General features: G+C 44.4%; 1 protein-coding gene across 1 annotated transcript; it reads left to right on the top strand.

The window, feature by feature from the left end:
- The first annotated feature begins 36637 nt into the window (after positions 1-36637).
- On the top strand, positions 36638-67457 carry ABHD11 (abhydrolase domain containing 11). Its single transcript, XM_073667585.1, has 6 exons — positions 36638-36905; positions 49443-49578; positions 52901-53074; positions 54349-54519; positions 62546-62727; positions 65291-67457. The coding sequence occupies exons 1-6, from the start codon at positions 36787-36789 to the stop codon at positions 65427-65429; spliced, it is 921 nt and encodes a 306-aa protein (XP_073523686.1). The 5' UTR covers positions 36638-36786; the 3' UTR covers positions 65430-67457.
- Positions 67458-72089: the final 4632 nt, after the last annotated feature.

Raw genomic sequence — 72089 nt, 5'->3', positions numbered from 1 at the left:
CAGGAAGAACAAGCAAATCAATTTTGGAGCAAATAAAGCCAGACATGTCACTCGAATCAAGGATCAAAAAGCAACGACTTGCCTACAATGGAAACCTCATGACAAGAGAGCAATCACTAGAGAAGGACATCATGGTCGGAAGAATAGAAGGAACAAGGCGAGGAGGAAGACCAGAAACTGATGGCTGATACTATCAAGATAACGGCTGAGAAGACCCTGGTGGAGCTATCTAGGCTTGCACAAGACCGATCTTTTTACAGAGCATTCATCCATTAAGTCGCCATGGCTTGAGATCAAACCGAAAGCCGTTAAATAATAATAAAATAATTATATGCATGTAAACCCTCTTCACATGTACAGCAATATGGAAATAATGGTGATTGGAAAATAAATAATAATACATTTATTAATAGACATTCACCTAATGCCACAAAGTCAGGAAATGTAAACCCACCTTAACGTGGCATGAAAAAAAGCCTGACACAACCTAATGTTACTCACAAGCATCTACATATTGCCCAATAAGCACACACCTTGTATTGGAATATAATGTACATAATACCGGAAATATCTATGTATAAGTAGCTCTTGCCTCACGTCCTACGCGCCAATGAATGAATCAACAACATGGCCATGCAATTTTCATTAACACAATGCACGTCTGATACATTTTAGTCATTTTTACCAATGCAAATCTGGCAACAAGTCTACACCTTAAAATAAATAAATAACCCCCTTTATTTGCTACAAAAGGGATTGACCGGGATCGTAAGAAACATTGCTGGAAGTGGGAAATAATGTACAATAAAAGAAAAAACCTTCCTTCTTAAACCCGCTGCCATTCCAGCGTCACCACTGCTTCACCACCCCGGGGTCCAGCAGCGATGACCTCACAGAACAGAGGTGACCACTGCAGTAGTGGAGACTTAACATGTAATAGTTAATTTTTATTTTATACCATTTCCTGCTCTTACGTAATCTTTTTAAAATCACAAACAACCCCTCTAAGTTAGAGTTCATATAAAGTGCTTATACTTCGTTCATAAAGTGTGTTTGGTTGTGGTCAGGAGTCAGGACCATGAGTCACTCGAAAAGTCAGCAACTCTATTTTTATAGTTAAAGGACAAGGAAGAAAAAATTTCAGATGACACACTAAATGCCTCTATGATTGACCAGACCTTCATTTTATTGGAAATATATTGTGAGAGCTTTGTAAAGATGCCATTCCAGAGAGCGGAGTTTTGTTCCGGCCTACGCCAGTATGCCTATTAACTCTGCTCTACATAAATGGGCCATAAAGGGCTATAAAAAATTCATGGCTTTTGAATCTGCAGACTAGACTATATAGTTATATAAAAAGATTTATATTGGGTATTACATTGCTAACCCATCCTTAGAACAGGTTATCAATCGGGTATAACCCTTATAACACTCATCAATCATCTTTATTGCACTGCATACACAACCCGGCCCATTTTTGTGTGGTTAGGCTGCAGAACCAAGCAGTGCCATACATGTACCGATATCCATGTGCCAAGCCCTGCAGAAAACAGTCCATGGCACTTCAGCGTGTGTTGCTACCCCTATTTCTGCTGTGGGAAAGTCATGTGGGATCACCACAGTTCATGAATCTCACAGAACTGTGAGAGCTGCAGCCCATCAGGGACCACTGTTAGGCTGCAGCAGTCATGTGACAAACAGCAGTCTGATTGGAGGAGCTGCGCTGGTCCAAGAGGTAAATATATATATACTGTGTATATATATATATATATATATTTATATATATATATATATATATATATATATATTCTATTTTTTTTTATTTTAATTTAGTAAACTGGGGACATTGAAAAGGGCTTGACCAATAGTGGACAACTGCTATGATTTTTCAAGTTTTTCCTGATTATTATCTATTATTATAGCGCCATTCATTCCATGGCGCTTTAAATAATAAGGGGTATACATAGTAAAAACAAACAATTATCTTAAACGATTCAAGTCAGCGAATGGTACAGGATGAAAGGAGGACCCTGCCGGCGAGGGCTCACAGTCTGCGAGGGATGGGTGAGGACACAGTAGGTGAGGGTAGAGCTGGTCGTGCAGCGGTGTGGTGGAGCGAGGGTTACTGCAGGTTGTAGGCTTGTCAGAAGAGGTGGGTCTTCAGGTTGTGATCTATTTTTATCACCTAGACGTGCACCATTTTTGTCTTTATTCTTCTTCCAAAGAATAGGATTTTGTATGTAAGGAAAAAAATAGAAAAATATCAACAATTTTTAATTTGACTGAAGTAGAATGTCCTTATTATACCTGAGATGTCACTTGTGAAGCGCCCAGCGATGGGGTTGGAAAGAAAAGGATCTAGTCAAACTGAGGCATTTCTTTTATTATTATGAACCTTTTCTAATAATGTAGTCAGGGTCAGTTTAAGATAAAGTGGGGAGCTGAGCAAAATTAAGAGTGGAGCCCTATATACTGTAACACTGTTGTCTGTGCCCCTGCACAGGATCCCCTTCCCCCTCCATTCAGGGACGCCAGCATGCTCACCACCCCGGCCACACAGTGAGCTCCCCGTCTCCTGCTTCCTGCACATCTCACATGCTTCCCGGCGGCGTGCCCAGCGCGCGCGCTCCCCTGTTCTTAAAGGGGCAGTGTGCGCACTGTGAAAATGCTCCCAGCCAATAGCTGGAAGAAATTTAGTATAAAAAGCACCCTCTCTAGTAGGGAGGTGCCTGTGCAACCTCTAGTGAAGATAGTTTGTGAACTTGAACCCCTGGTCTTTGTGTGGCCAGGGCCTGAGCCTGAAACCACATCTGGCGGTCCCTGAATCCTAAAACGCACCTGACAGTTCCTTGAGTCTGATGCCGCACCTGGCAGTTCCTGTAGCCTGAAGCCACACTAGCAGTACCTGAACCCTGAAACCGCACCTGGCAGTCCATGAACCCTAAAGCCGCACTAGCGGTACTTGAACCCTGAAGCCACACCGGTGGTACCCAAACTTGTCACCTGTGTCAGTCCTGGTTAGTGTTCCAGAGCCAATACTGTAGGAGTCTATTCCAGTATTTAAATCCAGCTCTGTCTGTGACTCCTTGTCAGTATCCATTCTGCCTGAGGATCCAGAATCTGTAGTCTGAACAGAGTTTGAATCCTGTCCTGCCAGTCACTACGATTCCAGTCCGTTAGGCTCAAGCCTAACTCCAACATCAGGAGCTCCAGTGAACACCAGGTAGCCACTTAGCTATGCCACCTTCTAGGTAACCCTGGCCCCATGACACAGTGGGTCCATGAACCACCTGTGCCACCCATGGGCGTGACAAATACTAGCATAGTGCAACACACAGAAACATTTAGTGTTCATGTACACTAACTGAATTCAGACAGTTAAACGAGCAATGATTGACAATATTCAAGCCATTTGGTGCTTGTTTATTGGCCTTTTTACAGAGGCTGACTAAGAATGATGAGGACAAAACGGTCACTAATAAGATCACTTTGACCCAATGGGTGCCTGAACGCAATGTGAAAGCATCCTAACATACAAAAGTCTCACACTCCAATTAGGCTCTATATACCATTAATTTACAAATTCACCTAATGAATCATGTGTATAGCAATCACACCCGAGCAATCTTATGTTGGAAAATCTGGGAAAACCGAATACCCATAGTAGGAACCTTACTACAGATATCTTATAGCAGTGCAGCTACTTAGAAGTGAGATTTTTATTTAATTCACCCTCAAATTGTTACAGTCTCTATGCGAATTATATGGACATATTTTATTACATAGGAAAGAATTATGGCGAAAGTGTGCCCTGGAACATGTAGGCTTATGAAGGTTTCACATGTCCTCCTGTGTGTTACCTACTAACCATGTGAGGTTGAGTCATACAAGTTAAAGGTTTTTCTTTTCCAGGTTCACACATCCACCATCTAACCTATCACAGGATGCAAAAGAGCCTTGGACTTTATGGGGCTCTTTTCTGCTATTTATATTGACAATATGTGAGACTTGGTAGTTTTTTAATGTTGTTTGTCGAAACTGTTGGAAGTTTAAAGATGGAGGGAGTGGTCATTGAATACTGGAATGAACCTTTGTAGAGCAATGAGTGTTGTGAGTACTATTTATTGCAGAACAAAGGTGACATGTAGGAGGGGATTTGGCCCCTACCTTTAGTAAATCTGTAACTGAGTGACACAGTAGCACTTAACCTTTGGCTGCTGCTTGAACAACTAATGACTTGTTTGTGCATACAAATAAGCAAACTCCTATATCTTCAGTGACAATGTCTCACCTGAGATAATGATTATATGTCAGTCCCCACTTTTCCTGGGCGCCTCTCTTATTTCCTAGCTGCTTCCAGAATGTAGCTTAGCAGGGTGGTTTCGATTTGATTCTATGGTTTGGTTGCACCAAATTTTGTGCATTTTCATTTTATTGTTTTTAATTGTCCTGATTTGCTTTCTTGTAATAAAATATATCTTGGATTGGATTATAGTTTTTGGGTGAGGGATCTTTTTGCTTATACACACTGGGTGGAATTTATAATTCCTCTGCACCTGTTTTCTGGCATAAATAAGTCACAATTTATGACGAACACCATATTTGCACAATAATTTGTTGCTATTTGCCTTTTTTTTTCGGTCTCTCGCAGCAGTTGGGGAAAATGGGTCAAGCTTAGCTGAATAGAACATGATCTCCATCCAATATAATTGTCACCAGAACTTATGGTGCAAATCTACGCCAGCCGAGGACTTGCAGATACCAGCCTAACTTAGTAAGAGGCGCGTGTCTCTTAATAAATATCTAACTCCAGCAGAAATTTTATTAAGTCCAAGATATAAAGTCCTGTCTTAAAGGGTTTTTCCATTCTAAAAAAAGTAGTCCTCAAAGGACACTAGTTAGAGATGAGCGAATTGTGTTGTGCTACTCTGGTCCACAGTCTGGCCGTGGACAGGAGCAGCATGAATTTCCTTACCCTCCGGGATCCCAGGCTGGGCTTACGATTAGCTGGGGTGACGAGATGTCACCTTTGCGCTGCACAGATGACGTCACGCCAGTCTGGCGAATCAAATGCCACACCGGGGAACCCAGATGCTTAGGATATTCACGTAGCTCCTTGTCCATGGCCAGAACGCAACAAGACAGGAAGTAGCGGAGGAGAATCAGCGTTGGACCGGGGAGAGTGAGCACTATCTGATTTTGTTATTTTATATGACACTGTCCTTGGGGACTACATTTTTTTAAGTAAAAAACCCTTTTGATAATTTATACATATTCAATCTCAGTCTGTGTATTTGTAGTACGTTTTAGATATTTATCGGCACTTGCCCAAATACCAACTTTTGTTGACGACAGATCTTTTGCTCAATGAAAGATCTTTAGTTCATCTTTCAGATGGAAAAATCAAACATGGCCGACTTCATTTTGCACCATGATGGTCTGAGATTGACAGGATAAAATGATCATTTGTCCTTAATTTTAATAGACTGGGCTAATGTTTTTGGGAACCTTTTGTTACAGAAGAAATGTGGTAACACATAGTGACATAATCTTTCAGAGCAGCAGCCACAATTAACGCCAAACCAATGGTGACCAGGTGATCTGTTTTAAAATAAGGGATGGTCTTGAAGAGACCACTCATTTAAAGGGGTTGTCCACTTTCTTAATAACTGTTAATTATCATCAAGGGGGTATGAAGGAAGTCACTTAGGGAGTCAACAGGGGGAAGGTGGACACAATTGTTCACTAGGGAAATAAACATAAAAAAGGGATTTGATTTTGTAGGGATAAATTATGGAGGGTGAAGATAGGGTCAGGGTGAACAGGCATGTAAAGGAGAGAGGGGCATAAGCTTAAAGCGTAACTGTCATTTTATTTTATTTTTTATAAATGAATAGTGTACGTGAAAATAAGAAACGTAATAAAATGTATTAAAATAGCTAATAAAATATGCTTCTGACTCTTCTAGGATTGATGATTCACTCTCAAAATTCTTAATTCATGGGTAAAATCTGTGTTTAATGAAAACAGACTTTCCCATTTCTGAGATAGGAGATGAAAATTGGTGCTTATGAGGTTCTATGGAGAATTGTAACTGACATTTCAGGAGAACTAACAGCAGAATGTCTGTGTCTGCCTCAATCTTCTCCCTCCACCTCCTCCCTCCCCTCTCCATAGAATTTTAAAAGCACCAACTGCTATCTCATATCTCAGTTATGGGAAAAATCAGTTTTCACTGAAAACAGATTATACCCAAGAATTAAGAGTGAAAGATCAGTCCAGGAGGTGAAAGAAACAGATTTCTCTGATGTGATATATTGCAAAGTTGCTTATTTTTATGTGTGTTATTCATTTATGAAATAAAAATTAAATCGGTGGTTACTCTTTGATGGCAAATTCCCATGATATTTTGGGCCTGGGCAGTCACAACGGATGGACAACCATGGCAGGCAAGCCTTGCTGTAGGCGGGGAGTCACATATAAGCTCAAGAAGTGTCGCTATTCTGGTCAGGCTTTTTCTTTGCTGTAATTTTATGTGGTTATTTAAATAAAGGGTGGCACAAACCACAAAATTAATGCCAAGATTTTATAATATTGTGTTTATTTATTGATCTTTGAATTACTAGGGAAATAACATGTGCTACATGACAAGTGCAATACATACCCTGTATTATGGATGGAAATACCACGTGATCGCTGAGTGTATAAGTGCACCACTATTATATTCTCCTGCCCCACACTGTAGATAGATTGGGCCGGAGATGCGCTGTATCACAGAATAATGGCCACACATAGCCCTCCATACAAAATAATGGGCCCCATAGAGTCCTCCATACAGATTAATGGCCCCACATAGTCCTCCATACAGTATAATGGGCCCCACATAGTCCTCCATACAGAATAATGGGCCCCACATAGTCCTCCATACAGTATAATGGCCCCACATACTCCTCCATACAGAATAATGGTCCCACATAGTCCTCCATACAGAATAATGGTCCCACATAGTCCTCCATACAGAATAATGGGCCCCACATAGTCCTCCATACAGTATAATGGGCCCCACATAGTCCTCCATACAGTATAATGGCCCCACATACTCCTCCATACAGAATAATGGTCCCACATAGTCCTCCATACAGAATAATGGGCCCCACAAAGTACTCCATACAGAATAATGGGCCCCACATAGTCCTCCATACAGTATAATGGGTCCCACATAGTCCTCCATACAGAATAGAGGGCCCCACAAAGTCCTCCATACAGTATAATGGCTCCACATAGGGGTGGTGATTCTGGTGTCGCGGGCCAAATATAACCACCCTGCAGGCCAGATTTGGCCCACGGGTCAGAGTATGCTCTAAGGGAACTGAACATGGCATAGGTACAATGAAAGCTGCATGCTCAGGACCCTAGGGGAAGTAGCAGCCATGTCCTTGGTACCCACCCTGATATGTATGAGACATGTCTTAAAAATCCTATCACTATTAATAAATTACATATGATGCGGTTTTATAAGTTAAATTAGTGCTAAAAGTTCATTCCCATCCCATACTAGAAGGAGTGACAGTAATGGCGCATCTTATGGAGGACAGAGGAAATATTTCTGGAGATACCACCAATTCATTGTGACCTGGCCTAATCGAATATCTTGTCAAACCTCAGAAGAATTTCAATCTTATCTTATGTAAGTCATCATGTGGACTATATGACTACATGATGACCTACATGAGATCTAGGAGGCCACCATGTCATCCACCCTGATTTTATCCCTTTCTTACTCCTCTCTGTTTTTCTTTTTTTCCTCTTTCTTCTTTATTTTTCTATGTCGTTTGTTTGCTGTTGTTACAATATTATACTGGGAGTAGCAGCTTTCTTACTGGAAACGAAGAATGTGTGCATGATCACTGCTCCACTGACTTTGATAGAACTGATGGAGATAGCCAAGTTGTCAGTCCATAGAAGCAAATAAAATAATGCTCATACATAACCACAAATGGGACTCGGGCAGCCTCGTTCTTGGGATTAATGGGGCCCAGTAGTAGTAGGGTCCCAGTGATAAATTAAGTTTATAAGCAATCCCCCTTAATATAATGTGCCAGGAATAGAACAAGATCCATAGACAAACCAATGCAAGACCAGCTGGACATTTCTAGTGCTGCAAAAATCAAAAGAGCAATTTATATCAAAAGAAAACATGCCAAAAATTTCCAGAAAATGTCTAGGTGCCTTGATTACCTGGCATCCGAGATTCGTCCACACCTGCATACAATACACAGTCTGAGCCTAGGGAGAACGTGGACATTATATTTTCACTTTCATGTGGACAATATATAATAATTTCACTTACACGTGATATTGTTACATGTGATCTAGATCTAGATATGCCGAACTAAACAGTAATGTCATTCATAAGGGTAATTACAATAATTAAAGTGCTCGATAAACACACCTAGTGTAGTTTACTGTATATTATCACATCAGCCTTATAATTACTGACATGTGACTCACACAAGATAATCTTGTAAAATTTCCAATGTGAACTTGCATGGGAAAAAACAAACTGTACATATGCTGCATGCATGTGTTGTGGTTTAGCCTCACACGGTGCACAGTTTAAAGCTTGGCGTGCCATCAAAATGAATGTTATGATGGTGGAAATTCAGTAGAAAAAAACACAATTAAGCATTTGGATTTCCCCATTAAGAAGCATCCTAGTGGAAACTTTCTTCTACGCCTCCTTCACCAGTTTTGCTCTGAAAATGAGATATTAAGGGCTAAAGCTCTATGGCAGGGGTGGGACCTTATGGCTCTTGATGACCTTTTATCTGGCCCCCAGGAAGATTCCCGGGGACTGTAGTGCTTGGGCCAGCAGTTGTATTTTGCTGGCCGATTCATTTCTTCTTGCTGTGTCCTTCATTACTACTGAATGCTGAGGCGTGTGCAATGAAAGATTACGTCCTGACGCTGGCACTGGTGTACTTTGCGGGCAAAGTTAGCATGCAATTTGTTCAGCCCCTGAAGGATGGTATAAATATCCAAATGGCCCTTGGCAGAAGAAAAATTCCCCACCCCTGCTCTATGGCATCGCATGTACCGGTACAAACATGGACATCTATGAAGAGAGTCTATAGATATATAAAATGGAAACATCTGAAGAATCAGAGATTATTTTCAAAATGCAAGATGCCTACAGTGAAACATGGTGGAGGCAGTGTCCTCATGTGGGGCTGCATGAGTGCTGCTGGTGTCAAGAACTACATTTCATTGATAGTATCATGAATTCACAGCTGTACTACTCTATGTTGAAAGAGAAGATGTGATTCCCTTGGTAGACTTGCACTCATCCAACATGACAATGATACAAAACACTAATCTAAGGTCACTGTTGCATTTCTGAGGAAGAGCAGGGTGAAAGTGATTCAGTGGTCAAATAGCTCTCCTGATCTGAACCCAATCGAACACCTATGGGGGCTTCCAAAGAAACAAGCTTACTATCACAGCATCCAGGCTCTAAAAGAGGTCATTCTTGAAGAATTAAAAAAGATAGATGTTGCAATATTTTGCCAACTTGTTCACTCCATGCCTAGTAGACTTGGTGCTGTCCTTAAACATCATGGAGGTCATACAACATACTAGATGTAGTAGTTTTTGATGTTGATTGTAGTCAATTTTGCATCAAGATCAAGTAATAATTGAGTAAAACTGAAGATTGTGTAATGAAAGTTATATTATTAAACTTTGTCTCATGTTATTGGTTAAAAAATATTCTATGAAACCCAGTCTTTGTCAAAATTTTAGATATTGTTCTTGTGCTCCTTGAGATATTGTATTGATTACTTTTCAAAGGGGGTGTACTCATTTATGCTGAGCACTGTGTGTATATACACTGCTCAAAAAAATAAAGGGAACACTTACACAACACAATGTAACTCCAAGTCAATAACACTTCTGTGAAATCTACCTGTCCAGTTATGAAGCAACACTGATTGTGAATCAATTTCTCCTGCTGTTGTACAAATGGAACAGACAACTGGTAGAAATGATCGGCAATTAGCAAGATACCCCCTATAAAGGAGTGGTTCTGCAGGTGATGACCACAGACCATTTCTCTGTTCTCATCCTTTTTGGCTGTTGTTTTGGTCACTTTTTCATTTTGCCATTGCTCTCACCCCTAGAGGTACAGTAGCATGAGGCGATATCTACAGTACAACCCACAGAAGTTGCTCAGGTAGTGCAGTTCATCCAGGATGGCAAATCAGTACGAGCTGTGGCAAGAAGGGTAGCTGTGTCTGTCAGCACAGTGTCCAGAGCATGGAGCAGATACCAGGAGATGTGGAGGGAGCCATAGGAGGGCAACAACCCAGCAGCAGGACCGTTACCTCCTCCTTTGTGCAAGAAGGAACAGGAGGAGCACTGCCAGAGCCCTGCAAAATGACCTCCAGCAGGCCAGAAATGTGCATGAGTCTGCACAAACAGTTAGAAACCGACTCCATGAGGGTGGTATGAGGGCCCAACGTCCACAGATGGGGGTTGTGCTCACAGCTCAACACCGTGCAGGACGCTTGGCATTTGCCACAGAACACCAGGATTGGCAAAGTCACCACTGGCGCCCTGTGCTCTTCACAGATGAAAGCAGGTTCACACTGAGCACATGTGACAGACGTGACAGAGTCTGGAGACGCCGTGGAGAGCGATCTACTGCCTGCAACATCCTTCAACATGACCGGTTTGGCAGTGGGTCTGTAATGGTGTGGGGTGGCATTTCTTTGGAGGGCCGCACAGCCCTCCATGTGCTCGCCAAAGGTAGCCTGACTGCCATTAGGTACCGAGGTGAGATCCTCAGACCCGTTGTGAGACCATATGCTGGTGCGGTTGGCCCTGGGTTCCTCCTAATGCAGGACAATGCCAGACCTCATGTGGCTAGAGTGTGTCAGCAGTTCCTGCAAGATGAAGGCATTGAAGCTATGGACTGGCCCGCCCGTTCTCCAGACCTGAATCCGATTGACCACATCTGGGACATCATGTCTTGCTCCATCCACCGTCACGTTGCACCACAGACTGTCCAGGAGGTAGCAGATGCTTTAAGCCCCCGTCTCACATAGCGAGATCGCTAGCGAGATCGCTGCTGTGTCACGGCTGCAGAATGTCCTGGACCTTTTTTTGGTCGTTGCCCTCCCGCTGGTCAGCACACATCGCTGTGTGTGACCAGCGGGAGCAGCGATCAGGCTGGTAACCTTGATAAACATCGGGTTGCTAGAGGCACACGCGCACTTAGTAACCCGCTGTTTATCATGGTTACGAGCCTGCTAAAGTGAGCGGTAACCTCCTGCTCACCGTATCAGAGCGGTAACCATGATAAACAGCGGGTTACTAGGTGCGCGTGTGCCCCTAGTAACCCGATGTTTATCATGGTTACCAGCCTGCTCCTGCTTCAGCAGGCTGGTAACCAGGAGCAGGACATCGTGGAAAGATTCTTTCCACGATGTCGCTGCTCCCCTGATCGTTGGTGAGCCTGCCTGTTTGACAGCTCACCAGCGACCACATAGCGACGCAGCAACGATCCCTGACAGGTCGTATCGTTGTCAGGATCGTTGCAGCGTCGCTAAGTGTGACGGGGCCTTTAGTCCAGGTCTGGGAGGAGATCCCACAGGAGACCATCCGCAACCTCATCAGGAGCATGCCCAGGCGTTGCAGGGAGGTCATACAGGCACGTGGAGGCCACACACAATACTCAGCCTCATCAGGAGCATGCCCAGGCGTTGTAGGGAGGTCATACAGGCACGTGGAGGCCACACACAATACTGAGCCTCATTTTGACTTGTTTTAAGGGCATTACATCAAAGTTGGATCAGCCTGTAGTGTGTTTTTCCACTTTAATTTTGGGGATGACTCCAAATCCAGGTCTCCATTGGTTAATAAATTTGATTTCCATTGATGATTTTTGTGTGATTTTGTTGTCAGCACATTCAACTTTGTACAGAACAAAGTATTCAATGACAATATTTCATTCATTCAGATCTAGGATGTGTTATTTGAGTGTTCCCTTTATTTTTTTGAGCAGTGTATATATTTGCCACAATGCTTCAGAGAAAATAAAGATCCATCCAGGGACCATAGCAGGAGACCAGACTAGTCTCTCCAAGACCTTCCTAGCACTTCTGCAGGTGATTGAGGTGAGTGACAGGTCTCTCCCTCACAAGTACATAGGAAGAGACCTGTCAATCTCCTCTAGCAGCACTGGGAAGAGCAGGCCACGAGCTAGTCACATCTCCGACTATGGTCACCAGCCGGATCTATAAACTATATTTATATATATATATTTTTTACCTCAGAAACACTGGAGCATTTCAGAGAGTAAGGCAGATGGCTGCAATCATGCATCCAGGCTATGATTCATGCTGCCCGTGGTTTAGGCTATGTGCCCACGATGCAGAAATGAAGCAGAAAATTTCTGCAGCATTTCTGCATCTCCCTGGCAGAAAAAAATGCATGCAGATTGTACATGCGTTTTTCCTGCAGAATACATGCGGATCCACATGCAGATTGACAAGCGCTTTCCAGGCGATAGCATCACTTGGAAAGTGCTTGACAACTAGGTCACACTATATAAATCCATGCAAACAGCATGGATTTATACAGTGTGAACCGTAAAAATTAAAACAAATAAAGCTATACTCACCCCCGAGGCCCCGGTGTGTGCAGCAGCGCTCGTTCCTGTCTGGTTCCCGGCTGCCGGCATATCGCGAGACAGAGCGGTGAAGGGCCTGCGGTCACATGACTGTGACGTCACCGCAGGTCCTCAAGCGATGCCGGCATTCAGAGAAAAGCCTTCGGAAAGGTGAGTATAAACTTTATTTGTTATTTTATTCTTTTTTTACAGGTACAATGGTACCCAGGTCTGGATGAGAGTCTCCTCTCCTCCAGAACTGGGTACCATCCGCACATAGAGACGCATAGAAGCCGCTTGTACAAATGTACAGTCGCGGTTTCTATGCGTTTCAATGCAAGTCAATGGCGGGAGTTCCGCTGCGCTTCCGCAAAATTAAATGACATGCTGCGGATTTTTGTACGCAGCATAAACGCTGCGGAAAAATCCGCAGCATGTGCATAGAACATGCGGAATCCCCTTGGGGACCATGTGGTGCGGTTTACCTAGCGTTTCACAAGCGTTTCCGCTGCGGAAATTCCGCAGCATAAACGCTTGAAAAACGCTACGTGGGCACCCAGCCTTAGGCAGCATGGATCATCTGATGGGCTCCCTTTAAAGGGAATCAGACACTAGGTTTTTACCACCTAATCTGAGAGGAGCATAATGTAAAGAAAGAGACCCTGATTCAAGTGATGATTACTGAGCAGCTTGCTGTAGTTTTGATATCGCTGTTTTATCAGTAGGAGATTATCTCCAGAGGACTAGTAAACCTGCTGCCAGGTAGTCCTCCCATATTCATAAACTCTACATAATCCCACCCCAGCACTGATTGGCAGCTTTCTGCCTATGCACAGTGTACACAGAAAGCTGCCAATCAGTGATGTGGGCGGGGTTATACAGAGCTCAACATTCAGAGAACTGGTAGATTGGCAGCAGATAAAACAGGGATTTTATCAAAACTGCAGCAAGTAGTCCAGTAAGTGACATCACAGGAATCAGTGTCTCTTTCCCTACATCATGCTGCTGGGATAGCAAAATAGGATAGCAAAAACCTGGTGACAGACTCCCATGAACACATTTCTGACATAGAAATCTGTTGCACCTGCCTGAGATCAGCTGTGAATGTGTTTCAATATTACAGCAAAAAAATAAATAAATTCTGGAGTATTACTGCATTGCTTCTAACAGCAAATACCCAAGTGATATTGTGCGTATGCACCATATGGCTGAACACAGAATGCCTTTGCTCTCTGTCATCTTCATGAGCTCTTAGACCAGAATCTTATGATAACCTCAGACAGTGCTGATCAGGTAGCATATTGTCCTTGTGTGATGCAGCTCACGCATGTAGTATTTCCTATGCTGACTGCCAGGTGGCTTATGACAATGCTTCTCCATTTTCCAAGGCAGGTCAGGTATCAGCAACAGTTGAGAAAAGGACAATGGGGATCTCCAGAATGTTCTGGTTTACACTGAAAGATTATCATGAAAGAGAATTCTTAAGAGCGCTGGTGTCGCCATAATCTTTCAGTGTAAACAGGCTGACGATCAGGCGATAAGCGAGGAAAACCCTCATTGAATTGATCTTTTGTGCAGCGCAAAATATCATTGTTCTTGTTGGTGCATCGAGCTGCGCTGCCGAGAACGACGGCAGATTGTGTGCACTGAGCGATCTACTACAGATCATTCAGTGCGCTCCATTGACTGTGGTCTACCAGTGTAAACAGGCGATCAAACGTCTGCTGATCTGTAAATGTTTACTGATCGGTGGTTGCTTAGTGCCGCCGGTCGGTCCATATAAATGGACCCTTAGTGAAAGTTTGAGGGCAGGTAAATCTATGTAAGTCTGTCCAAAACTAAAATTTAGATTAGCCAGACGAGAGCTCCTATGTATGAGAGAAACGGCCAAGATGGCTTACGGCCAAACAATCAGCCATAGCATCGTACAGCAGATAGCCTGCTTTAAGGATGGAATATTACAACCTGGGGCTAGTACAGAATTCTGAGGCTACATTCACATGTTCAGTATTCCTTCAGTATTTTACATCAGTATTTGTAAGACAAAACCAGTAGTGGGTGATAAATACAGAAGTGGAGACGTCTTTCTATTATACTTTTGACACGCCCCCAGGGCCCTGGGGTACTCGGCAGCCGGGCCTATGGATGCCGGTATGGGGGATAACACGGTGGCTGGCCCGGTCCGTGACCCAGGGCGGTCAGTAAAAAGGGGGTTTATTTATAGGGGATTTGTGAAGTTCTCATGACGCCACCTGTGGAATGCGGACAAAGGGAGCCGCCGCTGCGGAGCAGTCCTCTGGAGCTGGTATTACGGCAGCAGGGATGGTGTGGCTCTCCACAGGTAGAGCTAGCTCCAGGGCAGTATAGGGGTAGATGGTGGATGCTGGTGAGAGACGGCAGGACGGTCCCGGAGGAAAGATGGACACTCACACAGGGGTAAGCTTCAGTACCTTTACTGGTGATGATGCAGGCACGGTCCAGGGTACTCTGGACGAAGGGGGTACTTTTGGACTCTCCCCAGTGAGCGGGTATAGGGCCTCCTGATCCGTGGCTTTACTCGCTAAGCTTCTGACCTGCCTGGAGCTAGGCCTAGCTTGGTTACTGTCTCTCTCTCCCTTGCACCTGCTGACCTGGTGGTAGGGCCTTCTCTTGGAGATCACTCTCCCTGGTTGCTGGGTCCTCCGTGACTCCTAGCCCTGGTATTGTAGTCAGCGTTTGGTAAACCTGAGACCTGTAGTCCTCCAGGGGTTCCGGTGGTCCCTACTGGGTGTAAAGGGACCCCGTAGGCACGGACCCGGTGTCCGGTATATATCTCGGGGTGAGCCTGGTATGCTCCTCTGCCACCTCGCTACTTCTTCCTTCTCCTCTCGCCTTCGGCCACACTCAGGGCCCTCACTAGGCCTTCACTCGTGCTGTAGGTCTTGGCTCGCCTAAGCACAGCAGCCAGCGTGCTGCCTCTTCGCTGCTCTCTGAGCGTCAGCACGCTCTCAGACTCTCTCTGTGTGACTGATCTGACTGCTCCTGACTCACTGAGCTGCCTGGCTCCACCCTCCATATATATATCCATAACGGGCTCCCTCTGCTGGTCTGAGGTGGAAGGGTGGAGGTGTTTGTATGTAGTGAGGGCCTCTTGTGGAGAAGTCCATCCATGCACCCCTCTGGGTTCTGTGGCACCAGTGCGGAGCAGGGCGCCACACTTTTCCTATGATTGTCCCACTCCTGGTTTTGGCTTACAAATACTGAACGTGTGAACGTGGCCTAATAGGACTGTGTGTGCAAATGGCCTAAGTGTTCTTTTACTCAACCATATAATCTATTCAAAACAAGCAGTGGTTGACTATCCTGCATATCAATCACCGCCCGTTACACATCTATTCACATAGACGAAGTAATGATTGAGAACAAACATCATGTGTGATAGAGATCTAAAGTATTCGCCTACATAGTGTTACAAATGATTTGATCAGTGGCGTAAATTACAGGGGTATTCCCATCTCCAAGATCCTATCCCAATATGTAGTAGGTGTAATAATAATAATATTAGCAAATACCTCCAATTAGAAATGTACTATAGTTTTTTTGATTTGCGATGTCTCTTTCCTCATGTGCAGGGCATTGAAGGAAGTTAGGTATCCATGGTTACGACCACTGATACAGTGACAGTTAGTTAGCTAGTGGTCGTTACCATGGATACCTAAAGTCCTGCAATGTTGGCACATGAGGAAACTGACACAGTGAATCAGAAAAACTATATTAAATTTCTAATTGAAGTTATTTGCTAATATTATTATTATTACACCTACTACATATTGGGATAGGATCTTTGAGATGGAAATAACCCTTTAAAGCTTGTGGGCCCCAATGCAAAAGCTCCAATGGGGCCCAAAATGATTGCAACTTTTTAATAGTAATGGTCTTTTTCACAAGAGCCAAAGAGACCTTGAGGGCCCCTCTAAGCTCCAGGGCCCGGGCATGATTGCAACCCCTGCATCTATTATATCTCATAAACGACCAAATAAAAGATTTTCCACTTATCTACAGTCAGATTAAACATCCAAAAAAAAGGATGTCGGGGTTTTTTTTATTTTAGATAAAACATTCCTTTGTCTTTATGTAGCACCATATCTAGCGTTGTGATCGGTTCCTGCACACGTAACACCACTTCATTCCAGAGATTCCACTTCACATTCCGTCCAGAAAGCTGACATTTTATAATGCCTAATGCAGAAGTATTCCGCTGAAGGCTCACAAGATGCCCTTCCCCTCCTGCCCCCTGGCATCTGGCACCCAAGGCCGTTTCCTGATTAGGGCTTCTGAACTCTTTTTCCTTTTTGTGCTGATCTCTGGGTTGTGCCTGTGTTTGTGTAATTGCAGAGTTCTGTTGCTGTGTGACCACCCCCCACCTCCTCCCATCACTCCAGCTAAGGTTCCCTCTGGATTACCTTCCGCTCTCAGCAGCCAGGTGAAACTTTTGTGTCACATGATCGATACTGCAACAGGTGCAGGAGGAGGGGTGGAGGGGAAGACGGTGGTTAACCTCTTCCTCATCCTGTGGGCAGCTCCACGTAATGCCTACAGCACCAAATTATGGATTTTTTTTTTATTCTAGTCTATTTCTTTATCTTTCAAGGTCACGATACAAGAATTACATATTAGCCACAAAAACACATCTTCCACCCCCGGAATTATTTCTACCTGCTTCGCATCATTTTCTAGGGCTACAATATCCGCAGCCATTTAATAATGTAAGGACTAATGTGCTAGTTATTGGAAGGAATACAGTCACCTGGGCGCTATGTGACATTTGCTATGCTACAGGTTTAGCCCAAGCTGCTGCTTTGTTTAAATAGAAAGTGGAAATTCCTGTTTAGATTGACGCTTTTGAACTCTATTCACAATGCACCAAAAGCCAAGTCCATCTCTGCAGGTTCCCATTGTGCCGGGCTCCGGTCCCCCGCTATGCAGAGGTTCCTGGACTTAGGACAATCAGTCAACAAGTTGTTTTTTTTTGTTCCAAGCTGGAAATCTCAAGACTTCTCAAGATGACCTTTAAGAAAAGGTTGTGTCATCCAAAAATACTTTTTCTGACAATTTAAATGGTGTAAGCTTGGTTAAAAAATGCTGGCAAAGATTAAATCTATTGCAAATCTATAAAAAAAAAAAAAAAAAAAAACAGAAAAACACATTTTAAAGTATATATTTCTCAGAAAAAAAAGGTTTACTTATTTATTTTCCTCCACTTATCAAAAGTTGGGATCAACAATCGTTTTAGGAGATGCAAAAACAGCGTATACACAGCCGCTGCATTTTTATTACGCCCCATGGGCCGTAATGGACTTATTATTGTTTCCATGCAGCAATTCGTATTGAAATGTGAGTCTTCACCTTTTTTTCTTCTGTTGAAGAAATAATAATTAAAATAATTAAAATAAAGGACATCAAGGCCACGTTCACACATTCAGTATTTTAGATCAGTATTTGTAAGCCAAAACCAGGAGAGGGACAATCATAGGAAAAGTATAATAGAAACTCGTCACCACTTCTGTATTTATCACCCACTACTGGTTTTGGCTGAGAAATACTGAGGTAAAAAACTGACCAAATACTGAACGTGTGAACGTGGTCTTGCAGTAGCTGGAGCATTAATTTTTTTTTCTTTGTTAATTTGTGATGCCTTTTTCTTTTTTTTTGCTTTCAGTGTAAAACAACACTAATCCCTACCAGCTAAAAATAACGTAATTACAGATAATGAATAGGTACAGGAGGTGGGATACACCCTGGAGATATGTCTCCTCTCATGGAGAATAAATAATAAACTATTGTGCCGGCTTCAATTATGTGTAATAATAAAAAAAGCCATCAGGCCTGATTTATTACTGCATTATTTTTTTATCAAATTTCCCGATTTGTAGGCTAGTTTTTGGTTTGTGCCATATTCTTCTTTTAAGTTGTCCCTATGAAGACTGTTTGCTACTTGTTCGCCTTTATTTATTTTTTTTTTATGGCCGATTCATCATTTGTATCTTTTTAAAAGGTCTCAAAATGTTTGAGCAAATGTTTCCCCCTGGAGTCATGTAGTAGGTGTAATAATAATAATATTAGCAAATACCTCCAATTGGAAATGTAGTGTAGTATTTCTCATTCGCTATGTCTCTTTCCTCATGTGCAGGCATCGCAGGACCTTAGGTATCCACGGTTACGACCACTAGCAACTAGCTAACTCACTATATCAGTACCTAAGGTCCTACAATGCCTGCACACGAGGAAAGAGACATAGTGAATCAAAATAACTATACTACATTTCTAATTGGAGGTATTTGCTAATATTTTGATTATTATTACACCTACTACATATTGAGATAGGATCTTGGAGATGGGAATACCCCTTTAACTTAAAAAAAATGAGGGCCATCCAAAACCAACTAATGATCAGAAAGGGTAGGGTAGGGTCACACGATTTTGATCAGAGTTTGATCAGAGTTGCATCAGTTTTTCTCAGATGTTGAGGGAAAATAAAAAGTTTCTCCAACTTCTCTTTTTTGTCAATCAATGAAAATCGGACTGCATTCAGATGTCATCCGAGTGCGGTCAATTTTTTTTTTTTTTTACAGACCCATAAACTTGCATGGCCGATTTTGATTCGACACTCGGATCAAAATTAGACATGTCTGCGATTTTTTCCGTGGACCACTCTGTCTAAGAAAAGATTGGACATGTGCACAGCCCCATACTCATAGGTACGAATGCTATTCATGAAAATTTTTACACCCATGGATCACCATTCTGCAACATTTGCATTTGGAGCCCCGCAGCAATGCATACCCGTTATCCGGAAGTAAATGGTGATCCATGGGTGTAAAAATGTCATTTCCACTACCACAAGGGAAACTTCTCCAATAAAGCAGTTTTTAAAATTGTAACTTATCCAATATACTTGCTCCAATGCAGCTGTAAAATACAATATATGGGACGCACTACCCAGCCCGTTCACATTAGAATGAACAAACACAGATTGGTTTATTAATAATATGCAAATTGCCTCTTCAGAGAAAAAGAGGACTTCAACTCTATAGCGCCACCTATTGGACGCAGCAATCCTATAAGTCACAATCAACCCTTTAACGAGTCGTGCAATATGACTTAGGATAAAAGCCAAATCAGAATCTCAATTTGCAGACACGGTGTTTAATAATGGGATTTTAAACCATAGTTTATCCAGACACTTTTTTCATACACACCAAAAAAATCCTGAGGGCTTACAATTAATTTTTCTAGAGCAGATCTCTGATAGATGTTTTAATAAGATCCAAAAACTAATAAACAATGAATTCTTTTGGATTTTTAAACTATCTGCATTATACCCAGAAGGACTGAACGAATGTATAGAGAACACGCATCGTTAGTAATTTTATGCTTGTTGAAATGAGGCTTAATAATCTATTTTTGGTGTAGAAACGAATATTTTTACAGCACTACTTTTTAATATATGATATATTTATTTATATATATTTTTATATGTGTGTATAATTTATGTTTTCCTTTGTCCCTCTTATCGTGAAAGGGTTAAGTGGTCAATTGAACCACGCCTATCATGTGAGGTTAAGGCAGGGGTCACATTAGCGTATAGCATCCGATGCGAAAGAATGTGCCCACACGGACATTTGGATTTTTCATCAAATATTAATTATACAACCTGGTATGATTTGAATAGGGGGCTACATCCTTTATCTAAATCTTTATGCAGTTTATTTGGCATTTTGGGGGTGACAGAATCCCATTAAATGGGTTGTCCGATCTTTTTCTACAAGTTTGCAGTCACTCTATGTAACTGCAGACTCTTGAATCCTCACAGTTCATGCACTGTGCGCTGTCAGAATTCTTCGGTGTCTGCAGCAACAGCTGGTGGTGATGTGACTGCAAGTAAGCCATATGCATATTTCCAGCCACATTCCAACTAGACGTGTGCGGCCTTACCCAGTACAAGTGAATTGAGTGAGGTCGCCCATGTCTAGATGGAATGTGGCCAGGAATATGCATATCGCATAATTACAGTCATGTGACTGCCCGCACTGAATGCAGTCATTGGAGAATCCCGACAGCGTGCAGATGTCATGGTAAAACAGTAGCAGGCATGTTATATTTCAACATGTTTGATCCTTTCTTCTCATTAGCAGCAGCCAGAGCTGTATATTAGCTGATTATTCCCTCTCCCTGTTTAGGACATATGCACGCTCAGCTGAGTGTGCATGAATATAGGGAGGCAGGAGGTATAGTTCCCTTGGCCAACAGCCATCTAAGTTGTATATTCATCTTTGAACAGTCCTAGTACAGTCCTAGTGCCACTTCATCATCTCCATAACATAACAAGTTATTGCCCCTAAAATGAAGCCAGGAAGAGGAGCTGGTTCTTTATTCTGGCAGATACTATTATGGAGATACTTTTTCGTTCTAACTTATTAATATGCTTACTGATATAGCACCATAATTTGCACAGCATTTTACCGACATCATCATCACTGTCCCCATTAGGGCTCACAATCTACATTCCCTATCATTACAGGTGCATCTCACTAAATTAGAATATCATCAAAAAGTAAATTTATTTCTGGACATCTGTCAAGTCAGCAGTCTTCCCCATGATTGTGGAGCCTACTGAAACAGACTAAAGGCCCCGTCACACATAACGAGATCACTAGCGAGATCGTTGATGCATCACGGTTTTCGTGACGCAATAGCGATCTCGCTAGTGATCTCGTTATGTCTGAAAGGTAGCAATGATCAGGCCCCTGCTGTGAGATCGCTGATCGTTACAAAGCTTCCTGGACCATTCCTGGGTCGTTGCGCTCCCGCTGGGCAGTGTGCATCGCTGTATTTGACACCTTATCAACGACCTCGTTAGCGATTCAGAACTGAGACACGTAGGCGTGCATAAATTGGACTTTTCCGCACCCCTCGTTCCCGATTGGTGGTCGCTACTGCGTCCTTGTTTTTCGGATCCCACCAGCATTCTCCGGCTGTGACTCCACTTTGAAGAAATCAGACATCTTTAGCGAGGTAGGTATTGTTTGGGGTCTCAAATGAGTTTCCATTTTTAATTCATTTATAGGACATCTACCAATTATCTGCTATCATTGCTCTTGACAGATGTCCAGAAATAAATTAACTTTTTGATGATATTCTAATTTAGTGAGATGCACCTGTAATGATAGGGAATGTAGATTGTGAGCCCCAATGGGGACAGTGATGATGTTGGTAAAATGCTGTAGAAATGATGAGATGCACCTGTATGTCTTTGGAGTGTGGGAGGAAACCCACACAAACACGGGGAGAACATATAAACTCCTTGCAGATGTTTTCTTCTAAGCCCAGGACCCCAGCGCTGCAAAGCAACAGTGCTAACCACTGAGCCACCGTGCTGCCCTAAAACTTATATAATAATCCCAACCGCTTATTGATAGAAACTCCCATTATTGTTCTCCCCCGGTGACCGGCATCTTTGCACTGTTTGCATTCCTTGTTGTTCGGTGGAAACTGGAAAGTGAAGGAAAAAGAGCCAAATATCACATCATGTACTCATTATACGGCGCGGAGTCCAGATACAGTGCTTTATCGTTTCATGATGTAGGAGAGGCCGCATTCTCTCTAAATGAAGGATTCCAGCTCCTGCGTTGTTTCTTCTATCAACAGAATGAAGAATAAAATATGGCTGATACTACATGTACCAATGTCAGAGTCTTATCTGACTCATATACCAGACAATCACATTTTATAGGGGTGCAATTAATACACTTATCTCATCCTGGTTGTTTTCTGAACATGTTTTAATATGATATTACCATCTGGTAGCTGCTTTATGACCGTCGGTTATGAGATCACATCACTACGCTGAGGTTTTGCCTTCTAGCTGATCCGTCTTTTAGCACAGATGATGTGATGTGGTATTACCAGGATGGGGCATCATACACGGTTATATAACAGGTCCTGCAGGAGGACACTCTCCATAGTGTATACTTAGCGATAGATTCCTTGCTGTAATTCTCTAAGTACACGTCAGATAAAAAATATCCTTTGGTCTATCACATTAATTAGTCACAAAAATCCCTTTGGCTGTCTTAGGCCGCGGCCCCACTATCAGTATTTGATCAGTATTCAGTCAGTATTTTTTCTCAGGAGTGGGAGCCAAAACCAGGAGTGGGTGATAAATGGAGAATTGGCTCCTACTCCTGAGAAAAAATACTGACCGGATACTGACCACTGATAGTGGGGCCGTGGCCTAAAACTCATACTTGTGGCCAACTTTGATAGGAGCCGCTACTTCAGAGATCCTAAGATACACCAGATACAGCTCCATTAGCGAAAAGTACCCAAGGATACAAGGCTGCATCTCCAGAGATCCAAAAGAAGAGTACTTTAGGCTACGTTCACATGGGTCATTGAACTTATCAAACCAGTCATGTCTGCAAGTTACAGATGTGAGTGGCCCGTACGCCGCGTTCATAAATCGGACTAAAGTTTGCAGCAATTTATTTTTCACACGGACCTGAAGTACATAAATAACCCAATCAATCATGTAAGTAGCTCGATCACATAGGCTAAAATTGGGCCTGTGTGCTCCTCATACTCCACACAGACCAAAATGACAAATCTGTCTGAGGCCGGTAGCACACGTCTATGAAACATGGATCGTGGTTGGATCAGAAGACTTGGCCCGACCACGAGGTCTCCGGACCTAAGCTAGCTGCTTCATATATGCCTATAAAGAGACATACACTGGGTAACATATGAGTGGAAACAAGCTCTTCTAGGGTAAGAAGTATTTTTGCACATATGCAGGACTTGGCTCTGGTATTTTTCTCTCTTCGATACTGCATTTTGTAAGGGCATTACTATCCAACACTGTTGGGACTACTGTGAGCTGATAGAATACTTTTGTTCCAGTAGTGTTTTGCCCTTTACCTGCTTATTACAGGCACCGCAGATCTGCTCTAACTCAAATGAATAGGAGCTGTTCTGTATTACTCATTAAGAGTCCGTGACACATTAACAGAGCTATGGTGTTCTGCTCCATTCAATGATTGCATCCACCTGCCGAACAGCTGATTAGTGGGGGAGTCAGGGGTCAAACTCGTACCAATCTGATAGAAGAGGGGATCATTTCCTGATAAATAATAAATGGAGTGAAGGTCGAGCATGTACAACTCTGCCTCAACCAAGATGTGGCTGCAGAGCATTGCTCACGTGTTTCAAAAGATCATCTCAGCGGTTAGACCCCCAGTGATCAGAAAGTAGTTCCCTATCCTATGAATAAGGGATAACATGTTATTTGGGAAATAACAAGTTTGGCTACGGTGCCTTTTGATTTCTGTGTACGCCCCGGCCCGTGGCTGGACATTGCTCTGTCTGATAAGAAGGTGATGCTGTGTGAGTGGCTCCTTGCCCAATTCCTCACATTCTTGGCAAAATAAAGTTCACAAATCTCATCTCTACATTGCTCAGTTGCTGAGAATAAAGACTCTCCTCCCTCACCAGTTATGGGAGTGGGTGGAAGCAAGATACACAGTGTATGTAATTTAGTGGGTGCATGTACCACCCTTTGTTTTAAAGAGGACCGTTCACCAGTTTGAGCATGTTAAACTGACTACATCATGGAATAGTGGTTGCTGAGCTGAATAAAACATCTTTTTATTTTCTCCTCTCCGTTGAAGATATTAGGTTGTAAAGTTTAGTCTATAATTCATGGTATAGTTCACATGGGCGTTACCAGAGATTTGTCTTTGGGGGCGTGTCATTCTTCCCATGCATGACGTTGACCAATCATAAGCAGGCAGCATCATGCAGGGGAGAAAACAACATGCCCTCCTCTTCTCATTGATCTCTGCAGCTACTGTGTATATCTCATCTCACAGCAGACAGTGTAGGGTGAAAGCACTGTGAGATGAGAAATGGGTTTGTAATGTAATTCAGCTCAGCTATATCTCTACACAGTAGCTGCACTGATCAGTGAGGAGAGAAGGGCGTGTTCTTTTCTCCCTTGCATGATGCTGTCTGCTTATGGATTGGTCAACCTCATGCAGGGGAAGAAGTACACACCCCCAAAAGTCAAACCTCTAATAATGCCCACTTGAACTATTAAATAAATTATAACCTAAACTTCACAAACTAATATATCCACAACATAGAAGACAATTTAAAAAATAAAAACTACATTTTACTCAACTCTGCAGCCACTATTCCATGATGTGGCCAATGTAACATACTTAAACTGATGAAAGGTCTCTGGCACTTGCCATAACTATGTATTTTTTACTTTGTGCAAATTATGCTGTTCTCCTGAATCTGTGTTTGTTTGTTTCTGCACCTCTCTGTACTTCAAAAATAGCCCCGTTTTCCCTGTAGGTGACTCCAGTATTTTTAGCCAAGTGGGCATAGTCCTCAAGATGCTCACAGAAAAGAGTTAATGGTCAAGCCTCCTTGGCTAAAAACAATGAAATTTACATGCAGGGTATAGAGGGTCATAACTTAGGAAAAGAGAGGTGCAGAAACCAAAGAGAAACTATGCCAGATTCAGGACAACAACAGCACTTAAACCAGTTAAAATTTTGAATATTTATAGCAAGTAACAGGTCTTCTTTAAAGGGATTTCCCATTGGACATAATGATGGTATATTGTAAGGATCAATTCCGGAAGTTGATGGTTTGACCTCGTAAAACAGAACTTGAATGAAGCTGTGCTGCAGTTCCCTGGACACTAGAGGGATGTGACACAAAGGATTCCCACCATTCATAAAATAAGCATCCCCTTAACACCCTAGTCACCTGAAACCACTGTTAGGCCACGGCCCCACTATCAGTATTTGGTCAGTATTTTTTCTCAGGAGTGGGAGCTAAAACCAGGAGTGGGTGATCACCTCTATATATGTGCATATATATACACATACATATTATATATATATATATATATATATATATACATACACACACACATATATACACACACACACTAAATTTAAAAATCTGCACACTGTAATCAAAGCAAGATTTTTTTCTGTAAACGTTCCCTAATGTTTATTATAAAGAAGAGCTCCCTGGTGGTGGAAACCTGAATGACAAGACAATTACAATTACATTTTCGTATGGATTATCAGAAGTACCAGTGACATCTAGTGGAAAGGCTTTAAACATGCACATAAGTACAGCTTTGGAGCACACTATGGACACTTGACAGCCTACATTTCTAAGCATCCTAAATGCAAGTCAATATCGCCATTACAACCTTTGTGCAACACAGGGGAGATTCGAGAAGGCTGCATCAGGGGGGAACGCATGTCAAATACTATACCAAAGAATTACAAAAATCAATATGGAAATACCAATATCTCCCTATGAACACTTTTCTTAATTCCACATCATAATCTAAAGGCTCTACTGTGTGACTTTAGGGAAAGGCACATTGTTATTTTTTAAAAGGGTTTGTTTGTCCACTACTCAGACAACCCCTTCTCAATCAGCATTTTTGCCCCCAGTAAAATAACAGCACTTATAGTGGGGAAAATAAGTATTTGATACACTGCTGATTTTGCACGTTATCCCACCTACTAAGAGTGAAGATATCTGTAATTTTTACCGTAGGTACACTTCACCTGTGAGAGACAGAATGTAAAAATAAAAAACAAAGTCACATTGTATGATTTTTACATTTTATTGCATGAAATAAGTATTTGATACAAAAGAAACACAGAACTTAATATTTGGTACAGAAACCTTTGTTTGCAATTACAGAGGTCAGACATTTCCTGTAGTTCTTCACCAAGTTTGCACACACTGCAGCTGGGATTTTGGCCCACTCCTCCATACAGATCTTCTCCAGATCTTTCAGGTTTCAGGGCAGTCACTTGGCAACATTGAGTTTCAGCTCCCTCCAAAGATTTTCTTATGGGTTCAGGTCTGGAGACTGGCTAGGCCACTCCAGGACCTTGAAGTGCCCACCTCTGATGGTGGCGACGTTCCAGCAGGGTCTGCACTGGCTCTCCCGGGGATCACGTGACATTGTAATGTTAAGCGGTCCCAGCGGCCCATCAGCGCTGGCTTCACTCTCCCCACCAATCAGACACCGAGAGGAAACCAGTACTACGGCGACTGGCTGCTTACTTCCTCTTGATGTCTGATATGTCTGAAAGCAAGGACATTAAAGCCAGCACTGATTGGATGTAGGGATTGCATGACATGTTACGCGATCCCTGGGAGAGACAGTGACGACACCGCTGAAACACACGGTGTTGTACCACAATATATTCTTATGGGAGTGAATTTGTCATCAGACTTTGCTGCCTCTTTAAGGTCAATAAATCCCTCAGGGCCCACGTGACATAACAATGCCAAGGGAGACACGAAACTGCAATAGCACCAGAGAGGAGTACAGACTGTTTATATTCTAGGTGGGGGAATATTGTAAGTGAGAAGAGGTTGTCCAAGTAGTTTTTTCTTCCATATAAATTAGAGATTAGCTACAGTACCAGACAGCCACCAACCATTCTCCAGTGTGGAGGACCTGTGGTGTTATGCACTATTTACATCCAAACTCCACCACAGCTGGTAAATGCTGATTGGTGTGCATGCCGGGTGTCAGACTCCACCTGTCTGATATTAATAACCTAATGATAGACCCTCAGCATCCTAGTAGTGGAAAACCCCTTTAAAGTCCTAGACGACCCATTAAATGGGCTTTTCCCATAAGTGGTAAGTAACTGATTGGTGGGTACCCAACTGTTAGAACCCCAACCACTCACTAAAATGGGAGTCCTGTGTGCTCATTTAAATGGAGCTGTGGCCAAGTAAGTGTACTGCCACTCTACAGGACTGCTTAAAATAACCATGCGCTATATTAATTAAATGAAGCGTCAGTGTGTCTGGACTCAGAGACTTATCACTGATAGTACTTGTAAAAACAAACATGTTTGCAATTTACTGTTTCCTAAAATTTGCATCAGTTCTTGAGATATTAACATCTTTCTTGTGTTTAAAGCTCGTATCCTATAAACCGACCACCGCTGCTTTATAGCTTGTAAGTACTGCACAAAGCTGTCCAGGATAAGAGTGCATTAAAGCAATCCTGGCCAGCTTCAAAACTGTGCTTACAAGCTCACTAAAAAATAGCTTGCAAGCACTGTGCATGTTCTGCTGTCTAGCAGTGGTGGTTGGTCTTCAAGGCAATACCCTGCCACAACGACTGCAAGGTCTTAGAAAAAAGCCAATTTCTAATTCCCTGTTTATTTGTTCTCTTAAAAAAAACGAAGTAAAAAGCAATTAAAAAATGATATGTAGCCACAAATAGCACCAATAAAAACTTTATATTTATTTGGCAAAAACAAGCCCCTACTGTCACGCAAGGTGAGGGAAGGAATAAGTGTACAACGAAGGGAAGAGGGGGAAGGAAGCCCAACAACTAGGGAAAGGGGGAGTAGAGACCCCTAGGCAGATCTAATATCACCCTGCCTACCCTATTGTCCCTATATACAGTTATATGAAAAAGTTTGGGCACCCCTATTAATCTTAATGTTTTATAAAAATTGTTTTTTTTTGCAACAGCTATTTCAGTTTGATATATGTAATAACTGTTGGACACAGTAATGTTTCTGCCTTGAAATGAGGTTTATTGTACTAACAGAAAATGTGCAATCTGCATTCAAACAAAATTTGACAGGTGCATAAGTATTGGCACCTCACCAGAAAAGTGACATTAATATTTAGCAGATCCTCCTTTTGCAAAAATAACAGCCTCTAGTCGCTTCCTGTAGCTTTTAATGATTTCCTGGATCCTGGATGAAGGTATTTTTGACCATTCCTCTTTATAAAGCAATTCCAGTTCAGTTAAGTTTGATGGTCGCCGAGCATGGACAGCCCTCTTCAAATGATCCCACAGATGTTCAATGATATTCAGGTCTGGGGACTGGGATGGCCATTCCAGAACATTGTAATTGTTCCTCTGCATGAATGCCTGAGTAGATTTGGAGCGGTGTTTTGGATCATTGTCTTGCTGAAAGATCCATCCCCTGCGTAACTTCAACTTTGTCACTGATTCTTGAACATTATTGTCAAGAATCTGCTGATACTGAGTGGAATCCATGCTTCCCTCAACTTTAACAAGATTCCCGGTGCCGGCATTGGCCACACAGCCCCAAAGCATGATGGAACCTCCACCAAATTTTACTGTGGGTAGCAAGTGTTTTTCTTGGAATGCTGTGTTTTTTTGCCGCCATGCATAACGCCTTTTTGTATGACCAAACAACTCAATCTTGGTTTCATCAGTCCACAGGACCTTCTTCCAAAAAGAAATTGAATTCTCCAAATGTGCTTTTGCATACCTCAGCCGACTCGGTTTGTGGCGTGCTTGCAGAAACGGTTTCTTTCGCATCACTCTCCCATACAGCTTCTCCTTGTGCAAAGTGCGTTGTATAGTTGACCGATGCACAGTGACACCATCTGTAGCAAGTTGATGCTGCAGCTCTCTGGAGGTGGTCTGAGGATTGTCCTTGACTGATCTCACCATTCTTCTTCTCTGCCTTTCTGAAGTTTTTCTTGGCCTGCCACTTCTGGCCTTAACAAGAACTGTCCCTGTGTTCTTCCATTTCCTTACTATGTTCCTCACAGTGGAAACTGACAGGTTAAATCTCTGAGACAGCTTTTTGTATCCTTCCCCTGAACAACTATGTTGAATAATCTTTGTTTTCAGATCATTTGACAGTTGTTTTGAGGAGCCCATGATGCCACTCTTCAGAGGAGATTCAAACAGGAGAACAACTTGCAAGTGGCCACTTTAAGTAGCTTTTCTCATGATTGCATACACCTGGCTATGAAGTTTAAAGCTCAATGAGGTTACAAAACCAAAAAAAGTGCTTTAGTAAGTCAGTAAAAAGTAGGTAGGAGTATTTAAAACAAGAAAATGATAAGGATGCCCATACTTATGCACCTGTCAAATTTTGTTTGAATGCAGATTGCACATTTTCTGTTAGTACAATAAACCTAATTTCAAGGCAGAAACATTACTGTGTCCAACAGTTATTACATATATCAAACTGAAATAGCTGTTGCAAAAAAAACAATTTTTATAAAACATTAAGCTTAAGATTAATAGGGGTGCCCAAACTTTTTCATATAACTGTAGGTTCTGCACCTTTCGCCGAGCAGGAACCTAAACCCTGAAAGTCCCTAAAGCTACGCCCTAGATAGGGAAAGGACGAGGTGAGCACCAGTCAGGCCCCACTACAAACTAAAGACAACAAGGTAAACAAACAAAGGGGATACACTTAGCTTGAGCAGACACCAGAGAGATAACACCAACTGTCCTCCAAAGGCACCAAAGACAAAACTAGCCGACTGCCAGTACTCCAAGTCTGCACAGAGGTACATAGAACAATCACCGGTGACTCTCTGGAGAAACTGAGAGTTTTTAACTACCAAGCAAGGGTGTGTCAATCAGCAGCAGAAGGTGGAGGTCGTTGCTGGGTTTTAAAGGAAGAAGGATATAGCTATACAGAGATGAGAGTATCAAGAAGGCATCTGCAATGCCAAACACAGTGACCGTCTACATCCGGATCCAGAGCGACTGTCACACTTGACACACCCGTGACACCTACACATATCTGTTGGCTGTTAACCGAATAATAGAGGTTTTCCATCTTACTAATAGTGCAAAGGCACTGGAAAAGCAACATGGCTGGCAAAAAGCAATCCAGTAAAATCCACATGCCCAAAGTCAACTCGCCCCTTCTGAGCGCCTCAGAGTGCCCAAACCACAGTTAATGTCAACATGTGTGGCACTGCTGCTGAGGGAAGAACCCACCTAAAGGGTCTCTGGGTCTAATCATTGATGACTTATCTGTTGGACTGGTCATCAATATGAGATCAACAGGGGTCCGGCACCCGCCACACCCCCAACGATCAGCTGAAAACTGCTCTTTATCTCCCATTGACATGAATGTACTGGAGCACTCGGCCTCTAAGCAATGCTCAGTGCTCATATTTAGGTCATCAATTGTTAAGTGCTGGATATCACCTTTAATAATTTACGGGACGTGCATTTCCAGAGGCACTAGCTGGACACAATGTATTAGGCACTACAATGGTATATTTTCAAATTTTCACTTTTCAATATCCACTGGTCAATCATTTATGGAAAACACCAGTGGGTCAAAATAGTCACAACACCTGTAGATGAATTCCCAGAGTGTAATTTGTAAAATGGGGTCACTTTTGGAGGATTTCTGCTGTTCTAGGATTTTAGGGGCTCTGCAAATGATGTCCACAAACTACTCCAATAAACGTTGTGCCCCAAAAGCTAAATGTAGCTCCATCTCTTCTTCACCCTGCCGTGTACTTGTACAGAAGCATATCCCTATATTTAGGGTATTGCCGTACTTGGGAGAAGTAGAGCAGTAAATTACAGGGTACTTTTTCTCTTACTAGCCCTGGTAAAGAGGAAACATTTTTAGCTAAATCTACTTATTATTGTAACAAATGTAATTATTAATTTTCGCACAGCCCAATGGTAAAGAAATCAGTGAAACACGTGTGGGGGAAAACTGATCATTACACCCTTAGATGAATTCCATAAGTGGTGGTTTCCAAAATGGGGTGACTTTGTTTTGTTTTTTTATTTGCTGTCCTGGCATAAGAGGGGCTCTGCAAGTGGCACCCACAAGCTATTACTGCCAAATTTGGTCTCCAAAAGCCAAATAGCAATTCTTCCCTTTCAATTCCTCCCCAGTGAGCAAACAGTAGTTAACAAACACATATTGGCTATTGCCACATTTGGATGAACTTGCTTTAGAAATTGTGGGGCCCATTTCCTCTTAAAACCTATTGTGAAAATGAAGAATTTGGGGTTAAACTGCAAGGAGTTTGTATGGGTTTCCTCCCACACTCCAAAGACATACTGATAGGGAATGTAGACTGTGAGCCCTAATGGGGACAGTGCCCATAATGTCTGTAAATTGTTTGAATTGTAAAGCGCTGCGGAACATGCGCTATATAAATAAAAAGATTTTATTAAAAAAACAACATTTTAGTGAAAAAAAATATTTTTATTTGGTCATGATGTGGTCATGATGCCCTGTTAAGGGGGAGGGGGTCTACTGCTGAAACTGTTATAGGGGTAATGTCCCCCAATTCGGTTAATATCCCCCATCCTGGTATATATGGCCCCCTCCTTCCTGTTATACGTGGCCCACATCCCCATCCTGATATGCACTGCACCACAATCCACCATCCTGGTATGCATGGCACCCCAATCCCCCATCCTGGTATGCATGGCCCCCCTCATCCCTCTTCCTGGTATGCATGGCCCCCCTCATCCCTCTTCCTGGTATGCATGGCACAATTCATCCTGGTATGTATGGCCCCCCTCACACCCATCCTAGTATCTATGGCACCTTCATCCCTCTTCCTGGTATGTATGGTACCTTCATTCCTCTTCCTAGTATGTATGACTCTCTTCATCCCTGTATGTATGGCCCCCTTCATCCCTTCATGTATGGCTCCCTTCATCCCTGCATGTATGGCCCCCTTCATCCCTGCATGCATGCCCCCCCTCATCCTTGTATGCTTGGCACCCCCTGATCCCTGTCACACTGCACAGAAAAAAATAAACAATTATACTCACCTCCTCTCTCCTCCAGCGCTGTGTCCCGCTCTTTTGCCAACAGGGTTCTCACTGTGTGAGCCGTGCATGGCGAAACTACCATGCGCCCTCACACAGTGAGATGCTCTACCAGAATAGTCACTGCTCCCCACGCGGGGACTGTGTGCGTGGGGAGCAGTGACCATTCATTCTCCCTAATAGCGCGCACACTGAAGCCGCAGTGTAGCTCCTGCTGCGCTCTGCTGTCAGTGTGCCCGCTATTAAAGTCCATGAATATTCACCACCCCCATGGGGGGGGGGGTGTTTATATGTAAAATCATCCTTAAAACCCATCTTGCGGGAGAATATATGTGAATCTAATGAAAATGTAGAGTCCCTATGGGTGGAGATAAGGGGAGGGGGAAAAAATAACTAATTACTGATGGGGGTTTGTTATAAGTCTCCAAAAATAATGTAAGCAGCGGAGAATATCCTCGTAAAGCAAATAGATGAAGCAGCGACTCAAGGAGAAGTCATTATTATGGGGGACTTCAACTACCCTGAAATACATTGGGGAACAGAAACCTGTAGTTCAAGCAAAGGTAATAGGTTTTTGACAACTATAAGAGACAATTACCTTTCACAACTGGTTCAGGACCCAACAAGAAGGGGGGCACTGCTAGACCTAATATTGATCACAAAATAATACGTTTTCATGTATCCTTTAATAAGATGTGTAGTTGAGGGGTTACAAGGACACTAAACTTCAGGAAGGCAAATTTCCAATGGTTGAGAGATGATCTTAGTGCAATAAACTGGGATGATATCCTGAGACATAAAACTACACAAAGCAAATGGGAGACATTTATTAGCATCCTGAATAGGACCTATGCACAATATATACCCTATGGGAATAAACATGCTAGAAATAGGAGGAAACCACTATTGCTAAATAGAGCTGTAAGGGGCGCAATAAGAGACAAAAAGAAAGCATTTAGAGAACTAAAGCAAGTAGGTAGTGATGAGGCATTAAATAAATACAGAAAATTAAATAAATTCTGTAAAAACCAAATCAAGGCAGCAAAGATTAAGACAGAGAGACTCATTGCCAGAGAAAGTAAAAATAATCCCAAAATATTCTTTAACTACATAAATAGTAAAAAACTAAAAAATGATAGTGTTGACCCCCTTAAAAATAGTCTGGGTGAAATGGTGGATGAGGAAAAAGCCAATATGCTGAATGATTTTTTTTCAACCGTATTTACACAAGAAAAATCGCATGACAGAAAACATGATTAGTGATAACAAAAATTTTCCATGAAATGTCAGTTGCTTAACCCAGCAGGAAGTACGGCGGCGTCTAAAAATCACTAAAGTTGACAAATCCCCGGATGGGATACACCCGCGAGTACTGCAGGAATTAAGTAACGTCATAGATGGACCATTATTTTTCATCTTTAAAGATTCCATAATAACAGGGTCTGTACCACAGGACTGGCGTATAGCAAATGTGGTGCCAATATTCAAAAAGGGGACAAAAACTGAACTTGGAAATTAGAGGCCAGTAAGCTTAACCTCTACTGTGGGTAAAATCCTGGAGGGTTTCCGAAGAGATGCTATAATAGAGTATCTGAAGAAGAATAACCTCATGACCCAATATCAACATGGGTTTACGAGGGACCGTTCCTGTCAGACTAATCTGATCAGTTTTTATGAGGAGGCAAGTTCTGGACTGGACCAATGAAATGCAGTGGATGTTGTGTATATGGACTTTTCAAAAGCTTTTGATACGGTTCCACACAAAAGGTTGATACATAAAATGAGAACAATGGGGATAGGGGAAAATATATGTATGTGGGTTAAGAACTGGCTCAATGATAGGAAACAAAGGGTGGTTATTAATGGAAAACACTCAGACTGGGTCTCAGTTAACAGTGGGGTACCACAGGGGTCAGACTTGGGCCCGCTGTTTAACATATTTATTAATGACCTTGTAGGGGGGCATACAGAGTAATATTTCAATATTTGCAGATGACACTAAACTCTGCAGGGTAATCAATACAGAGGAGGACAATTTTATATTACATGAGGATCTATGTAAACTATAAGCTTGGGCTGATAAATGGCAAATGAGCTTTAATGGGGATAAATGTAAGGTAATGCACTTGGGCAGAGGAAATAAAATGTATAATTATATGCTTAATTGTAAAACACTGGGCAAAACGGTCACTGAAAAAGACCTGGGTGTATTGGTGGACGACAAGCTCACGTTTAGGCTATGTGCCCACGTTGCAGAAATGAAGCAGAAAATTTCTGCTTCATTTCTGCAAGTCCTCTCCCGGAAAAACGCAGCATAAACGCTGCGGAAAAATCCGCAGCATGTGCATAGAACTTGCGGAATCCCCTTGGGGACCATGGGGAGCGGATTACCTAGCATTTCACAAGCGTTTATGCTGCGGAAATTCCGCAGCATATACGCTTGAAAAACGCTACGTGGGCACCCAGCCTTAGTGGCCAGTGTCAGGCAGCTGCTGCAAAGGCAAATAAAATAATGGGATGCATTAAAAGAGGCATAGATGCTCATGAGGAGAACATAATTTTACCTCTATACAAGTCACTAGTGCGACCACACTTAGAATACTGTGTACAGTTCTGGTCTCCGGTGTATAAGAAAGACATAGCTGAACTAGAGCGGGTGCGGAGAAGAGCGACCAAGGTTATTAGAGGACTGGGGGGTCTGCAATACCAAGACAGGTTATTACACTTGGGGTTATTTACTTTGGAAAAACGAAGGCTTAGGGGTGATCTTATTACTATGTACAAGTATATGAGGGGACAGTACAAAGACCTTTCTACTGATCTTTTTACTCTGAGGCCTGAGACGGGGACAAGGGGGCTTCTTCTACATCTGGAGGAAAGAATGTTTAATCATAATCACAGAAGGGGATTCTTTACTGTAAGAGCAGTGAGACTATGGAACTCTCTGCCGCAGGATGTTGTAATGAGTGATTCACTACTAAAATTTAAGAAGGGCATGGATGTCTTTCTTGAAAAGTATAATATTACAGGTTATATATACTAGATTCCTTGATAGGGCGTTGATCCAGGGAACTAGTCTGATTGTCGTATGGAGTCAGGAAGGAATTTTTTCCCCAATGTGGAGCTTAGTGTTTGCCACATGGGTTTTTTTTTGCCTTCCTCTGGATCAACATGTTAGGCTATGGGTTGAACTAGATGGACTTAGGCTGTGTGCCCACTATGCGTTTTTAATGCGTTTCTACAGCGTTTTTGCAGCTGCGGAAACGCATTAAAAACGCATGGTAAAAGGCCTGCCATGTCCCCCCAATGATAATCCGCATGTGCTGTTCACATGCTGCGGAAATTTCCGCTGCGGATTATCATTGCGGAAAAAAACGCAGCACTACCAATTATTTTGCGGAAATGCTGCGTTTTCGCCGCCATTGACTTGCATTAGAACGCGCCAATTCCGCAAGACTGCATCTGTACTTGCGTAATTGGCGCATTCTAATGTGCGGATGGTACCCGGGGGTAGATCCACACCCAGGGACAATTAAAAAATCTGTAAAAAAAGAATAAAATAAAAAATAAATATATACTTACCTTCCGAAGGCCTGCGCTGCGCTCCTCCTTGCTTCCCGGCACTTTGCAGTGGATTGAAGGACCTGCACTGACGTCGGCAGGTCTTTCAAACCATCGCTGCCTGCACCGAGCGAAGCAAGACAGCGCGGGCCATCGGAGGGTAAGTATATTTTTATTTTTAACCACTCTCTCGGGTCACACTATATAAATCCATGCCGTTTGCATGGATTTATATAGTGTGACCAAGTTGTCGAGCACTTTCCAGGTGATGCTAAAATCGCTTGGAAAGCGCTTGACAACCCGCAGGTGGAAATGCAAGTGAAGAACGCTTCACATCCGCATGTCACTGACAGGAAAAACACATGTACAATCCGCATGTACAATCCACATGTACAATCTGCATGCGTTTTTTCTGCCAGGGAGATGCAGAAACGCTCAGGAAAAATCCGGAGCATTTCTGCATAGTGGGCACCTAGCCTTAAGCTTCCTTCAACCTTAAAAACTATGTTACTATGTTACTTTAGCACCAATTGCCAAGACTCTGGCCATCCAGAGATCCATGGGGCTGCTTCAGTGTCAGGTGACCTACCACCCTTTAGTAATAATACAATATGGTGTCATGGAAGGAGCTGGGCTTGGTTTTTCTCTTTCTGTGACACCAAGGCGCTGAGCTAAGGCTACTACCCTGTATCTCTGCGCATGCGCTTATATATCCCTATCACGGGAGGTCTACATCCCCTCGCACATGCGCTCAGTTGCCTCTGGCTCTGCCAGTAGTAACCATGGTTCCGTTGGCTCGATAATGGCACGATGACACTAGTGAAGCTCCGCCTGTGACCGCTGAACAGACTCCGTCTACTCTCGGTTCCTGCGCTGTCACCAGCCGCCACAGACGCACAGGATGCCGCCGCCGCTGGCGTCTCACGTGTCCTCCGGGGGCTGCCGGACCTGGGGACTCTTAACAAGAATCGTACTGGGCGCCAGACCTCCAATTCTAACACACCGTAAAAGCCATGGCGGGTGAGAGCGTGATGACGTCATTACGTGGGGCCGGCGTGTGCGTAGTAATCCCGTGTCACTTGCATTTGACAGAAAATGTTCTCATAGATGAAACTGTGGTTCCTAGCTGTGCGGACGTGTGGCGCCCCCTGCTGGGCCCGGGTTTATACTGGGCTGTGTCGTTATTGTCAGTACAGGGGCAGCGGAGCACACGTGTACAGTACTCACCCCCGACAAGGGCGCAGACCCTGCCGGCCACCGCTGTGGTCATGGGGAAGAGAAAACCCTGTACTAATAGCTGAGTCCTGTCCACACTACGCCGGTACCGGTAGTTACAAAGAAGCGGTCAGGCCTGATGGATCCGGATGCCTCAGTATAGCAGAGCACAGTTTGAGGGCTATCGCAGCCAAAATGTCTGCAGCCCCATGTACATGCACAGCGCCTCCTCGTGTCACCTACAGGAGCGTCAGCAGCCCCATGTACATGCACAGCGCCCCCTCGTGTCACCTACAGGAGCATCAGCAGCCCCATGTACATGCACAGCGCCCCTCGTGTCACCTACAAGAGTCAGCAGCCCCATGTACATGCACAGTGTCACCTACAGGAGCGTCAGCAGACCCATTGTGTCACCTACAGGAGCGTCAGCAGCCCCATGTACAGGCACAGCGCCCCATCGTGTCACCTACAGGAGCGTCAGAAGCCCCATATACATGCACAACGCCCCCTTGTGTCACCTACAGGAGAGTCAGCAGCCCCATGTACATGCACAACGCCCCATTGTGTCACCTACAGGAGAGTTAGCAGCCCCATGTACATGCACAGCGCCCCATCATGTCACCTACAGGAGCATCAGCAACCCCATGTATAGGCACAGCGCCCCCTCCTGTCACCTACAGGAGCGTCAGCAGCCCCATGTATAGGCACAGCGCCCCCTTGTGTCACCTACAGGAGCGTCCGCAGCCCCATATACATGCCCAGCGCCCCCTCGTGTCACCTACAGGAGCATCAGCAGCCCCATGTACATGCACAACGCCCCCTCCTGTCACCTACAGGAGCGTCAGCAGCCCCATGTACATGCACAACGCCCCCTCCTGTCACCTACAGGAGTGTCAGCAGCCCCATGTACATGCACAACGCCCCCTCCTGTCACCTACAGGAGCGTCAGCAGCCCCATGTACATGCACAATGCCCTCTCCTGTCACCTACAGGAGCGTCAGCAGCCCCATGTACATGCACAACGCCCCCTCCTGTCATCTACAGGAGCGTCAGCAGCCCCATGTACATGCACAACGCCCCCTCGTGTCACCTACAGGAGCGTCAGCAACCCCATGTACAGGCACAGCGCCCCCTCCTGTCACCTACAGGAGAGTCAGCAGCCCCATGTACATGCACAGCGCTCCCTCGTGTCACCTACAGGAGTGTCAGCAGCCCCATGTACAGGCACACAGTGCCCCCTCCTGTCACCTGCAGGAGAGTCAGCAGCCCCATGTACATGCACAGCGCCTCCTCGTGTCACCTACAGGAGCGTCAGCAGCCCCATGTACATGCACAGCGCCCCCTCGTGTCACCTACAGGAGCATCAGCAGCCCCATGTACATGCACAGCGCCCCTCGTGTCACCTACAAGAGTCAGCAGCCCCATGTACATGCACAGTGTCACCTACAGGAGCGTCAGCAGCCCCATGTACAGGCACAGCGACCCATTGTGTCACCTACAGGAGCGTCAGCAGCCCCATGTACAGGCACAGCGCCCCATCGTGTCACCTACAGGAGCATCAGAAGCCCCATATACATGCACAACGCCCCCTTGTGTCACCTACAGGAGAGTCAGCAGCCCCATGTACATGCACAACGCCCCATTGTGTCACCTACAGGAGAGTTAGCAGCCCCATGTACATGCACAACGCCCCATCGTGTCACCTACAGGAGCATCAGCAACCCCATGTATAGGCACAGCTCCCCCTCCTGTCACCTACAGGAGCGTCAGCAGCCCCATGTATAGGCACAGCGCCCCCTTGTGTCACCTACAGGAGCGTCCGCAGCCCCATATACATGCCCAGCGCCCCCTCGTGTCACCTACAGGAGCATCAGCAGCCCCATGTACATGCACAACGCCCCCTCCTGTCACCTACAGGAGCGTCAGCAGCCCCATGTACATGCACAACGCCCCCTCCTGTCACCTACAGGAGTGTCAGCAGCCCCATGTACATGCACAACGCCCCCTCCTGTCACCTACAGGAGCGTCAGCAGCCCCATGTACATGCACAATGCCCCCTCCTGTCACCTACAGGAGCGTCAGCAGCCCCATGTACATGCACAACGCCCCCTCCTGTCATCTACAGGAGCGTCAGCAGCCCCATGTACATGCACAACGCCCCCTCGTGTCACCTACAGGAGCGTCAGCAGCCCCATGTACATGCACAACGCCCCCTCGTGTCACCTACAGGAGCGTCAGCAACCCCATGTACAGGCACAGCGCCCCCTCCTGTCACCTACAGGAGAGTCAGCAGCCCCATGTACATGCACAGCGCTCCCTCGTGTCACCTACAGGAGTGTCAGCAGCCCCATGTACAGGCACACAGTTCCCCCTCCTGTCACCTGCAGGAGAGTCAGCAGCCCCATGTACATGCACAGCGCCTCCTCGTGTCACCTACAGGAGCGTCAGCAGCCCCATGTACATGCACAGCGCCCCCTCGTGTCACCTACAGGAGCATCAGCAGCCCAATGTACATGCACAGCGCCCCTCGTGTCACCTACAAGAGTCAGCAGCCCCATGTACATGCACAGTGTCACCTACAGGAGCGTCAGCAGCCCCATGTACAGGCACAGCGACCCATTGTGTCACCTACAGGAGCGTCAGCAGCCCCATGTACAGGCACAGCGCCCCATCGTGTCACCTACAGGAGCGTCAGAAGCCCCATATACATGCACAACGCCCCCTTGTGTCACCTACAGGAGAGTCAGCAGCCCCATGTACATGCACAACGCCCCATTGTGTCACCTACAGGAGAGTTAGCAGCCCCATGTACATGCACAGCGCCCCATCATGTCACCTACAGGAGCATCAGCAACCCCATGTATAGGCACAGCGCCCCCTCCTGTCACCTACAGGAGCGTCAGCAGCCCCATGTATAGGCACAGCGCCCCCTTGTGTCACCTACAGGAGCGTCCGCAGCCCCATATACATGCCCAGCGCCCCCTCGTGTCACCTACAGGAGCATCAGCAGCCCCATGTACATGCACAACGCCCCCTCCTGTCACCTACAGGAGCGTCAGCAGCCCCATGTACATGCACAACGCCCCCTCCTGTCACCTACAGGAGTGTCAGCAGCCCCATGTACATGCACAACGCCCCCTCCTGTCACCTACAGGAGCGTCAGCAGCCCCATGTACATGCACAATGCCCTCTCCTGTCACCTACAGGAGCGTCAGCAGCCCCATGTACATGCACAACGCCCCCTCCTGTCATCTACAGGAGCGTCAGCAGCCCCATGTACATGCACAACGCCCCCTCGTGTCACCTACAGGAGCGTCAGCAACCCCATGTACAGGCACAGCGCCCCCTCCTGTCACCTACAGGAGAGTCAGCAGCCCCATGTACATGCACAGCGCTCCCTCGTGTCACCTACAGGAGTGTCAGCAGCCCCATGTACAGGCACACAGTGCCCCCTCCTGTCACCTGCAGGAGAGTCAGCAGCCCCATGTACATGCACAGCGCCTCCTCGTGTCACCTACAGGAGCGTCAGCAGCCCCATGTACATGCACAGCGCCCCCTCGTGTCACCTACAGGAGCATCAGCAGCCCCATGTACATGCACAGCGCCCCTCGTGTCACCTACAAGAGTCAGCAGCCCCATGTACATGCACAGTGTCACCTACAGGAGCGTCAGCAGCCCCATGTACAGGCACAGCGACCCATTGTGTCACCTACAGGAGCGTCAGCAGCCCCATGTACAGGCACAGCGCCCCATCGTGTCACCTACAGGAGCATCAGAAGCCCCATATACATGCACAACGCCCCCTTGTGTCACCTACAGGAGAGTCAGCAGCCCCATGTACATGCACAACGCCCCATTGTGTCACCTACAGGAGAGTTAGCAGCCCCATGTACATGCACAACGCCCCATCGTGTCACCTACAGGAGCATCAGCAACCCCATGTATAGGCACAGCTCCCCCTCCTGTCACCTACAGGAGCGTCAGCAGCCCCATGTATAGGCACAGCGCCCCCTTGTGTCACCTACAGGAGCGTCCGCAGCCCCATATACATGCCCAGCGCCCCCTCGTGTCACCTACAGGAGCATCAGCAGCCCCATGTACATGCACAACGCCCCCTCCTGTCACCTACAGGAGCGTCAGCAGCCCCATGTACATGCACAACGCCCCCTCCTGTCACCTACAGGAGTGTCAGCAGCCCCATGTACATGCACAACGCCCCCTCCTGTCACCTACAGGAGCGTCAGCAGCCCCATGTACATGCACAATGCCCCCTCCTGTCACCTACAGGAGCGTCAGCAGCCCCATGTACATGCACAACGCCCCCTCCTGTCATCTACAGGAGCGTCAGCAGCCCCATGTACATGCACAACGCCCCCTCGTGTCACCTACAGGAGCGTCAGCAGCCCCATGTACATGCACAACGCCCCCTCGTGTCACCTACAGGAGCGTCAGCAACCCCATGTACAGGCACAGCGCCCCCTCCTGTCACCTACAGGAGAGTCAGCAGCCCCATGTACATGCACAGCGCTCCCTCGTGTCACCTACAGGAGTGTCAGCAGCCCCATGTACAGGCACACAGTTCCCCCTCCTGTCACCTGCAGGAGAGTCAGCAGCCCCATGTACATGCACAGCGCCTCCTCGTGTCACCTACAGGAGCGTCAGCAGCCCCATGTACATGCACAGCGCCCCCTCGTGTCACCTACAGGAGCATCAGCAGCCCAATGTACATGCACAGCGCCCCTCGTGTCACCTACAAGAGTCAGCAGCCCCATGTACATGCACAGTGTCACCTACAGGAGCGTCAGCAGCCCCATGTACAGGCACAGCGACCCATTGTGTCACCTACAGGAGCGTCAGCAGCCCCATGTACAGGCACAGCGCCCCATCGTGTCACCTACAGGAGCGTCAGAAGCCCCATATACATGCACAACGCCCCCTTGTGTCACCTACAGGAGAGTCAGCAGCCCCATGTACATGCACAACGCCCCATTGTGTCACCTACAGGAGAGTTAGCAGCCCCATGTACATGCACAGCGCCCCATCGTGTCACCTACAGGAGCATCAGCAACCCCATGTATAGGCACAGCGCCCCCTCCTGTCACCTACAGGAGCGTCAGCAGCCCCATGTATAGGCACAGCGCCCCCTTGTGTCACCTACAGGAGCGTCCGCAGCCCCATATACATGCCCAGCGCCCCCTCGTGTCACCTACAGGAGCATCAGCAGCCCCATGTACATGCACAACGCCCCCTCCTGTCACCTACAGGAGCGTCAGCAGCCCCATGTACATGCACAACGCCCCCTCCTGTCACCTACAGGAGTGTCAGCAGCCCCATGTACATGCACAATGCCCCCTCCTGTCACCTACAGGAGCGTCAGCAGCCCCATGTACATGCACAATGCCCCCTCCTGTCACCTACAGGAGCGTCAGCAGCCCCATGTACATGCACAACGCCCCCTCCTGTCATCTACAGGAGCGTCAGCAGCCCCATGTACATGCACAACACCCCCTCGTGTCACCTACAGGAGCGTCAGCAGCCCCATGTACATGCACAACGCCCCCTCGTGTCACCTACAGGAGCGTCAGCAACCCCATGTACAGGCACAGCGCCCCCTCCTGTCACCTACAGGAGAGTCAGCAGCCCCATGTACATGCACAGCGCTCCCTCGTGTCACCTACAGGAGTGTCAGCAGCCCCATGTACAGGCACACAGTGCCCCCTCCTGTCACCTGCAGGAGAGTCAGCAGCCCCATGTACAGGCACAGCACTCCCTCGTGTCACCTACAGGAGCATCAGCAGCCCCATGTACAGGCACATCGCCCCATTGTGTCACCTACAGGAGCGTCAGCAGCCCCATGTACATGCACAGCACCCCCTCCTGTCACCTACAGGAGTGTCAGCAGCCCCATGTACTTGCTCAGTGCCCCCTCATGTCACCTACAGGAGTGTGAGCAGCCCCATGTACATGCACAGCGCCCCCTCGTGTTACCTAGAGGAGCATCAGTATCCCCATGTACAGGCACAGCGCCCCATCGTGTCACCTACAGGAGCGTCAGCAGCCCCATGTACATGCACAGCGCCCCCTCCTGTCACCTACAGGAGCGTCAGCAGCCCCATGTACATGCACAACGCCCCCTCATGTCACCTACAGGAGCGTCAGCAGCCCCATGTATATGCACAACGTTCACTCGTGTCACTTAAAGGAATGTCAGCAGCCCCATGTACAGGCACAGCGTCCCCTCGTGTCACCTACAGGAGAGTCAGCAGCCCCATGTATATGCACAACGTCCCTTCGTGTCACTTACAAGAGCGTCAGCAGCCCCATGTACAGGCACACAGCGCCCCCTCCTGTCACCTACAGGAGCGTCAGCAACTCTATGTACAGTTGATACCAGAAGTTTACATACACTATATAAAAAGACACATATGATGTTTTTCTCAATATCTGACATGAAATCCGAATAATCCTTTCCCGTTTTAGGTCAATTAGGATTACCTTTTTTTTTTTTTTTAATCAAGTAAATTTTTATTCATTTTATAACAGTTGCACATATACAAATAACATTCTCAACCAATGTGTTTAATCCCCTCCCCCATACCCTGAAACCCCCCCTCTATCATATGTTATACAGAATACCGTATCGTAGGTATATGTCCATACAAAACAGAATAAATCAGGCCGATAAAGACCAGTCAAGTCGAAAGGCACAGTGCCGTTTAGCATTTGTTAAAACAATGTGTAGTGATTCCATTATAACTGGTACACATCTAACAAGACCCTATCGAGGCTGATAACTGGTTGTCTCCAAGCCAGAGACCCCATAGTTTATCAAAATATTTCCTTCTATCCCTTTTGAGGTATACCCCTCTTTCCAATGATATAAGGGACTCAACTTGTTTAATAAACTCTGTCTATCGGGGGAGTTGCAGAAATCCAGTTTTTAGCAATCATCACCGCTCTATGCCCAATGTTATCTGCTGGGAGCTGCATATTCAACAAGAGGCGGCACAAATTAATTGCCGTGGATTTGTTGGCCATAAAGCCCGTTTGGTCTGTATGTATCATTTTAGACATAATTCTTGACAGCCTATTAGCTAATATTTTAGCCAATATTTTGATATCCACCGTCAATAGAGAAATAGGTCTATATGACTCAGGAAGCTGAGGATCTTTCCCTTTTTTAGGGATAATAGTAATAATTGCCTCTCTCATGGAAGGTGGTAACGACCTCTCTGCTAGGGAGTGGTTGTATAGTTGTAGCAAATTTGAGAGTAATATCTTGTTAAACCGTTTATACACCTCCGCAGGGAGGCCGTCTACGCCTGGAGCTTTACCACCTGGCTTAGAAGTTAGAGCCTTTTCTAGTTCCTCCAGTGACAGGGGACCATCCAGAGCCCTCCGCTCATCTCCAGACAATGTGGGCAACCTGGCCATTTCTAAGAAATTTTAAATTTCTCCTTCCGGGGGTCTAACATTTGAAGAGTATAATGTCTCATAAAATGAAAGCAGAACCTCCAGAATCTCCCCCGTAGACTCTGGCCAACCCCCATTTTGAGAGCGAAGCTTGTAAATATGGGACGGATCCCTTTGCGCTGCAGTAACAAGAGATAGTAAATGCCCTAATCTTTCACCTTCTTCAAAAAAGGTGATCTCCTGAAAGGCTTTTTTCCTCTCAGATTTTTGCAATACCGTCCGTGTAGCCAGGGACTGGGCTGCTTTAAGCCTTCTTTGATGATCAGGTGTAGGATTATCTATCACATTAATTTCAGCCTGCCTGAGTTCCTGGAATATTGCCTGATCTGTTTTTTTAGTTTTCATTTTGTTCCTAGTTATTTCTCTAATAAATATCCCTCTCACGTAGGCCTTCATAGACTCCCAGACCGTTGGAGTAGATGCTGTTCCATTATTAATTTGGAAAAACTCTTTGAGGTCTACGGCCACTTTTTCTACATTTATGATCTGTAGCCAGAACTGATTTAATTTCCAGAGCCTAGGGGAGTTTAGGCCCAATTTGAGTGAAACCCGAAGAGGACTGTGATCCGAGATAACTCTAAGTAAGTATTGAACATCTACCACTAGGCGATCCATAGCCATATTCCCCAGCGCCAAGTCTATGCATGACAAGGAATTATGTGATGTTGAATAACATGAGTATTGATAGGTATCAGGAAATCTTTTCTCTATAAATCTACTAGTGCAACCTCTTTAATGAAATACCCAAAAGGTGTTATATTCCCTTCTTTTCTAATGGGGTCATGTTTCCCTTTATCCCAATGGGAGTCCATAATGTTGTTAACATCTCCAATAATCAAGAGCGGAGTACCCTGATTACACTCAGATAAAGCTAATATTTTTTGCATAACCTTACCAGAATAAGGAGGCGGGACGTAGACAGAAACTTTGGAGATCACTATATCAGATATCTTACCAGTTAAATATACAAATCGTCCTGCATCTATATCTACTTTAATAAGATTAAACAGTAAAGAAGTGTGAATCATTATAGAGACTCCCCTTGAGTATGACGAGAAGATGGAGTGGTAACTCGCCTGCATCCATCTCTTCTTCATAGTATAAAGCTTCCCTTTTGTGAGGTGTGTTTCTTGCAAACATACTATGGAGGGATTTTGTGACTAAATATATTGAAAGGTCGCTGCTCATTTTGTCCCATCTGAAAAGCCCCTGACGTTCCAGTTTATAATCTCAGTTGTTCCAGACATTATTGCTAGGATCGTATATTGTACTTAAGATCTTGTTGTGAAAGCCATTACATTGTGCCTTTTTAACATGCCAGTACCTCAATGACTCATCCTGTGAATGCCCCCCCATACATAACAAATAACTTTCCCTTCCCCCTCCCCGAACAGGATTACCATAATTTTTAATATTTGCCAAATGCCAGAATAATGACAGAGAGAGAATGTTTTAAGGCATTTTTATTACTTACTGCAAAGTCAAAAGTTTACATACACTAAGATTACTATGCTTTTAAACAATTCTGGACTGCCCATATGATGATGTCATGTGTTTGGAAGCTTCTGATATGTTTTTTGGCAACATCTGAGTTAATTAGAGACACACCTGTGGATGTATTTTAATGCACACCTGAAACACACTGCTTCTTTGTGTGTTATTATGGGACACCCGCGAAAAAGCACCCACGAAACGCGCGTCGAGGCTGTCCTCCACGACAGACACCTGCCCTCATGTGGTCCCCTCTCTACACATGACAATATTTGGGGTGAGTCACCAGTGTCCTGTACATGATATGCACTATGGCAACTGATTAATTGTACAGGTCTATGGTATATGTGATCCCCACACACTTAGTGGTATGTTTATTGTCCATGTATACCACCTCTTTCTGCCCCGTTTTATTTCTCTTTTTTACTTTTACTGTCTCGTTATTATTATTTAATACTTATTACATCCCCTCCTTTCAGGAGGATGTGTGTGTAATACCTGTTTGGTTTATGACATTTTTGTAATTTCTTGTATATATCTATATTACCCTTCTTTTTGGGCTATAGATTAAGTGGGGTTTTCTGATCTGCATGTCTGCACTTTACAATATATACTTTTTGCCATTTATTAATGGAATTTTATATGAATTACTAATAAAAAAATTTGTATGCCAATACACTTGCTTCTTCTCCTGTTTACATACATTTTGTTCGAGTTGGTGACACGGATATAGGGTGTGAGTGGTATTTTCTCCACACCACCTTTGTGTGAATCTCAATATGTGGGCTACTGTGTTTCTCGTCATTATGGGAAAGTCTAAAGAAATCAGCCAAGATATCAGGAAGAGAATTGTGGACTTGCACAAGTCTGGCTCATCCTTGGGTACAATTTCAAGATGCCTGGAGGTGCCTCTATCATCTGTACAAACAATTATACACAAGTACAAACAAGATGGGAATGTCCAGCCATCATACCGCTCAGGAAGGGGCTGGTTCTGTGTCCCAGAGATGTATGTGCTTTTTCTCCGATAGGACAAAAGCAAAAGACCTTGTGAAGATGATGGTGGAAGCTGGTAAGATTGTGTCAATATCCACAGTGAAACGAGTACTGTATCAACATGGGCTGAAAGGCCACTCTGCCAGCAAGAAGCCATTACTCCAAAAGAAACATAAAAAAGCCAGATTAATGTTTGCAAATGCACACAGGAACAAAGACCTTCATTTTTGGAGACATGTCCTGTGGTCTGATGAAACTAAAATTTAACTTTTTGGGCATAATGACCGTTATGTTTGGAGGAAAAAAGGAGAAGCTTGGCAGCCTTAGAACACCATCCCAACTGTGAAACATGGGGGTGGCAGCATCATGTTGTGGGGTTGTTTTGCTGCAGGAGGGAGTGGTGCACTTCACAAAATGGATGACATCATGAGATAAGAAGATTATGTGGCAATACTGAAGCAACATTTCAAGACATCAGCCAGGAAGTTAAAGCTTGGGTGGAAATGGGTCTTCCGAATGGACAATGACCCGAAGCATACTGCCAAAATGGTAACAAAGTGGCTTAAGGATAACAATGTTTTGGAGTAGCCATCACAAAGCCCAGATCTCAATCCTATTGAAAATTTATGGGCAAAGCTGAAAAGGCAGGTGCGAGCAAGACGACCTACAAAACTGGATCAATTACACCAGTTTTGTCAGGAGGAATGGGCCCGAATTCTGAACAACTATTGTGAGAAGCTTGTGGAAGGATATCCCAAACGTTTGACCCAAGTCATGCAGTTTAAGGGCAATGGTACCAAATACTAATGAAATGTATGTAAACTTTTGAGTTTGCAGTAAGTAATAAAAATGCCTTAAAACATTCTCTCTCTCATTATTCTGGCATTTTGCAAATATTAAAAATGATGGTAATCCTAATTGACCTAAAACAGGAAAGGTTTATTCTGATTTCATGTCAGATATTGAGAAAAACATGCAGATGTGTCTTTTTATATAGTGTATGTAAACTTCTGGTTTCAACTGTACATGCACATCTCCCCCTCCTGTCACCTACAGGAGCATCAGTAACCCTATGTACATGCACAGCGCCCCCTCGTGTCACCTACAAGAGCATTTCTCATATCTCAGGCTACATCCACAGGCATAAATACAGAGGGGTCCAGATTCAGCAGATATTGCTGTTTCCACTCTTCTGGGAAGGATTTCTATAGGATTTTGTAGGTGTCTGTGGGAATTGTTGCTCATATAACCATAGTACTTGTGAGATCGGACACTGATGTTGGAGGAGAGGGCCAGGCTCATAGTCTCATATTTTAGTTCATCCCAAAAGTGTTGGATTTGGTTGAGGTCAGGTCCTCCCACATCAAACTCCCAGGGAATAGAGCTGAAGTGACAGAGGCTTCAGATCTACAAACTCATTTGCATACTCATTGTAACTCTGATTTCTTCGTAATGGAGGAACAGACTGGCCATTTAAAGGTATTGCTGGACTTGTCTTTGGAGGGGCTACATGCATAGAACTAGTTTGGGGGGGTGAAATCCTGCTGACAGATTACGTGTAAACTGAGCCAGGGGAACCTGGCTGTGACTGGCTCTTGCTACAATGGCTGTGGTCAGGGCTACCCCCCTAGGGATCACATACTTCTATCATGTGGATAGGTGATTTATGTTTCTGGGACAGCCCATTGAACATGTTGTATTAATTGTGAAAATTAAAGTTGGAATTAAATTTTTTTTCCATTCCCCAAAATGGTGCAGATAAAGACTACAACTCTGCTCTCCGAAAACAAGCCCTCCCGAAAAAGTGAAAATGCTTACTCCGTCTTGTAGGCTCTAAAGGAGCACATGCATAGGTAGCTGCTGGTCAATGCTCCTGACTCCTCCATGAACAGGAACGCTCGGCCGAGTGCTGATTTGTTCTTTATGTTGGTTCCTTATCTCAAAAGAACAAAAGCATCAGCCATTGGAAATCCAACTTTCTGGATCCTTCTTTCCCCCGACATAGTCTGTCGGGGGCGAATCTGGAGGCCCCTGTGCACGTCAGACTGTTGGCCAATGTAGGTTTGGCCAAGTGTAGTCTTGACCTTCTCAATGTGTCAGAGTGACCGTCTCATTTACAGATGCGCTAGTTCTGCTCCCCTTGTTCCTCCTCTACCCTGTAAATTGATAAGGTTTCTGACAATGTTCATGCTGCATGAACCTTGACGGAGGACATGTTTGTAGAGGAGCACAGTGTAGGTTGTCATATAAATTTGTGGTTTATGAATTACTGTTCAACCTTCTTTTCCAAAAACTGAATGCATCTTAGTGGCTTATATGTTTAAAAATCTTCTCATGAAGCTATATTTAACCATTTATTTATTTTTGTTGTTTTTTTTACAGCATTGTCACTCTGTCCTATGATGTGTATGAGGGAAAGGCACCTGGACCTCCCCTTGTCTTGCTTCATGGATTGTTTGGTAGCAAATCTAACTTTCAGGCTATTGCTCGAGCTTTGGTGCGCCGGACAGATAGAAAGGTAAGTGCTTGTCACGTTAGCTTCCAAGTCTCCAGGAGGCCGTTCTCATATTTCAGGTCTGAAATAGGGAATTGCAAAAGGTCCGCAGCATAAATGAACATGATACGGATCTCTTGTCAGTTTGCGCTGTGGATCTCCTTCGCAGCGTGTGTGAGATTTCTTAATATCTCCTGCACTATGCAGGCACTGTACATGTGAATATGCGATGCTGGATTTTTGCACCATGAAGACTTCCCCTAGAATGGCTGGAGAATTCCAAATCTAAGCTTTTATAAATATGTCTTGTGTTTTTTTAATATTATTTTGACACAGTGCAAGAAGATTAAGGTGGCCATACACCTCCTTATAACTATACCTCCCCATGCACATTGTATATTTAGCAGAGCATCGATGGTGAGGGGGGGATAAGCAGCTGGCCGTTGATAACAAAACAATGGGGCTTTCAGATCCACCTGCCCGACCCTTCTTTTCTCGCCGAAACTTCTCTCTGATGACTGTCTGGCTGGTATGAGGACAATGCATAGAAGAACTCGTCTTTCTGCTGCCTTTAGACGAGTAGATAATCATTGAACAAGTGTACATAGGACTGCTGGTTCCCGCTTACCGACCCCATGTAAACATGCCGGTGATCACCTGCCAAACAAGTAAAACTTTTGTTTATGGGGTCATTTATAACATCCAAATAATCTTTGTTATTGGTAGCACATCGCCCCTTGTAAACGGGTAATGTGCTGTTGATAACATAATGCCATCTTTCAGTTCCCATCATTGTTCATAGTCCTGTGTAAACAGGCCAGTAAGTGAGCGCCGAATAACTTCTACGAGGGTCAGTCAATAAGTAATGCCTCCTATTTTTTTCTCCTTTTAATTGGCAAGAAATTCAAATGCAATTACATAGGTTGAAAACCACAACATTAACGATTAATTTGTCACTTTTCAATATAATCTCCATCCATTTCCACAGTCTTGGTCCACCGTTTAACAAGGGCATGTATTCCAGCATGGTAAAAAGCATTCTTGGGACCCACCGTGCACAAACTTTTCTGTATCCCAGTTGTCCAATAATTTTCATCACACTGCCTTTACTGAGGCAGATAATGCCACACAATTCATCTGCTGTCACCCGGCGGTCACCACCAATGATGTCATCGACTCGCTGAATGTTGCTTGGAGTCACTGCGGTTACTGGCCTGCCACTCCGCATTTTGTCAGCCAACGGTGATGGCCCTTCAGCTGTGTTACAGCGACGAACCCATCGTCTAACAGTACTGACATCCACTGTTGCATCACCGGACACATTTTTCAGTCTCTCATGAATTCGAATGAGCGTTTCACCTTCTGCATGCAAGAATTCAATCACAGAACGTTGTCTAATGCGAACATCGATGTCAGCCATTTTGCAAACGGATACAGTCCTGCCACCTGTTGGTGAAGGAAGTTGCAATTGCTGTGGATTGGAGAAGAAGGTTTGAGGAATTGTGCCAAATTCGAATATTTAACATAACTACCTTATTTAAGGCGAAAAAAAATAAGAGGCATTACTTATTGACTGACCCTCGTATATAGTCAGGCGGCAATCATTAATATATATTGACGGGACAAAATTGGTGTGTCTCAATGCACCATTACAATCCACTTAAAGGGAATCTGTCACCAGGTTTTTGCTACCTCATCTGAGAGCAGCATGATATAGGAGCAGAGACCCTGATTCCAGCAATGTATCACTTACTGGGCTGCTTCCTGTAATTTTGATAAAATCACTTCTATCTGCTGGAGATCTAGCAGTTCTCTGAATGCTGATCCCTGTATAACCACACCCACACCACTGATTGGAAGATTTCTGTGCACACTGTGCATAGGCCGAAAGCTGCCAAATAGTGGTGGTGGCAGCCCAGTAAGTGACACATCACTGGAATCAGGGTCTCTGTCTCTACATTATGTTACTCTGAGATTATGTGGCAAATAGCTGGTGACAGATTCCCTTTGAGGAGTATTTATTGCTCTTGTCAGCACTTGTCATAGCTAAAAGGATCCAAATTCTTATTTTACCTCTCTATCAAGTTGACCATCATACTAATATGTTCAGATTAAAACACAGGCAACACTGATACAACTTGGGAGGCTTGACCTTTTAATGTTTTGGACTCGGTATAATTGAAGTCTATGGGAGCATGTATGAAATATGTTTTTCTGTGCTTCAGACGTAAGTCACCAGCCACACAACGTGATCTGAACTCAGACATAAGGATGGCTTTGGTTGGCTTCGGGTCATTTTCTGGATTAAAGGTTAATTGTCAGAAATCAGTTCTTTCCCATCTGTCGCCTTCATATAGTCAAAGACAGACTCAATATGTTTGTGTACCAATAGCTGACAATGTTAAGTATTTGAGGGGTTATTGTTTCTCAAAGGGTAGAACAATTTTATTGCTTTAAACATAGAACTTCTAATAATAACGTCCAAACATCACTCCCCTCTGACCCTTATTGGCGCATAAATCTCTTTAAAATGATATATTTGCCCAAATTCTTATATTCATGTCATTCCTCTCCGGTTATGATTACTAGAGGAACATTTCTCCCATTGGAAAGTTTGGTGTGGACCTTCTATTGGCTTCTCTGATAACATGCTGTTGTAGTCAAATGACCGCTGCGGCCAATCACAGACCCTAGAGAGCCTATGACAGGGAAACGGTGATTTTTTTCACTTCCAGTGCCAGTACAAACCATAGAGCGGCCTGCTCTGGATCCATGGGGCGACAGCAAGTCAGGATGGCAAGTTTTGGTATTTTTACAGAATCCAAGGCCCTGGTCAAGATTGTTTTTAGCCCAGACAACTCTATTAAAGGAAATCCACCAGCAGGTTTTTGATCTGTAATCTGATAGCAGCACTGTGTAGGGGCTGAGAGCCTGATTCCAGTGATGTCACTTACTAGGCTGTGTGTTGCTGTTTCAATAAAATCAGTGATTTATCAGCAGGAGATTATCACTACAGAACTAGGTGTTTCGTGCCTCCCAGTCAACTGCTCTGTGTAACCCCGCCCCCAATGCTGAAAGCTGCCAATCAGTGGTGTGGGCGGGGTTATACAGGGCTCAGTAGTGTGAGCACTGCTATATCTGCAGTGACCAGCAAGTGACACATCACTGAAATCAGGGTCTCTGCACCTACATCAGGCTACTCTCAGATTACATAGAAAAACCTACTAAAATATTTCCTTTAACATTTTTACACCAGGCAATCTCCTGTTATTAGTGTGTATGTATTTTCTTGCAATAGTACTTTTATAAAATAATACAAGTGTGGCATTTGTTGTATTTTCTGCAGGTGCTGACGTTAGATGCCCGCAACCATGGCAGCAGTCCGCATTGCGATCTCATCACGTACCCTGCGATGAGTGGCGATGTGCGGCACCTCTTGCGGCAGTTAAACATTTCCAGTTGTGTCTTAATTGGTCACAGCATGGGAGGCAAGACGGCCATGACCTTGGCACTGCAAGAAGTAAGGAGTACAAATGCAGAGTTTGTCAATATGTTTTGACATAGTTATATGCTGAGGATGTAAATAAAGTGTGCATAAAAAGATAAAAACTACCCAGTGATGGATGATGAGAACACACTTTGATAAAACTCCAGGAGACCATTGTGATCCAAAAACAATGCTGTCCCCATCTGTACTCTGTGTCAAGTATTGCTCTCATCCACATTGTCATGTCACCTTGAGGGCGATGTCCATTTTGTTCTTGTGATGCAGTATAATCTGCAGTTTTACACAACTTGAGACTCCGTGTCAATATGGGATCCATCTTCCGGACCAGAGTGGACCCGTGTCTGATAAACTCTCATTTCTCTCTGCACATTATTTTTATTTAAACAAATTCCAAGGGAAACTGTCAGGTCCATCAACACTATTAACCAGCAGATGTAGGGTTAATTTGCAAGTTAATAGTGTTATGAAGATGCCTGGACTCTGTACCGAAAGTGCGGCACCCAGGAGAAAATTAACTTTATTTCTCCCGGGAGCCACCAGCTTTGTCGTGCCAGCGTGCCCGGGGCAATTTCAGTCACCGCTCACAGCACTGTGAGAGGCAGTTCCCAGAAGAAATAAAATTCATTTTTTCCCAGGTGCTGCACTTTCATTACAGCGGCCAGGCACCTTCATAACGCTATTAACCTGCAGATTAACCCCACATCTCCAGGTTAATAGCGTTCCCTGACCTGACAGGTTCCTTTTAAGATGTAACTAACAAAATCTAGTTAATGCTTTGCTTCTTTTGCGTTCTTAGGAGCTACACACCTATGCATGAATTTTCCTAGTTATCCATTGATTGCCTGCACATGTCTAGACTAAAATCATCTATACTTAAAGGGGTATTCCCATATCCAATATCCCATCCCAATATGTAGTAAGTGTAATCATAATAGTATTAGCAAATACCTCCAATTAGAAATGAAGTATAGTTCTTCTGATTAGCTATGTCGCAAACCACATCTACAGGGCTTTGCAGTAGCTTAGATGTCCATGGTTACGACCACTATCAACTAACTAACTCTTACTATATGAGTGGTTGTAACCATGGATACCTGAGCTACTGCAATGCCCTGCACATGGTGTAAGCGACATAGCTCTGAAGAACTATACTACATTTCTAATTGGAGGTATTTGCTAATATTATTATTATTACGCCTACTACATATTGAGATAGAATCTTGGAGATGAGAATACTCTTTTAATGTATGGATACAAAATTGACTCTTTTCTTTTGTTGTTCTCAGCCCCACATGGTGGAGCGCTTAGTATCCGTGGACATAAGTCCTTCTCCAGCAGTGCCACAGACTGGTTTTCCTCAGTATATTAAAGTTATGCAGAATGTACTTTTAGAAGAGAAGATGCCAAGATCTACAGCCAGAAGACTGGCAGAGGAGCAGCTAAGTACAACTATTAAGGTATGGACGGTTTAACTTTTATTTTCAATTGTACATTTTGAGATAATGACACAGAAGGTTATAATAAAGCATTCAGATGGAGGAGAGCATTTTCTGTTTTTTCCATTAAACATATTATTTTCCCACCAAATACCCTACCATAGGTGTAGTCATACATCAGGTACAGTTGTATGCCTGCACCCACACGATACCAAGTAAATGGCATGTGTGTTATACAGCCTGCGTCTCCCTGTAACATCTAGCTCTGATTGCTGCTCTTTAAAGGGGTTCTTCAAGAAATTGATAAAAATGGCTGCCTTCACATAATTCTAGCTGCAACCCATCCTAGTCACGTGTCAGGATGGGTTGCAGCCTGGAGAAACGCTGTTCAAGACATACAGTACAGACCAAAAGTTTGGACACACCTTCTCATTGTGAATGTACAATTTTCATAGTCAAGAAAATACAGAAAAATCTTTAAATGAGAAGGTGTGTCCAAACTTTTGGTCTGTACTGTATGTCTCAACTGTCAGATGAGCAGCATTGTGAACAAACAATCAATACAGCCCTGCTCCACAGCTGTAACACGAGAAAAGAAAAACAATTCTCCTCAAGTGACTGAGCACAAAAGGTTTTTTTTCTCCAGCTTCAGTCCTGTTGTGTACTGATTTGTAAACATGATTTTCTGAGTCAGTCTGACAGGTTTACAGCAGGACATGGAGACTGACTGACCATACTGCAGGACTGAAGCTGAAGAAAAAAGTCTGTCGTGCTGAGTCAGCCTTTAGTCAGTTAGTCCTTCTTTAGTCCTGCTACACAGCTGAGCAAGCAGATCAGTTATGTTTGTTCCGAATGCTGCTCCTCTGACGGTTGACACACATGTCTGGAGCAGTGTTTCTTCAGACTGAAAACCGTCATGACACATGAATAAGAGGGGTTGCAGCTTGAAATATGTGACGGAGGCAGTTTTTATCACATGAAGTCACAAACCAATTTTTTTGTCTTTTTTTAATTTCTGAATTTAGGTAAAAAAAAACTTTACCAGTTTAATATCATCATAATTGTACTAACCTGGAAAATATTTTGCCCAGGCATTTTTAATGAACAATGTAAAAATAAAAACCAAGCAATGGCAAAATTGCGTTTTTTTTCCACCATTTCTTCACACTTGTTTTTTTTTTTCTTTTTTCAATACCTTCTATCAAAAAATTAATGTGACAATTAAAGCTACAATTTGTCCTAAAAAAAAAAGTTGTCAGAAAAATAAAAAAATTATAACTCTTTGGAGAAAGGGAGAAATCAAATGCACTGAAATTATGCGATAGACCCTCTAAGGCCACGGCCCCACCATCTGTATTCGGTCAGTATCTTTTCTCAGGAGTGGGAGCCAAAACCAGGAGTGGGTGATAAATGCAGAATTGGTGACTTGTTTCTATTCTACCTTTTCTCTGATTGTTCCTCACCTGGTTTTGGCTCCCACTCCTGAGAAAAAATACTGACCAAATACTGATAGTGGGGCCGTGGCCTTAAGGATATGTGCATGTGACATAATTTTAACTCAAACTAATCCACCGAGTCTTTCAAGCAGAAGACACTTCAGAACAACCTCTATATATTTTTTTTCCTGAAGCGTCTTTTGTGTCATTTTTTCGGTCGTTTCCTACGCGATTTTCTGACGATTTTAGATGCCACTGTTTTTTTGGAGGGTTTTCCCATAGTTTTTGTAATCTCTTTTTTCCTATCATTTTCCGGTTGTTGTTTTTTTTTAATTCACTCCATTGAATAATGAAGAAACTGCTAGCCTTTCTTTAAGCAATAACAATGGCAAAAGCAGGGTACTGGGTGTCATACCCCCACCGCTCAGATGTTCATGACCTATCCTAAGGATAGGCCATCAATATAAAGGTCCCAAACAACCAAGAAACAGAGTACACAGTATTAACACAAGAAAATCGCATGACAGAAAACATGATTAGTGATGATAAAAATTATCCATTAAATGTCACTTGCTTAACCCAGCAGGAAGTACGGCGGTGTCTAAAAATCACTAAAGTTGACAAATCCCCGGGCCCGGATGGGATACACCCGCGAGTACTGCAGGAATTAAGTAACGTCATAGATAGACCATTATTTTTAATCTTTAAAGATTCCATAATAACAGGGTCTGTACCACAGGACTGGCGTATAGCAAATGTGGTGCCAATATTCAAAAAGGGGACAAAAACTGAACTTGGAAATTATAGGCCGGTAAGCTTAAAGGGGTTTTCCCACGAACGAAAGTTGATTTTAATCAATAGATTTTGGAATAATAATAATTTCCACAATTGGATGTATTTAAATAAAATGTTCCTGTGCTGAGATAATCTTATAAATGTGCCCCTGCTGTGTACTGTGTAATGGCTGTGTCTGACCGTGCAGGAACATGGTCTGATCATACCACAGCTCCTGGGCAGGGGAGGAAGCAAAAGATTGTACAGACAGGACAGCATGGGATCGGAGTTGATTATTTTTATGAGGTAAAATATTTCACTGTCTGTGTTTAAACAATGTTTTACCTCAAATAAAGAATCCGCTGCGATCCCATGCTGTCCTGTCTGTATACTCTTTTGCTTCCTCCCCTGCCCAGGAGCTGTGGTTTGATCAGACCATGTTCCTGCAGAGTCAGACACAGCCATTACACAGTACACAGCAGGGGCACATTTATAAGATTATCTCAGCACAGGAACATTTTATTTAAACACATCCAATTGTGGAAATTATTATTATTCCAAGATCTATTGATTAAAATCAACTTTTGTTCATGGGAAAACCCCTTTAACCTCTACTGTGGGTAAAATCCTGGAGGGTTTCCTAAGAGATGCTATACTAGACTATCTGAAGAAGAATAACCTCATGACCCAATATCAACATGGGTTTACGAGGGACCGTTCCTGTCAGACTAATCTGATCAGTTTTTATGAGGAGGCAAGTTCGGGACTGGACCAAGGAAATGCAGTGGATGTTGTGTATATGGACTTTTCAAAAGCTTTTGATACGGTTCCACACAAAAGGTTGACACATAAAATGAGAACAATGGGGATAGGGGAAAATATATGTATGTGGGTTAAGAACTGGCTCAGTGATAGGAAACAAAGGGTGGTTATTAATGGAACACACTCAGACTGGGTCTCAGTTAATAGTGGGGTACCACAGGGGTCAGTATTGGGCCCCCTTCTTTTTAACATATTTATTAATGACCTTGTAGGGGGCATACAGAGTAATATTTCAATATTTGCAGATGACCCTAAACTCTGCAGGGTAATCAATACCGAGGAGGACAATTTTATATTACAGGAGGCTCTATGTAAACTAGAAGCTTGGGCTGATAAATGGCAAATGAGCTTTATTGGGGATAAATGTAAGGTAATGCACTTGGGCAGAGGAAATAAAATGTATAATTATATGCTTAATTGTAAAACACTGGGCAAAACTGTAACTGAAAAAGACCTGGATGTATTGGTGGACGACAAGCTCACGTTTGGTGGCCAGTGTCAGGCAGCTGCTGCAAAGGCAAATAAAATAATGGGATGTATTAAGAGGCCTAGATGCTCATGAGGAGAACATAATTTTACCTCTATACAAGTCACTAGTGCGACCACACTTAGAATACTGTGTACAGTTCTGGTCTCCGGTGTATAAGAAAGACATAGCTGAACTAGAGCGGGTGCGGAGAAGAGCGACCAAGGTTATTAGAGGACTGGGGGGTCTGCAATACCAAGACAGGATATTACACTTGGGGTTATTTACTTTGGAAAAACGAAGGCTTAGGGGTGATCTTATTACTATGTACAAGTATATGAGGGGACAGTACAAAGACCTTTCTACTGATCTTTTTACTCTGAGGCCAGAGACGGGGACAAGGGGGCATCTTCTACGTCTGGAGGAAAGAAGGTTTAATCATAATCACAGACGGGGATTCTTTACTGTAAGAGCAGTGAGACTATGGAGCTCTCTGCCTCATGATGTTGTAATGAGTGATTCACCACTAAAATTTAAGAAGGGCATGAATGCCTTTCTTGAAAAGTATAATATTACAGGTTATATATACTAGATTCATTGATAGGGCGTTGATCCTGGGAACTAGTCTGATTGCCGTATGGAGTCGGGAAGGAATTTTTTTCCCCAATGTGGAGCTTAGTGTTTGCCACATGTTTTTTTTTTGCCTTCCTCTGGATCAACATGTTAGGCTATGGGTTGAACTAGATGGACTTAGTCTTCCTTCAACCTTAAAAATTATGTTACTATGTTACACTGCAGGCTTCACAAAACATATTCTGTACTGCATTTTTTCATTTTCTGGCTTGCAACGTGGTGTCAGCACTACCTTTAACGCCTCCCTGATATGGCGATTTTCCGTTTTGGGGCTTTTTTTTTTCCTCTTCTTCCAAGAGCCATAACTTTTTTCATCCTTCTCAGTATAGCCATACGTTTGCTTGTTTTTTGCAAGATGAGATGTACTTTTGAATGACACCATCCATTTTATCATGTGATGGACTGGAAAATGGGGAAAAAAAATCCAAATTCTGCAAAATTGCAAAAAAAAGCACAATTCTACAATTTTTATAGCATTTATTGCACAGTAAAAATAACCTGGCGGTATGATTTTCCAGGTCGGTACAGCTATGGCGAGGGCTGTGGAGTCAGATTCGTGGAGTCGGTGTCCATTTTGGTGGAGTCAGAATTTGAGTCGGTAAAAAATGGACCGACTCCAACTCCTAAAATATATAATAAATTGGGTACAGTAGTTCAATGCAGTTTGTGTGGAATATTTTTTTCATAAGAATTTGGGAAACTTATGAAATGTCCTATAAATGTCTGTCCTATTCCTGATCTAAGGGTCTAGACTTTTAGCTGAGATGAATCTGTGCTACAGTAAATTTATCACTTAACCATGAGCCGTGTATGAGGGAGTCAGAGTCGGTGTCATGGAAATTGAGGAGTTGGAGTCGGCGGTTTGGCGTACCGACTCCACAGCCCTGGTTACGGCGATACCAAACATGCATAGTTGGGTTTTTTTTTATTTAAGTGGTGGAAAAATATTCGGAAATTCATTTAAAAAAATTGCTTGTGTCACCAATTTTCTAAGACTCGTTATGTTTTCACTTTTTGGTGGATGGGGCTGTGAGATGGCTTGTTTTTTACACCTTGAGATGACATTTTGGGGTAGATATGATGCTTTGATAACTTCTTACTGCATTTTTTCTGCTGTGTTGTGGCCGCCGATAAAAGAAAATTCTAGCATTTTGATATTTTTTTTTACAAGTTGGACTAATTTAATTTTATATTTTGATAGATCACCTTTTACAGATGTAGAGATACTACATATTTTTTTTTCTAATGTTTTTTTTTTTCTATAATTAATGGAAGGAAAAAAAGGAATGATTTGTATGTCATTATATATATATATATATATATATATATATATATATTAGTACAGACAAAAAGTTTGGACACACGTTCTCATTTAAAGGTTTTTCTGTATTTTCATGACTATGAAAATTGTACATTCACACTGAAGGCATCAAAACTATGAATTAACACATGTGGAATTATATACTTAACAAAAAAGTGTGAAACAACTGAAAATATGTCTTATATACTAGGTTCTTCAAAGTAGCCACCTTTTGCTTTGATGACTGCTTTGCACACTCTTGGCATTCTCTTGATGAGCTTCTAGAGGTAGTCACCGGAAATGGTTTTCACTTCACAGGTGTGCCCTGTCAGGTTTAATAAGTGGGATTTCTTGCCTTATAAATGGGGTTGAGACCATCAGTTGTGTTGTGCAGAAGTCTGGTGGATAAACAGCTGATATTCCTACTGACTAGACTGTTAGAATCTGTATTATGGCAAGAAAAAAGCAGCTAAGTAAAGAAAAACGAGTGGCCATCATTACTTTAAGAAATGAAGGTCAGTCAGTCCGAAAAATTGGGCAAACTTTGAAAGTGTCCCCAAGTGCAGTTGCAAAGACCATCAAGCGCTACAAAGAAACTGGCTCACATGAGGACCGCCCCAGGAAAGGAAGACCAAGAGTCACCTCTGCTTCTGAGGATAAGTTTATTCGAGTCACCAGCCTCAGAAATCGCAGGTTAACAGCAGCTCAGATTAGAGACCAGGTCAATGCCACACAGAGTTCTAGCAGCAGACACATCTCTTCAACAACTGTTAAGAGGAGACTTTGTGCAGCAGGCCTTCATGGTAAAATAGCTGCTAGGAAACCACTGCTAAGGACAGGCAACAAGCAGAAGAGACTTGTTTGGGCTAAAGAAAACAAGGAATGGACATTAGACCAGTGGAAATCTGTGCTTTGGTCTGATGAGTCCCAATTTGAGATCTTTGGTTCCAACCACTGTGTCTTTGTGCGACGCAGAAAAGGTGAACAGATGGACTCTACATGCCTGGTTCCCACCGTGAAGCATGGAGGAGGAGGTGTGATGGTGTGGGGGTGCTTTGCTGGTGACACTGTTGGGGATTTATTCAAAATTGAAGGCATACTGAACCAGCATGGCTACCACAGCATCTTGCAGCGGCATGCTATTCCATCCAGTTTGCGTTTAGTTGGACCATCATTTATTTTTCAACAGGACAATGACCCCAAACACCTCCAGGCTGTGTAAGGGCTATTTGACCAAGAAGGAGAGTTATGGGGTGCTACGCCAGATGACCTGGCCTCCATAGTCACCAGACCTGAACCCAATCGAGATGGTTTTGGGTGAGCTGGACCGCAGAGTGAAGGCAAAAGGGCCAACAAGTGCTAAGCATCTCTGGCAACTCCTTCAAGATTGTTGGAAGACCATTTCCGGTGACTACCTCTTGAAGCTCATCAAGAGAATGCCAAGAGTGTGCAAAGCAGTCATCAAAGCAAAAGGTGGCTACTTTGAAGAACCTAGAATATAAGACATATTTTCAGTTGTTTCACACTTTTTTGTTAAGTATATAATTCCACATGTGTTAATTCATAGTTTTGATGCCTTCAGTGTGAATGTACAATTTTCATAGTCATGAAAATACAGAAAAATCTTTAAATGAGAAGGTGTGTCCAAACTTTTGGTCTGTACTGTATATACTAAAAATCACGATCTCCTGTGAGTGTCAGTCACTATTTGGTTTTCATAGGAGAACCGTCATGACAGCAGACCATCACGGCTGTTAGAGGCAAATGGTGGCAGCATTACACAGCCGTCATCTGCCAGAAAAAATGTGGCCTCAGATCCTGAGCCAGTATCAAATAAGGAGACCAAACATATGATGTTCAAGTATATCATATTTCAGCAAGGGATTAAACATATAAACTATAAGATGTCCTCAAATGTAGCTAGGTTCATACAATGTTTGTCATGGAGACATCAAAAGTTCTATATGTAAAATGTAGCAGATGAAAAAGCCCTTAGATGAGACGCACACTGCAGACCAAATGGTAAGCTTGCCTGCACCATTTTCGCAGCAAATTCTGCAGCAGTTTATACGGCAATGGACTCCACCATGGCATTGCTGCTGCAAGATATCCACAGCTAAAATACACATGTGAACATATCCTCAGACTGCACTTTCTGCCTCTGTTTGTGCCATAGAATGTGCAGAATTGAAGCACAATTTCAGATAGAACATCTCTAAAATGTATAGTATATTCAGTAAAGGGGTTTTCTTTTGCATACAGGGCGAGTGTGCTATATCTGTAATAAACTGCACCTACTCACCCTCTGATCCCACCTGTGGATCCCCCCACTTCTTCCCACTTCCTTCTCTTCTTGGTTTGGCTGCAGCACTTATGCACTAACAATAAGTGACCACAGGGGTGGCCAACGCTGGAAGAGGAGAAGAGACACAGGGGGGACCTGGCCGGCTGAATGGGGGATCGGTGGAGGATCCACAAGATCGGCAGGTATGTGCTGTCTATTATTTTCATAGCACACTCAGCCAATAAGTGATATCAAAGAAGGAGATGGAAAACCCCTTTAATGCAGAATAGTTCCAACTGTTCTAATCTGCATTTTGATGTTTTTATTCACAGGAAGCATCTGTTCGCCAGTTTTTGCTCACTAACCTTGTGCAAGATAATGGACATTTTAAATGGAGAGTAAATCTTGATGCCATCTCAAACCATCTCCAAGATTTACTAGATTTTCCAGAGTTTCATTGCTCTTACCCCGGACCGACGCTCTTCTTGGGAGGCGCCAATTCTCCATACATCAGGTGAACTATCAGGCATTGTGTTAAATGACAGACATTCATTTTAATTGCATATTCCAGGATCACAATATTGCAGGCCTATTTTTAGGCTAGGCCATCAATATTAGGGCCTGCCAATCAGCAGCTGTTTATCTTGTTCCATCGACCTGTATGCCAGTTACTTGGAAGCCGCTGTGCTAGGTATTACAGTATGATTCTAATAACGTACCATGCTGCAATTTCCAGCCAAGCCATTGCTAAGTAGCCAGCATACAGGTGTACAAAGCTATATAGACAATCAAGAGGCTGCAGCGCTCACTCTCGAGCACTACAGCCCCCTTAACTGAACAACGGGGCTGGGTCCTGAGAGTCAGACCTCTACTAAAGGGGTTGCCCACTACTAGGACAACCCCTTCTTGATCTAAATGTTTGGCCTCGATAAAATACAAAAGCTTATACCCACCTCCAGTGCTCTCACCGTTCCAGCGGTGTCTGCACTCGCGTTCCAGGGGCTCTCATGCGTTTGTTATGACACATGAGCCTGGTGCTGAATCAGCGCTGGCATCACTGTCTTTGTCTGCGGACAAATCGAACATCAAGAGGAAGTGAGAGATCAGCCGCAGCCCGGACTTCTTCTTGATGTTCGATTTATCCTTGATGTCCAGACCTGAAATCTAGCAAGTGCCGGTCTGGTCCCTGGCTGTCAGACACAGGCAATGACCCTGGGGAGAAGACAGAAGCGGTTTATTACCTTTTCTATTTTCTTTGCCGGCTACATAGCACTCAGTGAGCAATATGTAGCAGACCGACGCATCGGCAGTGCCACTGCTTCTACAGGACCCGACAATCACTTGATTAACAGGTCTCTGCCCAGCATAACAGAGTTCCTAGCAGACAAAAGTCCTGATATGAAAGCCCCACGGGCAGTAGAAAAAAATGAGCAACAAAAAGAAAAATGTTCCTAAGGCTGTGTGCCCACGTAGCATTTTTCAAGCGTATATGCTGCGGAATTTCCGCAGCGTAAACGCTTGAAAAACGCATGTATATCCGCACCCCATGGTCCCCAATGGGAATCCGCAAGTTCTATGCACATGCTGTGGATTTTTCCGCAGCGTTTATGCCGCGTTCAAAAATCCGCAGCATGTCATTTAATTTTGCGTTTCCGCAAGCGGAATTGCCTTTGTCCAATGCATAAAAAACGCAAGGCAATTCCGCATGTGGAAAACGCGTGATAAACGCGTGAAAAATGCGCGATAAACGCGTGCGGAATTCCGCATGCGTTTTTCCGGGAGAGGACTTGCATTTATGCAGCAGAAATTTTCTGCTGCATAAATGCAACGTGGGAACATAGCCTTAGAGTTCTTTTATGATCTTTCGGGGGACAAATTATTTTATGTATAATATTTACTATTATATATGTTTATGCTCCAAGTTATTAAGGTTGTATGAATACCTAATGTCTTTATTTTTTGGTTTGTTTTATGTATTTAAGTGTATTTTATATGATAAAAAATTAGATTGAGTGGGGATTTTTCCTTTTTCATTTTTTTCTTGCTGGTATGTTATACACATCTAATACCTGAAAAAAAAATGTAATAAAAAAAATACTAAAAAACTTATTTTTTTTGCAGGTGCATGTGTGTGCTTCTCTGTATGTATGTACAGTATGTTTGTATGTGTGTTCTTATGTACGTGTGTGTATGTGACTATATATAGTCTTTGAATTATGGAAATACACCTTGCCATGATATCAGTGAGGTTACTAATGGTTGTCTGAGGAATGTTCTGCCATGCTGAATGATCTTGCTTTCACAAATCATCAAGATCCGCTGCTGGCAGCTCTTTCTGCAATTCCCAACCAATGACGTCTTACATTTGCTCAATGGGAGACTAGTCTGGAGTTACATCAGGTGTTGCATGCTTAGGCCACGCAGGATGCTCACAGTAGCACGAGCAACATGCGGCCTGATGTTGTAGTTTTGAAAAACTGCTCTTGGGACACAGCCATTAATAACCTTGTTGATAGCATGGCAAGGCATGTAAGTACGTGTATTTATGTGCGTGGTGCTCATACTTGAAAGTTAATAAATCGTGATGGTTTGATGGTGTTGTAATTTCAGTGTTGAGGAGTGTGTGTATGTGTATATATAAAATAAAATAAGCTGCAGCACGAATAATACAAAAAAAATATGTATATTTCTTCATACAAAATGCATTTTACATAAATGAAATAAAAAACCTAGACATATTAGTAGTAGACGGCACAAGCCGCTTAGAGACGCGAAACTTCACTGATTGGCTGCAGCACAATTAACATGACACCAGCACTGCAGACAATAACAGAGACAGGGAGAAGCAACAGAAACTTGGCTCTGAACCCAGGAAGGGTGGGTAAAGCACAGTTTGTTTAATTTAAGACTAACTGCACCCGGAGAACATGTGTTTTCTGAAATCGGGAAGCCCCTTTAAGGCCCATTCAGGTCTGGTCACTAAAGGGAAGGTCTTATTAATATTCAGGTTAACGGTGTCAACATATTTTCTGTATAATATTTTTAACGTAATTTTTTACTTTTATTTTAATTTTCAGTTCGGAGAATTACCCTGACATAGAACGCCTCTTCCCATGTGCAAATGTGGAGTACATTCAGGGTGCAGGACACTGGGTACATGCCGAGCAGACACAGGATTTCCTCAATGCCATCTGCAACTTTGTAGAGTCGACGTAACACAAGACAGACATTTCTGTAGATCCAAACTGTGGAAAATGGTTCTACTTGCTCAGTGATTTGTCATCTAGACTGTGGGAAGACTTTATTGCAGTATTATAAGGTTTACAAATATGGGAGTGGATGAAAGATGAATGTAAAAGACATTAAACTTGGATATATCTGTACATCAGAAAGTAGAGTAGTAGGCAATTTATGACTCTTTCTGATTTCAGAGATATTGTCATGTTTCTGTTTTGGTTGGAATGTAGGAAATGCAGCCATATTGGCTGAAAATATTAATATAAATTCCCATCAGCATACTTAAAGGGAGTCTAGGAGCCCTAAAATACGTTTTAAACTATCCACACAGCCATGTAAATTTGGCACTTTTAAAACTCACACCTTTAATTTAGTAACTTGTCCCTCTGTTATGCGGGGAATTTGACTTTAATTCAATATGCTGATTTGGTGCTTCATGCAGTCTTGGTGTGAACAAGTTGTTGATGTTGGCCTATACATTGGCTGACAGCCCAGTGCTCATTGGGCCTTCATCAGTCGTTCCCAACTTCCCCTTACACATGAAAGTTTGGCTCAGCTGATTGTTCTTGTGTTCTCAAAGGAGAGAGTGAAGCGGCTCATCTCTTGAAAAATAACAGTGTCAGGCGTTAAAATAAACTACCCGACCCTTATTTCCCCTGACATTATCCTCCAGGGAATAGTCAGGAGGTCCCATTCATATTAGACTGTTGGCTGATCCTGCTGATATTGTCGGGTGTGGCCAGCGTTAGTATTGTGTGTACAATGGCTTTAAAGGGGTTTTCCCACAAACAAAATATAGATTAATCAATAGACCTTGTAACAATAAATTCCACAATCTAATGTGTTAAAAAATGTTCCTGTACTGAGACAATCGTATAATTGTGTCCCTGCTATGTACTGTATAATGGTTATGTCTGACCATGCACTAACATGGTCTGATCATACCACAGCTCCTGGGCAGAGGAGGAAGAAAAGAGTATACAAACAGGACAGCTGGGGATCGCAGCTGCTTTTTTTTTATGTGAGGTACAACATTTCTCTGCTTGTTTTATCACAGGAGTGAGCATTTCTACCACATCTACCTACAGCTCATTATAAATCAAGTCTGAGACATATAAGCTCAGTGACAGCCGACGCTTCTACCTCATTGACTTGATTTATGATGAGCTCAGAGTGCTGGAAACGTGGCAGAAACACTCAGTCCTGTGATTCCTCAGTCAGGGAATTGTTTTACCTCACAGAAAGCAGCAGCTGCAAGCCACTGATATATCTTCTGTATAATTACTTATTCTTTCTCCCCTGCCCAGGAGATGTCGTATGTACAGATCATGTTTTTACACGGTCATACACAGCACATAGCAGGGCCACCTACATAAGATTATCTTAGTACAGGAACATTTTTTCTTAACACATCTGCTTATGGACCTTATTTTTATTCTAAGATCTATTAATTAAAATGTTATTGGTTTATGGGACAACCCCTTTAAGTGCACTGCACCTCCCACCACCTTTGCCAGCCTTGCCACCTCCATCTGCCCTGCTTTCAGATGAGATTTCACTGCAGACAGCGCTAGCTCCTTTGAAGCAATGTCAATCAAGGAAGAGGAAGGCAGCAAGGCCTATAAAGGCGGTGGGAGGAATGGTGCACTTAATGGCAAGGGGGTGCACTTAATGGCAAGGGGGTGCACTTAATGGCAAGGGGGTGCACTGAGAAATTAGCACTGGATGACAGAATTTTCAGCACAATGGAGGAACAGATTACTAAACTAACGGTCTAATTTTTTTTTAGGGGCCAAGTCCCCTACGTGGTGGTATGGTTAATTAAAAATGTGTTTTGGGGCTGACACATTCCCTATAGGTGTATCTCTCCCTGACCTGCATTGGTAATAATGTACATTGTATATACTTCTCTTATCTCGTATTTATGTTACTTTTCTGAAATTCACATACAATAAAAATGCAACGTATGTTTATATCAACATCAGCAATAAACATATCAAGCAGTGATTTTATGTAGCTTGTCCATCAATATGACTGAAAATGACCAGATGCATTGATCTACTGTATGTGGGTAATGTTTGTGTCCTGAAGAACGATTTACTATCTGGCATCAGATTGTTATTTTGATCTTACTTCAAGAGTACTCCGTTTTCAGCAATAAAGTTTATGCATTGTATGGTGAAAACTTTTACAATTTTCTAATATACCCTGTATGTTAATTTTTCAGCCCGGTCATGTGATGGACACGGCTCTGATGACAGCATTGTACCTGTGATTCCATCTCATGGATAAGACAGATTTTCAGTCTCTAGAACTAAACATTGAAGGCTCCCATTGATAAACTGCAAGAAATGTTTTTAACTATGAGAAATTGATACAGAATGTATGCTAGAAAATTATGTAACAATGTACAAGATTGTTTTTGCAGAAATCATAACATCCTAGTTGTCCTATAATGGACTTTTTATCAGCTATCCAAAAGACAGATGATCAGTGTCTGATCGCGAGAGCCCAAAGTACTGGGCCCCCTACCAAATACTAAAACAAGGGTTCTAAGCATTTTTACTGCAAAACCAAAGAAAGGAGGATATTGCTATAATTGACGAGCATGCACGCTGACGCTCTATCCAAAGTCTGACACTGACAGACAGCATTGTCAAAGGTCAAACGCTAGGTACATTTTGTAATGGAAGCAATTGACCTACTAGGTGTAACATACCTGGCGGCGTCCTTGCATAGTGGTCCATCTCCCACTGTGCAAGAGCGCGCACTTGATCTCCAGTCCAGAATGTCTCTCTGGCTTCCCTCCATGCTGTCTGTTTGTGTCTGTTTCTGCTGCTTAAGGGTGGCGCCCGATCACTTCCTGCTTTTTGTACCTGCTGTGGGTCACACCCCTTGTGCGTCCTCAGCCTATTGCTGTCTGTCACCTGGTATATAACCCAGCTGCTCCAATCAATCCCTGCCTGAGCATTGTGTTTCATTCAGTGTGTGCTTGCACTCTGAGGTGCCAGGTCCCGTTCTGTGTTCTCTTGTCTGCCTATCCTGGAGGCTGTATTTCCAGGCCTGTCTGAACACGCTCCTAGCCTGTTCCTCCCGCTTTCTAGGGGCCGATTACCTAGACCCGCTCCTGTATCTTGTCTGTCCTGTCTGAACACGCTCCTAGCCTGTTCCTCCCGCCTTCTAGGGGCCGATTACCTAGACCCGCTCCTGTATCTTGTCTGTCCTGTCTGAACACGCTCCTAGCCTGTTCCTCCCGCCTTCTAGGGGCCGATTACCTAGACCCGCTCCTGTATCTTGTCTGTCGTGTCTGAACACGCTCCTAGCCTGTTCCTCCCGCCTTCTAGGGGCCGATTACCTAGATCCGCTCCTGTATCTTGTCTGTCCTGTCTGAACACCCTCCTTGCCTGTTCGTCCCGCCTCTCTGGGGGCCGTATTCCCAGTTCCGCTCCTGTATCCCGCTGCAGTATCGGTCTCCTCCGTACACTCAGTTCCAGTCTGTACTCTCTCCTATCTTTTACCTGTTTTTTCTCTATGTCCGTTCCTTTCCTTTTTCTGCAGAGTCTGAACTCGTACCTAACTCCTGCTTGTTGTCTCTGTACTCCCGTTTGTGAGTTTGTGGTCCACTCGCTACTTCACTGCAAGTACCCTGTGGGTATCTGGCTCTGCCTTTCCCTTCCTGTCTGTTCCGTGTGAACAGAGCCCTGTCCATCCTGCTCTGACTCCTTGCTCACTGCTCCGGCAGCCTTGCTCCGCTCTGACCCTTTTGCCCACTGCTCCGGCAGTCTCGCTCAGCTCTGACCCTTTGCTCACCGCTCCTGGCAGTCTCGTCCTGCTCTGCTCTTGCTCACCGCTCCAGGCGGTCTCGTCCTGCTCTGCTCTTGCTCACCGCTCCAGGCGGTCTCGTCCTGCTCTGCTCTTGCTCACCGCTCCAGGCGGTCTCGTCCTGCTCTGCTCTTGCTCACCGCTCCAGGCGGTCTCGTCCTGCTCTGCTCTTGCTCACCGCTCCAGGCGGTCTCCTCCTGCTCTGCTCTTGCTCACCGCTCCAGACGGTCTCGTCCTGCTCTGCTATTGCTCACCGCTCCAGGCGGTCTCGTCCTGCTCTGCTCTTGCTCACCGCTCCAGGCGGTCTCGTCCTGCTCTGCTCTTGCTCACCGCTCCAGGCGGTCTCGTCCTGCTCTGCTCTTGCTCACCGCTCCAGGCGGTCTCGTCCTGCCCTGCTCTTGCTCACCGCTCCAGGCGGTCTCGTCCTGCCCTGCTCTTGCTCACCGCTCCAGGCGGTCTCGTCCTGCCCTGCTCTTGCTCACCGCTCCAGGTGGCCTCGTCCTGCCCTGCTCTTGCTCACCGCTCCAGGCGGTCTCGTCCTGCCCTGCTCTCGCTCACTTCCCTGGGCGGCCTCACTCTGCTGTGTTTGTCCGCCACATCTGTGGTTCTGTTCCAGAGTCCCAGTGTGTACTGGGTCCTATCCCGCCTGTGTTCCTACCTGCTAGTGCCTTCCTGTCTGCACTCTAGCCGTGCTTGCCTGTACCCCCCTGCCTGCATACCCGCCTGCCTGCATACCAGTCGTGCCTGCCTATTCCCACCAGTCTGTGTGCCAGCCTAACCAGTCTGTTCCTGTATTCCCCTGTGTGGGTCAACAGCCGTGTCCGGGGTCTGTCCTGGAGTAGCACCTGGTCCCTCTGCTCGGTTCCTCCTTGGTGCACTGGCGTCGTATGCCGTCGTGCGACCCTGGTCTGATCGGGTGAATACCTAGTTACGCCCCTCCAGGCGTTCACTCTCCGGCACGGTCCAGTGGAATCACACGCACACGCCGCTCAGCCCGGGCGTGTGCATTACAGCATGCTCAGCCATGGTTCCCGTTGAGCCCCACGGCCTTCGCTCTCTGAGACGTTTTCCACCGAATACATGCATTAAAAATAAATAAATACAATTTTTTTTCCTCTAGCTGAGTTCCAGGCTAATTACGCACCCGTCCAGATGGATCTATCTGCTCTCGTTCCTGCGGATCCGCCACGTTACTATGGGGATCCAAGACAAAGTCGTGCATTTGTGGAGCAATGCATGCTACACTTCAAGTTCTACCCTCTATGTTTTCCCACCGATCGGGTTAAGGTGGCATTCATTATGTCTAACCTAGCGGGTGATGCCTTGGAATGGATCAACCCCCTATGGGAAACACAGGATCCTATCGTCCTGGACATAATGGCCTTCCTGGTGGCCTTTCTAATGGTCTTCGATGATCCTAACCCGGAGGCTCCTGCTGAAGCTTCACTTCCCAATATCCCGGAGCAGCCCCGATCGGTAATGTGTGTGGGTAGCGCAATAGTCCTCCAGCCCAATGAGACTACTGCCCACCCAGAATCCTCACAGGGTGACTACGCTCTCCGGAATACTTCTCCCAACCTCAAGAGGCAGTCCAGACGTGCTAGACGTAGAGGCAAGCCGTCACGCCAGGGTCTGTCCTCCCTGAGACCTCCTGACCCCAACCTTGAAGTCCCTACTGAAGCTTCATCTCCCTGTATCCCGGAGAAGCCCCAACGGGTAATGTGCATGGGTAGTGCACCAGTTCTCCTGCCCGAAGAGACTACTGCCCATCCAGACTCCACACAGGAGAACTTCCTGCACCCGGCATCAGATGCTTCACCCACTTTAACCGGTGTGCATGTCCAAGGATGCTCCGAAGCTGTGATTACCTCAGAGTCTGTGCACCTCTACTACCTGGCGGAGGACCCCCAGTTGCCTACTGAATCCTCCGGGATACCACTCGATGACAAATGGAGAGAGACTTCTCTACACCTGGTACTCGATACTTTGTCCGCTCCGTCCTGTGAGCCTGACAATGGGTACCCCAAAGTGGTAGTTACCCCCGAGTCTCTACACCCCTCCGACCAGGCGGAGGACCTCCAGTTGTCTCCAGAACCCTTCGGGGTGCTACCTGGTAGCGAAACGACAGAGACTCTCCTATACTCTGTACCTGATACCTCGCTCGCTTCGTCCAGTGAGTCCAACCTAGTGTACTCTGAAGCAGAGGTTACCCATGAGTCTCTACACCCCTCCGACCAGGCGGAGGACCTCCAGTTGTCTCCAGAACCCTTCGGGGTGCTACCTGGTAGCGAAAGGACAGAGACTCTCCTATACTCTGTACCTGATACCTCGCTCGCTTCGTCCAGTGAGTCCAACCTAGTGTGCTCTGAAGCAGAGGTTACTCATGAGTCTCTACACCCCTCTGACCAGGCGGAGGACCTCCAGTTGTCTCCAGAACCCTTCGGGGTGCTACCTGGTAGCGAAAGGACAGAGACTCTCCTATACTCTGTACCTGATACCTCGCTCGCTTCGTCCAGTGAGTCCAACCTAGTGTACTCCAAAGCAGAGGTTACTCCCGAGTCTCTACACCCCTCCGACCGGGCGGAGGACCTCCAGTTGTCTCCAGAACCCTGTGGGGTGCCACCTGGTGGTGAATGGACAGAGACTTTCCTATACTCGGTACCCGATACCTCGCCTGCTTCGTCCAGTGAGTCCGACCTAGTGTACTCTGAAGCAGATGTTTTTTCCGAGCCTCTGCACTCTTCTGACCCGGCGGAGGACCTCCAGTTGTTTCCTGAATCCTCCGGGGTACCACCAGATAACAAAGAGACAGTGACT

The sequence above is a fragment of the Phyllobates terribilis genome, unplaced genomic scaffold, assembly GCF_046119375.1.
Source record: "Phyllobates terribilis strain yellow unplaced genomic scaffold, ASM4611937v1 Scaffold_2__4_contigs__length_985480577, whole genome shotgun sequence".
In the NCBI taxonomy this organism is placed as follows: domain Eukaryota; kingdom Metazoa; phylum Chordata; class Amphibia; order Anura; family Dendrobatidae; genus Phyllobates; species Phyllobates terribilis.
Note: the sequence above shows the minus strand (reverse complement) of the source record. Positions and strands in the feature narration are given on the sequence as shown.

Bases quoted from the DNA above. Each gene is read 5' to 3' on its own strand.
- ABHD11 (XM_073667585.1), top strand. From the start codon at position 36,787: ATGCCGCCGCCGCTGGCGTCTCACGTGTCCTCCGGGGGCTGCCGGACC. The intron at 36,906-49,442 runs GTGAGAGCGTGA...TTTTTTTTACAG, and splicing joins CACCGTAAAAGCCATGGCGG to CATTGTCACTCTGTCCTATG. The intron at 62,728-65,290 runs GTGAACTATCAG...TTTAATTTTCAG, and splicing joins GCCAATTCTCCATACATCAG to TTCGGAGAATTACCCTGACA.